The 72,089-nt window shown below is 41.6% G+C and overlaps 1 protein-coding gene and 1 pseudogene across 1 annotated transcript; one reads left to right on the forward strand and one right to left on the reverse strand.

Annotated features, from left to right (window-relative positions):
• Positions 1 to 9,240: 9,240 nt before the first annotated feature.
• On the reverse strand, positions 9,241 to 38,827 carry LOC116835757 (uricase-like). Its single transcript, XM_032798871.2, has 8 exons — positions 38,749 to 38,827; positions 26,727 to 26,945; positions 25,372 to 25,488; positions 23,504 to 23,582; positions 13,027 to 13,213; positions 12,292 to 12,415; positions 11,811 to 11,894; positions 9,241 to 11,041 (listed from the first exon to the last, which is right to left on the reverse strand). Exons 1-8 carry the CDS (start codon positions 38,776 to 38,778, stop codon positions 10,961 to 10,963), a joined length of 921 nt encoding a protein of 306 aa, XP_032654762.1. The 5' UTR covers positions 38,779 to 38,827; the 3' UTR covers positions 9,241 to 10,960.
• Positions 38,828 to 48,440: 9,613 nt separating this feature from the next.
• LOC116835768 (dnaJ homolog subfamily B member 6-like) lies at positions 48,441 to 51,133 on the forward strand (annotated as a pseudogene).
• Positions 51,134 to 72,089: the final 20,956 nt, after the last annotated feature.

Here is a 72,089-nt window from a genome sequence, read left to right on the forward strand (position 1 = left end):
ATGTATATGTAGATAAATACTATATACCACATATTTATTGGCTGAAATTTAGATTCACAGTAGAAAACTATTGCCCCATGATTTAAAAAAGGCAACCAGCAGTGAGATATTATGTGAAAAGCTGCCAGCTATAACCCATTTGGGGTCACTCTATCTACCCATAGGACAAGGTGTTTTCTCTGTACATTACATATATTTTTATTCCCTTTTTAAAAGGCTCATTGTCCTAACGTGCTGCAGTTTGACTTACCATCTTGAAGAAGGTTCTCTCCTTTTATTCACAGGGTGACATTCAGAGGTGATGTGGAAGGGAATGTAAGTTACACGTCACACAGGGATTTCAAGGCTCGGGTCAAAATGTAAAACTGGGGTCTCGCAATGAATCATCTGTTTTAAATGAACAGCTCCTCACATTCCATTGCATCCTCGACTATTTTCATTTCCCCACTCAGTCCCATCCCCTTTCTTTTTCTTTTTTGTTGTTGTTTTGTTATCAGCTTCTTTAACTTTGTCTTTTTCCCCCCTCTCCCTTCACATTCCACACCAACATCTCCCGCTTTCACTCTCAGTCCCCCCCCCCCTTGGCCTTGGCACTCTCGGGTGTTATGTAAAATATCAGTTATTGTATTAGTTGAAAACCATGATTCAGACCCCTTTCTCATTTTTAGGGAAATGTCATTTAAAATGGCTCAAAATAATTGTTGACAGGTGCATATTCCTTATATTTATTTGTGTCAACCGGCTTTTGCCTTCGGTTTCAAATCTAAATTGAAATGTTGAAGTATGAGGCTGAGGTGAGGCAGAGAAACTTTGTTCTAATCAGTATTCCAGTCTGCACATTGGTGTGCAGAAGAGCAGCTCCGGCTCCCATGAACTGATTTTAGTTCAAAAGCACCATGTGAGTAGGGAGGAGACTCTGAGCCTGATGTATGCAACAGCATTGGTGGGGTTGTACGTTGCTGCCTCGGCAGAGACACAAGGACTGACTGGGCATAAAGAGTGAGCTACTGTGCCCTCTCGCTGTCCAGTGCCCAGCTCCGTGGATGACTTGAGAAATTCAGGTGCCAAGGTTCAGTCCAGCACCTTTCACCAACACTCTAGTCTAATGAAAGGCTGGTAAATTAAAGTTTACTAGCAAGTCGTTCTGATGAAACAATAGCTCCACCTTGGGGTCATTCAGTGTAGTTGTGAGAGCCCTTGGGCAGTGCGCAAGTTGAGTCATCCATCTGAATAATGGGGACAGATTGATTTGGTAAGTTGCTTTTCTTTCCTGTTGGCAATGGCTGCATTTTGTTGAGGATGCTAATGGAAAATGTCATTTTAAAATGTTTTGCTTAAATCCTTATAATTAGGAACATTGTGTGAGGGAAACCTTGTGCTATTCTTTAGGCTCCCAGCTGCATGTTCACACTTACCCCCAAAATAATGCTACCTCCTAGAAAGAGTAAATCTTGTGGACGTAGACATGACTGTAAACTCCAAGCACCTGGAAAACCCAAGGGTAACATCACTAAGGCCTTAAGCAGCTCGTGTTCTCTCTGTGTGAGACTTTCATTGCTACTGGAGAATGGGGCTATGGCCTCTAGTGAGTTTGCCTGTGAGCACCAGTGGGAATGCTTAGTGGAATTGTAGCACTGATATTCATAGTTATTATATGAACAGACCATCTGTTAGATCATAGAATCATAGGGTTAAAGGGACTGCAAAGGTCATCTAAGCTCCAGCCAAGATGCAGGATTTGTTGTGTCTAAATAGTCCAAGACAGATGGCTATGTGCCCTCCTATAAAAAAGCTCCAGTGAAGGAGCTTCCACACTGTCCCAAGGCATCTGTTCCGTTGTCCTACTGTTCTTACAGTTAGAAAGTTTTTCCTGAGATTTAATCTAAATCTGCTATGCTGTTGTTTGAAGCCATCGCCTCTTGTCCTGCCTGCTGTGGCAAGAGAGAACAACTTTTCTCCATCTTTTTCATGGCTGCCTTTCAAGTATTTGAAAACCACTATTATATCCTCCCTTAATCTTCTCTTTTCCAAACTAAACACCCAGTTCCTTCAGTCTGTGCTCAGATGGCCTGCATTCCATCCTTTTGATCATCTTTGTCCCTCACCTCTGGATCCTTTCCAGTTTTTCTATATCCTTTCTATACATTTGTGACCAAAATTGGACACAGTACTTCAGCTGAGGCCTAACCAGCACAGAGTAGAGCGGTACTATCACTGCCCGTGACTTGCATACTGTGCCTCTGTTAATGCAACCTAGAATTTGCATTTGCTTTTTTTTTTTCCCCTCAACAGCATTGCATTGCTGACTCATGTTGAGGCTGTGATCCACCACAATTCCCAGATCCTTCTCAGCAGTGCTGCTGCCAAGCCAGTTATCCCCCATTCTGTGATTGTGCATTTGGTTTTTCTTCCCTAAGTCTCGCACCTTACATTTGTTTTTATTGAATTCATTTTCTTGTCTACAGCCCAGGACTCAAGGTGCCTCTGAATTTTAGCTCTATTCTCCAAAGTGTTGGCAACACCCCCAGCTTTGTGTCATCTGCGGATTTGATCAGTATGCTCTCTATTTCTCCCTCAAGATCATTAATAACAATGTTTAACAACACCAGACCCAGAACAGATCCCCAGGAAACACCACTTGAGACCTCGTTCCAATCTGACATCTTTCCATTAATAGTTACTCTTTGTTTGGGGTTGTTTAACCAATTATATATCCACTTAATGGTGGTTCTGTTGAACCTGCATTTCTCCAGCTTATTTCTCAAAATGTCATGTAGGGCCTGTGTCAAAAGCCTTGCTGACATCCAGGTATATTATAAAAATTTTACCTGCTAGTAAGGCAACAGCAAACGTGCTGACATGGGCATTCCTATATTAATCTCATTGCATCCTTCATTTTGAATGGCTTGCATCTAGTATTTGCATGTGGTTTTCTTCTATATTAACCCTATGTGCTATTCTGTAAGCTGAAGATGCCCGAATCTGTGCAACGGTTAAAGTGGATCAGAGTAGAAGGGAGAGCTGACCAATTTGGTGACTGTCATGATAGGTCTCAGAATTGTCGTCTGATGCAGGGTTGTGTCCTCTCATGGTGATGGATTGCCATGGGAAGAAGAGAATGGAGATGAGAGAAATGTATCTGAATTAATATCTCCAAGCAGAGCCATAGTCAGCAAAAACAAAGGGTGCAGGGGGGTATGTGCTCATAGTGCCTGAGCTGCTCAGGGACACATCCCTGCTATTTCTGGTCCCTATTTCCATAAATATGCTACCATTTAAACATGACCAAGGTTGAAAGTTGCTACTGATGTACAATCAGTAGAAATGAGGCTCTGGGATTTCCTCACCTAGACATTCTGGAAATATCTGAAACAATTTCTTATAGTTTAGAAGAGTTAAAGACATTGCAGAAGCACCAAAGCAATTAAGGCCCAAACTCTCTAACATTTCCCGTCAGACATGCACATTAAAACACAGAAAACCACGCTAAGTGCCAGCATTTTGATGTGAAAAACTCCTCCCCCATAGGTAAGAATATTGGGCTCATCTGCTTCCCACACTCAGCTTTCTGAAGCCCTTTTGAGTCCCTGAAATATAAATCAAATGCCAGCATTTACTTTGGTAACAGATCGTCTACATACCAAAAACTTTTCTCCCCTCACTGTGTCTCTTGGATTCTCTGTCCTCCTCTTCCTTTTCCTAATTCTCTTCCCTTTTTACCTTCCCCTGCTCTGCCTCTTTCTTCCATAGTCTTTCACTTTTCCCTCTGGACTGAGGGAACCAACTAGAAGAGTTGGCCGAACTTGTATCAGTGCCCATATTGGAGGGTGTTGAACTGCCAAATGTGACAAAGGTGCTTGCTGCTAAGGTGTTTTATTAGCTCTGGGGCTGGTCATCCAAGTAGAAGAGGAAGCCAGGAGCACTTTTTTCCATCTGTGCTGGGTGGGGCAAATGTGCAGCGGTGGCTCCAGTCACTAGCGCTCCAAGTGTGTGCCTGGGGCGACAAGCCGCGGGGTGCACCCTGCTGGTCCCTGTGAGGACGACAGTCAGGCAGCCTTTGGCGGCGTGCCTCCGGGAGGTCCGCCGGTCCTGCGGATTCAGCAGCAATTTGGCGGTGGGTACGCTGAAGCCATGGGACCAGCGGACCCCCCCGCAGGCAAGCCGCCAAATCCGCGGGACAGGGGACCTCCTGCAGGCAAGCTGCTGAAGGCTGTCTGACTGCCGTGTTTGGGGCAGCAAAAAAGCTAGAGCCGCCCCTGCAAATGTGAACTTTTCTCACTGACCTTGCCATCGTTTCCTATGCTTTTCTCACGTGATTATGTTGCTGCAGTGCTCGCTACAAGGGGCGACATGGTGAGTGACTCAGAAACAGAAGCAAGAGCAGCTGCATGCTTATAGTTCTGCCAGCTCTCATGATTTTTCACCTGTGACATGATTTTGGCTGGGGCTAGAACCATCTGGTGATGACAGACGCTCCAGAGGGGGTGAAGAGCCCCTGGGGCGGACACCCCCAGCCCCCAGCTGGGAAAAGGGAGAGGGAACCCCACTCATCTCCTCCCATCCTGGGAAAGAGAAGGGAATCATAGATTATTAGGGTTGGAAGGGACCTCAGGAGATCATCTAGTCCAACCCCCTGCTCAAAGCAGGACCAATCCCCAGACAGATTTTTGCCCCCAATCCCTAAATGGCCACCTCAAGGATTGAGCTCAGAACCCTAGGTTTAGCAGGCTAATGCTTAAGCCACTGAGCTATCCCTCAGAGAGAAGGGAGCTGAATTTGAGGGTGAGGGTAGGAGATGAGGAGATGTGGCAGTGAGAGCTCCTGAAGCAGAGAGCATCTTATCCAATAAATTGGGGACAATGGGCAACAGTAATTGTCACACACACGCTGGGGATGGACACAGATTTCAAAAATCAAAGGACAGACCAAAAAACCGCAGAATATCTTTTTTTTTATTATTGTTTTTTAATATCTGGTTATTTTGGGAGTCCAACTCATGATTTTTGATCTCTGGAGGTTGTGAATGATGATCTTAGTAAGTGATGTTTTACATTAAGAATATATAGTGGTTCAGCAGAGGGAAGTTGGAAACCTTTCCCTCATTCTTTTTGTCTCTTAAAAATGTAAGATGGATTGCTGTGGATGAGAGTAAATGTGTTGTAAAAGGAGCTTGTACATTTCAGCAACTGCAGGCTTGGCAGAATAAAGGTAGGGGTGTGAATACGGTGTATTCAGGCATTGCTGAAATAGGGCAGAGTTAAGGATGCATGAACAACCTGAACTATGCATTTCCTGGTTTTCAGAAATTTGAGATTTGCTCAATTTATGGGATGACATAACACTAAACAACCTTAACTCTGTTAACCTTTTTTTTGCTGTTGAATTATACCAGTGCTCTGGCTGCCGATCAGCTTCCAAATGGAATCCTTGTTGACTTTGGGCTTGGCTACACTCGAAACTCCAAAGCGCTGCCGCGGGAGCACTCCCACAGTAGCGCTTTGAAGTGCGAGTGTGGTCGCGGCGCCAGTGCTGGGAGAGAGCTCTCCCAGCGCTGTAGGTACTCCACCTCCCCAAGGGGATTAGCTTACAGTGCTGGGATCCATGCTCCCAGTGCTGGGGCACTGTTTACACTGGCACTTTACAGCGCTGTAACTTGCTGTGCTCAGGGGGGTGTTTTTTTCACACCCGAGTGAGAAAGTTGTAGCGCTGTAAAGCACCAGTGTAGCCACGGCCATAAACCTATAAGGCCCTAAATGTTTTGGGAGCTGGTTACCTGGTGAGAGATCATCTCCCTTCCTGTGCTATTCTTCTGCATTTGAGATCAACAGAGGCACTTGAGTTGGAGCACTCTCCATATTAAAGAATGGAAGCTGCTGACGCGTGTTCTTCATGAGAGGTCCTTGACTTAGGAACTTGTCCGTGGTCCATCACATCCTGGATTAGTTAACCTCCAGGCCAGCTGCAGGCTCATCTTTGCTTGCAATGTAGTTGCACTGCCCTGGTCTGGAGTTGATGGGGTTTGTGACCGCACAGTTCCTTCCCTGGCTTTTCTTCTAGCCTAATACCAGATTATGATCATCTCCATTCCAGCCTATGCTTTGGGAGTGGTTGGAGTTAACATGTCACCCCTTGCCCACCCCCGCCTGCCCACTCACCATCTGCTTACAGGGGAGAGGAAGAAGTGGCCTCATGGAGTCTATTCCCTTCTCTGTGCTCTGACCCATGATGGAGGCAGCCTGTAAAGGGGAGTAAAAGGGCCTTTCTTCTCCTCCCTTACACAGGTGCATAAGGCAAACCACAGTCTTGTCCAATATAAACTCAGCCTCCCAAAATTGTCTTAGAAATTTATCAGCCCTGTCTCAAAATCTACTTACTCACCCTTTATGATGATGATTGATAATAAAGGTAAAAATAATGAGATTTTACTCACCTGTCTAAACAAACAAAAACATACAACAGCAAACCTCACCCGATGTGAGCAGGCAAGGAGAATTTTGCAAAGCTGTGGGAACCCTACACATAAAAGTCCTTCCTAACACCGTTGCAATTTGTACCTTGCCTGTTTCGCATAAGTCAGTGCCCAGCTGAGGGAGAGAATGAATTTCCTTCCTTTCCAGGTGTGTTTTGATCTGCAAGGTATTCATTCTGAGATGCACAGACACATTTCACATTCTAATTACTACTGAGTTCTGTGTAATATTTGTACTCCTGTAGCTAGATACAACTAACAGTTTTTCCTCTTGTATACAGCTATCTACTTCCCATGAGAGAGCTGGCTGGTTATTTGATGTGCCCCAAACAGCAGGTAGTTTTAGCTTAACAAAGTTTTCCTATTGATATTTGAAGCCAACAGTTTTATTGGTTATTGGAAATCTCAGAGCAGTTCACTTCGTTTTAGAATTATGCTTCTAGCATTTAGAAAAAATATGAGGGCACGAGATTGCTTTGATTTTACTTTTTTTGGCTTCACGTGGAAGTGATATTCTAATGTCCAAAAATAAAAAGGCGAATGGAAGAGACTTGGGTTTTTTCTTTAAAGGTTGAAGCAGCTGCGATAGACTTGCCCAATTATATTAAAAAGGTAAGAAATTATATTTTATTTGAGAAAGGGAAAATTTTCTTTGTATCACACTTAGCTATGCACAATATAGAATTCCGCACTGTGATATGATCAATTTATAGACAGTAATTGTACTGGTTTTGAAAATGGAATTTCAGCTCTATGTTCTTAGCCCATTTAACAAAAGATGTCTGTGCACACACATCTCGTATAAAATTGTAGTGAAACCTTCCTGGCCAGCTACCAGGATTGACCACATGTTGGATGGTATAGGAATGGAAATCAAAATGATAGGAACTTCTGTGCATATCTGAGACTACCAGTTAAGTTTTAATTGTAGGTTATGGAGTCTAGTCTGCAAGCCTCCATAGGTAGGTCCCTACCAAATTCACAGCTGTGAAAAATGCATCACAGACTGTGAAATCCGGTCTTTTCTGTGCTTTTATCCTATACTATACAGATTTCACGGGGGAGACCAACATTTCTCAAATTGGGTTCCTGACCCAACAGGGAGCTGCGGGGGGGGGGGTGTTACAGTATTGCCACCCTTACTTCTGCACTGCCTTCAGAGCTGGGTGACCAGAGAGTGATGGCTGTTAGCTGGGTGCCCAGCTCTGAAGGCTGCGACCTGCCAGCAGCAGCGCAGAATTAAGGGTGAGAATACCATACCATGCCATCCTTACTTCTGCATCGCTGCCTTAAGAGCTGGACGGCCAGAGAGTGGCAGTTGTTGACCGAGGGCCCAGCTCAGCAGGCAGCAGTGCAGAAGTCAGGGTGGCAATGCCATACTATGCCGTCCTTACTTCTGCGCTGCTGTTGGCAGCAGATCTGCCTTCAGAGCTAGGCTCCTGGCCAGCAGCTGCCCCTCTCCAGCTGCACAGCTCTGAAGGCAGCACTGCTGCCAACAGCAGCGCAGAAGTAAGGGAAGCAGTACTGCAACCCCCAGTATAATAACCTTATGACTCCTCCATAACTTTTTTAAAATAACAGCACCATAAAATTTCAGATTTACATAGCTGAAATCATGAAATTTACATTTTTTTAAAATCTATGACTATGAAATTGACCAAAATGGACTGTGAATTTGGTAGGGCCCTATCCATAGGCCACTAGTGAACTATGTTGGAGGATGGTCCACAGATGCAAGGTCCAACCCCCAGCCAACTTGCAGGGGCGCTGGAACAATTGTACAGTGGGGGTACTGAGAGCCATTGAACTAAACTCTAACCACTTTATATGATGGAAACCACTTCAAGCCAGGGTTGGCATCAGGCCACATACTTATCCTAGTCATTTCACCCACCACAGAAATACAGCCAACAGCCAACTCTGAGTGAAACCTGTGCAATCAACCTCCGCAACCCTTTAGGACCAGAGAGGAAGAATTATTCTGCAAGATAAAACTTAATGGGAGTCTGTGTAGATAGAAAGTAATGATCCAGATTGGAGTTTGGTCAGGACCTCAGATATAACACCTCTTCTCGCTTGAGTTCTTGCTGAATGTTTGGCACTTTTCTACTCATCAGTCTATTGCCTGCCTAAAAGTCACACACAAAGGCCAGATTTGTAACAGTTTTCAGATGTTGCTTGGCTCAGTGTTGCAAAGTCTGATTTAGATGGCTAAATCCCAGTTTGACTTTTAATGAGACTTATGCTCCCAAGTGACTTTTGAAAATGGGACTTAGCCATCTAAGTCACCTAGGGACAGATTTTTAAAGATATTTAGGGGCCTAACTTTAAATGCCTTTAAAAATCCAGCTCTTAGACATTGCAGTTGCAAGCAGAGCACTGTTTAAGTATCTTTTCAAAGCTGGGCTGAAATGCCTGCACGACTACAGAGCTCTAGAGAGACTGCATGGCACGAGCAATGATGTGTGTTCAGAACCAATGGGAGGTCTGAATAGGGATTTTGTTGTCTTCTTTATGTCTTATGGCTTCCATTAAGTTTTGTCAAACCACAATGAGCAGGCTGTCCACACACAATGAACTACCTGCTTAACCTAGGAAGAGGTGGGTGATGCAATGGTCAGGGGAATCCTTGTTTTAGCTTAAATGGAAGGGGTGGATCATTTTGGGGGGACTGATCTGAATTTAATATTAGTAATGTTATCTGGTATGTATTCATTTTAATGAAATCCATATGGGCTCTTCCCTAATTCAATATAATAGTCAAAAAGCAGTTTTCTTTTAAACTTCACTTTTTATTTTTCCATTCAAAGATACATAGATAATCTCCAAGACCATGCAGTCATTAAATAATAAGATAGCAGAAATAGAAAAGAGATGAGACCCTTAAATGTAATGCAAAAAACTTCACACAAGGAAGGAAGTAATGTCCAACACAGAGTTAGAACTACAGACCAATTAGTTGGGTCAACTAGTTACCAGCTCAGGCAAATAAAAGCACACCTGGACCAAATCCATCCCATGATACAAATTGTCGTATTGTCTTTAAGAAGACATCACATTTTGATGAGAAATAGCTGCCTTCCAATTTTATGTGGTGTTTAAGATAAGCAGATGAATCCTTTTGTGGAAGAGAGAGGGAGAGATGCTTCTATGTTGCAAGCAACCTCAGTTTCCTAAATGCCCATTCAGGTTGTGTTCCCTAATTTTAGTGTTACCCAAAGCATGTGATCAGATCCAGTAGGGCAAAATAAGTCTAAATGTATTGAGTGAGGAGTTTAATGCCCAAAGACTTTTGGGGTGAGATTTTTAAAAATTGCCTAAGTGATTTGAGCACAAGTCACATTGGATTTAAGGTCCTATGTCATTTAGTAGTTTTCAAAATCCTGCCCTTGGAAATTAAAGGCAGTAGTTTCAAGCTGATGGAATTTGAGCAGGTTTTATATTGTGGATGTGTTAGCGACAGGTTGGGAACACATAGGTGTAAGATGTGCTGATTTTGCTATTTCATATCTGCGCTCAAAGGTATGTCCTGGAGTTGTAAATAAAGTGGAATTTGCCTACCCATTTTTCTCCCCAAAAAGTCATAGCTTACTTTTTGGGTTGACTTCTGCCTGCTCAAAAGTCATGATAGTATTGTTAAATTAAAGAATAAGACCTAAATAACCCCACAGAGCATTAACCCTTTAAGCATTTCAGTGATTAACAAAGAAGCAGTTATATAGCTGTATAATCCCCATAGCTGGTTGTTTGATGAGCAATAATGCAGTAGCCATCTAACTAGAACCCTTAAATAGAAATTAGTCCACATCTGTACTATTAATATTGTAAGGAAGATATAATATATAAGTAGGTAGAATGTGGTTTTATTTCCTCCTTTGCTTCATGAAGAAATCAGGATCTAATTGAATTTACATTGGCAATATGTAAATTAGAGAATTATTACTTATATATTGGGCCAGATTCTTAGCTGTGTAAATCATTGTAGTCCATTGAAGTCGTACCAGTTTACTCCACCTAAAAATTTTGTCTCATGTCAGTAAATTAATTTTAGTGTTAATAGGAGGAATGAATTAATGCATGCATATTAATAAATAATGCATAAAACCTATTCAGGGTTATAAATGTGCAAAGCACATTACAGACATTAACTAATTAACTGGAACTTTCATAATAAGCCTAAAAATAATTGTCTTCTAATGAACTGATTTTAATGTTTCTGGCTGGGATTTCCAAAGGAACCCAAGGGAATTAGGTGCACAAATCCTATTGAGATTCATTGGGATTTGGATAGCTGAATTCCTTAGGCTCTTTTCAAAATCCCAATCTCTGTAATTTGTAGAGGGAAAAGTCAGGTCAATGAATAGAATGGATACATTCTGAAAAGAAAGCCACATGGTAAGTGTGTCCTATATGGGCGAATAGATCCCATATGTTCAGTTGGTCCCTTGTCAAAACATCCAGCTAATTGACTTGCTGCTCATCTTTTGCATTTTAGGCTTGCTCTCTTAAGCACTTCTTCCTACCGAGGGTGCATGTATAAGAAGCATAGGGAATGTCCACTGGGATCAGAACCTGAACATAAATGACATATACATCAGTAGCTGTCCTCCAACTGGAGTACCCATCAACCTCAGCGGCATCATTGAACTAAAATCAATATTCAATAGAACCTGAGGGCACTCAACACGTCAAAAGATCAAGCCACCAGGTACCATTCCTGCCCTTACTGAAGTCAATGAGATTTTTGCTATGAAGTTAAATGGGAGCAGGAGCAGACCTATACTGGCTATTTAAAGGGGGTAAGATAAGAGTAGTGAGGGCAGGGGACCCAGATCCAGGGGAAGGAGAACAGAGCATAAGGGAAGACTAATTCATCTGTCTAAAGTAGCAATCGTAAAATCAAATACCCTCATTTTCCTCTCATTTATACCAGGTTTATACTAGTGTAAGTTCATCAGGCCAGCTCCTCAGCCACACCTGGGCACCACTCTTAGCAGCTGAGGGGGAGGGAGACAAATGCTGTACTGCTTCCACCCTTGTCCCTCTCCCATCCCAGAGTTGTGCCCAGGTCTAAATTATACCCAGCTGCAACAAAACAGCAAGAGGCTGTTCTAGCAACTGGGGATTTCTGGAGCACAGCCGGGCTCCGACCACATCCCCTTTCCTTCACCACACCCTCAACATGCTGGCCCTATATCACAAGAGGGAATCCATAGGAACCCTGTTAACTAGCTTTTGTAGCCAATTTGCACCACCAGAGCAGTGCAAAGGAATCACATCTCTAGTGGGCTGGGTTTTTCTAAATGACACCATGCATTTAATATTTTAAAAGTTCCCTCACCTCCTTGTCATTGGTCAATCCAAATTTCTCCAGGTCTATGACATCATAATAAATGTTGTTCAAGGTGACTTCAATCTCCTGTATCTAAATGATAAAAATCTGAAACGGTCAGTTTGTCACCATACTTTCCTGCATGACAGTCTGCTAAAGTATTTAAACAAAGGTCACAAAAGGAAGTAGAGCAAAGAGGATAAAATGGGCCCATTTTAGAAACACTTGAACACTATTCTGTAGCATTCTTCCCTTTTGTTTCTGAGTCTGCTCCTGTGAAGTGCTGAGTGCCCTTCACGTCCATTATCCTCATAGGAAGTGCTCTGCATTTTCTCTGCATTCTGATTTTTCCAAAACAGCTAGCTGCCTTTTCAAGCAGTTTCATGTTTTACTTAGGTTATCTAGACAAATAGGCTCAGCCTGAACATCTCAGTGGGTCCCATGACTGTATTTGCTTTATGTCCTAAATATTAAATGATGAAAAAGATACCTGTGGAACTCTCGCCAGGATGAGCATCTGAATATTGTTGATAGTCTTCTGGTGACAGGGTGAGTATTCCCCACAGTCAGGTGGCCCAGAAAATGCCTCAAGGACACACTCATGAACAGTGTCCCTTAAAAATATTGTATGAAAGTAAAGCTCTAAAATTACTGGTGAAACATGTTATTAATTGCTGTTATGCTTGTTTTTTATCTGTAAAATTTTATTTTCATTTCCTCTGTTTCTTTCTAACAACAATATAACACAGGGTTTGTACTAAGCCCTCCCCTTACTAATTCCCCCTCCCACTCCAATCTCCCAACCCTGTAATATTGCAAATCAGCATTTTATTTAAGCTATTAGTTTATTATGCAGAGGGGAGCTGTGTTCAAATATGAACTACTCAGTCCAGATCATCAGCTGGTGTAAATCAACAGAGCTCTTTATTGGAACTACACCAGTTTACACCAGCTGACAATCTACCACTCAGAGCCTTATTTTCAGAAGTACTGAACACTCATAACTTCAGCTGAAGTCAGTGGGAGCTGTGGGTGCTCAGCAACTGAAAATCAGGCCTAGAGAATTTAAATAAGACGGTTTTAATGGTAACAAAAAGCAAATTGCGGTTGCTTTTAGAGCACAGTCTGTGCAGTGCCTACTGCATGTGGAGGGTTGGTTGGTTTGTTTCTGAAGGAGTCTAGGATAATACATTTGCCAGCAGACATAATTCAATTCAGTACGTACCATACGCAGTCAAAGTCGATATCTTGACACACTCCATAGGACCACTTGCAGAATAGTTCTGCACTTAAAACCCTGTCGGTCCGGTCAGGAATTGTGGTGTATTTGTCCCTGTGGAAGCCTTGAAATCCAGACTGTGTTGTTTTCTTAAGTTTCAGCTCTTTAATTCCAGAGATAACAAGTGGACAACCTGTGACCCAAAAACATTAGAGGGGAAAGATCAGCTCCTATTCATGCAGGGAGATGGGAACTCTGTGCTGGGGTGACATACTGCCATACAGCATTCACCCAGAGGTGTTTTTTTTTTACATTTGTGTGATACTTAAGTATTGTTCAATATTATTGTCTGCACACAGACATACGGAGCTGAGAGCCAACTTCTATAAAGTTAGAGTGTGATCTTGAAAGGTGCTGTAGGTCCTTTCCTTAAGGAGTGGACACTCCCAATCCAATTCCTATTAAAATCAATGGGAGTTAAAGGCATTCCACACCTCACCTTTTTGATCAGCCCCTTAGCCATATCTATGCCACAGACTTTATTTCACACAACGTACATCAGTATACAGACGTCAAACTTAGTATATCACTCATGTGCGTGCCTACTTGGCTGCTTGCACCAGCACTGCACATACTCACCAGGACTGCTTGTGTCAATGCAAAGTGCAGTGTGCCATTGTCTGGCACAATGCGTACTGAGAAATTTTTGTCCATGGATCACTGAGAACTAGGGGCCAAGTTCCCAGCATGCAAGTGTCTTCACCCCATAATCCCAGCCATATCCCATAATTTTTGCTCCTTATTTTTAAAACCCCACAATCCCGCATGTCACTTTTTGGTTTCCACCATCTCTGACAGAAGCATGGAACGTACAGAGCTCTGCACTATTCTGATAAACATCACAAATACAGGACACCTGATTCTCCTATATTTGCAGAGGCACAGAAGTACCACACTTTAGCAGTCAGCCATGCATGTGTTCTGTGCTGAGCTGTTCTCTGTGCTTTGAGCTGTGGTTGCTGTTAGGACGTGTTTGGTGTTTGCTGTCTAGTTACAGCTATGACCATTTCCCTCAGCCTCTGAGTTATGTGGCTTTGAGTACTGTAATGCATTCTGCAATGTTTGTTGTGTACTATTAATGATAATTGTATTCTCCAAAAATAGAAAATTTGAGTGGCAAAAACAGCACAGAAAAACCATGAGCAAAAAACTGCAGGCTCTGCAATAGAAACTTTAAACATATATTAACAGAATGGGACTTTGAAATTGGAAAGGCGGCTAACATTTTTGTCCATTTCAGTGTACAAATATAATCTGTTGTGCCTACAGATATGCCGCCTGTGGCTCTCAGAGATCAGTGTACATGAAGCTGTGGTTTTCCTTGCTGGCACCCTGTGCAGAATGGTAGGAATAAAGATGTGGCTGTTATGCCACATGGAATGTAGGATGGTACATGGAGCTGCTAGAATGAAGTTCTCTCAGGACTGCAAGGGGTGCGGAGTCCAGGATTTTTGGATCTGTACATCAAGAGGTCTGCAAAAGCATTTGTATTTGCTGCCTGAGAAGACCCATTATATCCTGGTGCATCTCCCTCTCCTTTTCCTGGGCCTGTCTCCTGTCCACTCTCTCTTGCTTCATGCCATCTGCCGTTGTGGCCCTCCAGACCCTTTGTTCAGGGTCTGGTGCAGCACTGGCTTGCTGGAACTTGCTGAACATGTCCTTGCTAGTCCTCTTCTTCCTCCTCCTCCTCCTCAGGATCTGGCATTCTGTGAGTGAGGAAGGCGTGCCCCTCAAGGTAGCAACAGCAGCAACTGCTGATAAAAACAGACAAACGTACCATGGATTTACAGTCACAAGGGAAAGGGAAAGATAAGTTTCAAAACTTCCTCCCTTATTCCAATAAAAATTTTTAATAAGACATTCTTACTGGCCCTTTGGCTTCAGAGTGCCTCTGCACAGCACCATTCTCCAGCCCCAGTGGTGGTGAATATGGCCTGCCAGAGGCAAGAAGGGGTGGGTGGAAAGGTATTTTGGTTTCATGAAACAGACTTTCTGTTTCTATTCCATGGGTCTGAGCATAGGGCAACGGCACTGATTATTGGCACTATTTTTCTCAAGTGGTCATGATTTTAGCTGATATCTCACTCCTGGGGGTAACAAAGGCACAGAGAGCACAGCTGCTACTGATGTCCCAAAGCCACCTGAGCCCATATGCTGCTAGTCTATATTCTGCAATGGTGCCAGCCAAACTCGTCATGGAGTGGTGTGGGAAAGGAGGGAAATACAAGGCAGCCATTCCTAGAAGCCTTTAGGGGAGAAGTGTAGAGCACTTCCATGAAAGTTTCATAGAGCTTTCTCAGGAGGTACATAAAAAAATACCGCTTTGCCTGCCCCTCTGCCAATGAAAGCATATACAACTCTTACTTTTGTTTGTTCTGCCTTTTGCCTCGTCTACAAGTTAACCAATGAAAAGATGATACTTGTGTCTTATTAGCTTGGGGATGGGCTGGGTACCATCTTTAAACTTAAACATTGTAAAGAAAATGCATAAACACACTTACCCAAGGTTCCTTCCCCTTCTTGAGTCATCCGTGCTTAGCTGATGGGACTGACTAGACTGTGGCAGAATCTCAAACAGGTCCTGGCTTGGGGCATGGCTGGAGCCCCCCTGCTGCATCTCCCCACTTCTTCTCCACCTGCTCACTGTTCATGGCTGGGGTCTCTGTCGCAGGCTCCTCCAAGGTATCCATGGTGGTCTGCAGTGTGCAGGTAGGGTCTTCGCCAAGTATGACATACATCTCATTGTAAAAGTAGCAGCTCAGCACCAGATCAATTGTTGCGCTCCCTGTCCTTGTGGTATGCCAGGTGCTGTTACTTTGCTTTCATGCAGCACTGCTCCTCGTCCCCATCATACCTCTTAGCCTGCGCCCCTGCACAATCTGCTGGCAGAGGTCCATGTTTCTCTGGCTGGTCCGTGGCTGTGCTTGCACAACCTCTTCTCCCTACACCCAGGAGATCCAGTGTCTCCTGTCTACTCCAGGCAGGAGCATGTCTAATGTCTAGACTCAACATGGTCAGCTGAGCAATAAGAAAAAGGCATTTCAAAAATACTTGAAGTGGGGGCAGCTTCCAGTCTCTGTGATCCACAGGCAGTGGAGTTCACAATTGTGACCAAAGTGGTCTGTGTCGCAGGGAATAAGGCGTTGTGAGACAGCTGCTGGAGAATTGTTAGGGTCAAGCCAGGTCACATAGTGTCTACACTCCCACTGCATGACTGTGGTTGATGCTGCTCAAGGAGATGGTTTTACTGCGTCAATATAATGGAGTGCTTATGTCAATGGGAGACACATTTTAGTACAGACACATGCACAAATAGGTTGATGCAAGGGGCCTTATGTTGACCTAATTTTGTAGTGTAAACAAAACCTTAGACAGAGCTAGGACTTGTTTCAGCTCTCATTGAAGAGAATGGAAGGATTTCCATTGACTTCAGTGGGAACTGAATTGAGCATAAGTGATGTGGCCTAAGAGAATGATGAGGTCAGTTTTTTCCCAAGTAACAGCAGGGAGTATTGTTGGAAATCTACTATATATAGAGTGGAACCCTTCTGAAAGTCCCTCTTTCACATCCGTCTCAGTGTGAGTTCTGCATGTGTTACATTTGGAGGCAAGCAGCCAATGTGAACACTTGCAATTTGGATAACTTGCAGACATTGGTTTTTGTACCTGCAGCTTCAAGTTGACAGTCGGTACTTTCAGATTTGACTGCTACATCTAAAACTTATTACTGTAGATGTGAGGATCACAACTTTCATCTGAATACCAGCCAGAAGATTTCTTGACTTTATATTTGAGAAGCTCTTTTGGATGATCCCACTGGGAAATTTCATGTGTCTAATCCTTTGGATTACACTGACAACTGAACATTTAACTTTTGTTTCCTTATGCAATAGAAAAAATTTTCTGAGCTAAGAGTCTTTTGTTTGGTCCCAGGTAACAACCTAAATCTGTTCTGTGTGTGAATGGTTGCTGTATCACAAATCTTTCTATTAAGATACTTGAGAGTTATCACTAGTGACAGTTGAGAGGTATTTCATTTTTTTAAGCATTGGAAAAGCACATACCCCACATACATAGCAATATCACGTCTGTATGGCATGTGAAACCAGCCTTGTGACTACACCCAGATGTCCCCAAAACTGAGACTCTGCAGGTCCAAAAGGGAGTCTACTCTTCTAGACCAGATAAGGATAAATTTCCTTCTGCTGACTCAGGAGATTGGCCAGGAGATATAGTCTTTCAAGGTGCTTATGCTTTGAAAAGTGATTGTATAAAAATGGCATCATGAATAGGGATGGCTGAAACTTTTCCATCAAACTGGTTTTTTGACAGAAAATTTAGGTTTGTCAAAACAAAATTTTTCATGAAAAGCATCTGCTTTCCACTCAAAATGTTGCTTTTGTCGAAAACTTTTCGCTGAAAACAAAAATATTTTTATTAGCATTTAACATTTTTATTGGGGAAAAAAATCTTCTGACCAGTTCTGATAACAAAATTTCATACTTATTCTGTGTCAGTGATTTTCAAACTGTTTGGTCAGTTGAAAAAGATAGCATTTTCTAGCTGCCAGCTTTGTGTAGAATCTGAAAGGCAAGGTGGGTTGTTTTTGACTGTGAGTTCTTTAATAACGTGGATTTTGCAGCTGAATCTTAGTAATTCTGCTGATAATGTGCAAGCCAGAATAGGCTCTGATTCACTCTCTCTTACATGTATTAGCTCTTGCCTTTATAAGACAATATTTGAAGAATAGCCTGTAATAGAATTTCTTAATTTTTAAAAAATGGCCGCTTGATACAGGAGATATTTAAAATGGATTGCCTCATCTGAAATAATAATCATATTTTATTTTGCAGATACAGATCTCTCATTTTTATTCTTTGCATTCTTTTTGTTGTTGTCTTAAACTTGTCTAAGGAGTTGTATCTCTAATTTCCAGTAGATTCCCCTCTTTTTCATACCAGGACACTGGAGCAATTAAAGAAAAGACTGCCCTCAATAATACTTCCCAGGTTTCATACAGAGCCTTGTGTGCTGGGACAGGACTTGAGGAGTTTAGTCAGTGCTGTGTAAGTAGTCATGCACTGGAGGCGCATGAGCCATGAAACTCCTAATTTATATATTTTACTGTCAAGTATCACTGCCTCAGTTTAAGGAATTCCCCTATAACCTGGGATATAGATATCTGATATATCTTTTGTTTTAAGCCAGAGGTCCCAAAACTGTGGGGCATGCCCCCGTAGGGGGCACAGAGGAACACTGGGGGGGACCTTGCGGGGCCCAAACCAGCTCCCACAAGGGGCGGGGAGGGGAAGGATCACCACCCAGTCCCTCCTCACCTCTACCTCTGCTCTGGTCCTACCTCAGCTGCATCCCTGGCTCCTGGCCCTGTCCCCAGCCTCAGTTCAGCTCCGCTCCCAGCCCTGTGCCAGCCCCCAGCCTCGGCCGCTGGATGCAGCTCTGTTCCAGGCCAGGACTGGGCCAAGACCACGAGTGAGCTGCACCTAGCCACGGGCCCAGATGCTGGATCCCACCACAGCCCAGCTGCAGCTCCGCTCCTGCCCCCTCCACAGCCCCAGCCTCGGACCCCATATCCCTGTCCATGATCCTGCCTCCCAGCCCTGGCTCCAGAGGGTTCGGGGTAGTGGACACTGATGAGGTAAGCAGGGTGGAACCCTCAAAAGTTTGAGGACCACTGTCTTAAGCTCATTACAGTGGGTGACTGAGCACCTATGCAATGTTTATTGAAAGCATAAAATAAGGTATTTTATCTATCAGTTTATATAGCTTTTATGTTTTCTTTTCAGTTGCCAGATATTAAATCAATTAAATTAACCACGACCTTTATTGACTCATAATAGCTCTATGCTTGTTAACATTCGATATGTTGATAATGAAATATGCTTATGATTATATTAATTCTCACAGAGCTCTTTTTACTAGCAGAGTGAAAGGGTGAAATGCAAGGGTTTCCAGAGGTAAATTTCGAAGTCTAGTTAATAGGTGTGTAGGAGGATCATTAAAGATAGAGACAATTATCATGCAAGAAATTAAAAAGGAAATAGTTGAAAACCATCTCTGGTGTTACTCCTCACCTATGCAGGAAATCCAGAGAAAACTATTAAAGGGCTGCGTGATAGCAAGACTGAAAATTGAAGGTAAGTCATTTTGGTGAGTTCTGGTACATGCTTTTTGTCTGCAAACTCTGATAGGGTGCTCCCTCCAGCATGACCTTTTGTAGGCCCTGCAGATGCAGTGCATTCAGCACCCCCTCAGTTTCCCTCAGTCAATTATCCAGACTTGAGTTGATTCAAAACATGTACCCCCTTCATGGGATCTAATTTATGAAGTCTTTCTATGGATGGGAACTTATTTCACTAGTGACCATAAGTCACGCCACTCTCGGTTCATATAAGAGTCCTGGTCAGCTCTTGTTCTTGTTCAAGAATTCCCACCCAACCTCCACCCCTACCCCCCTTTGAGGACCTGGGGTTGTGCTTCAGATGGTGACTTTCTCAAAACAGGAATCCTCAGCTCTCCTCCTTGGAGCTGGGTTGTAAATGTAACCCTTCTGCCCGGCAACAGCAACAAGGGCCAGATTCAATATCTGTTAGCATTACAAAACACAACTGTCTTGAGCCCTCACCCAGAAATCTGGGAAAATTAAACGCCATACCTGGGTTCTGCTAAGAGATAATACTTTCCCACTCGCAAGTGCTAAGTCTGTCTATAGCAAAAGGAAACTTTTATTAAAAGGAACAGGGAACTTAGTAACTTTAACACACTACTCCCCGTTCCCTCTGCTGCACCCTGCTCATGGTTGGTTGTCCAAAATCAGTGACATCCCCAAATTCAGGGGTGCATTCAAAAGGATTCACCTCCCACTCCAGAAAGGGTGTGGGTGTCAAGCAACATCTCTGCTGCAGTCACTGCTCACCAGTGCTGCTGCTGATGGCCACCACCGCAGTCTCTGCTTCTGCTTGTTGCTCACTGTCACCTCTTCCTCTAGCTGTGATGTAGTGTTCTGAGGTTACACTGCTTAGCAGTATCAATGGGTAGTGGGGAACCTCACTTCTGCTGCATCCTCTGTGTTACCTTTCATCACAACACCATCCCCACACCAGGTCTAAGGCTCAGCCCCCAAAACTGCTCATCAGTGATTTCAACTCTAGTGATCACTGAACAGAAACACAGTCTCTAATTTGAGTCTGATCAGCTCTGTCTTTAAACACCAGAGGAAAAGGATCAAATGGTATCTAGGACTCTTTAAACAAAGTCTGCACCACCACCGGTTATCCCATCACCCGCTCATGTTCGCATGGATTTGGCATCACTACCTCCTGCTTGTGCATGAAGTGCAAGTAAGGGTGGCCCTCTCAGCTGAGGCATTTTGGGTTCAGTTCTGCTGCCCTTTAGTCGTACAACTAGGAAAACATTTAATTACCCCCTCACTCAAGACGACAGTGCATTTTAACCCAGAACAGCTGGAATTGATCAGTTTGGCAAAACCAGTATGTCTGCTGATCACCTAGGCCCAATAGGTGTGTCTATGCAAATATCATCTGCTTCTGAGGTACTTTCCCCCAGCTCATCAGTAGATGACAAGGGAGAGAGCTCACTCAGGCCCTGGCTCACATTAGGTAGCCAGTCCCTCCGTCTCTCCTTAAACAGGAGTTCCCACTCTCGTCCTTGGAGCTGGGTTGTATTTTAGCCAGGTTTTCCATCAGCTGGCCTCTTTTTCCCCAAATAGTCCTCAGGTTCAGTGTGTTCAGCAGGTCAGCCTTCTCCATCTGCTATCAGTCCTACTGTGAGGGAGGAGGCAGAATTTATGCTGGTCCTCTTCTTCCAGTTCATCCCCAATTGGTTGTGCGAAATGATAGCTTTGCCCCACCCACTCTGCAAGGCTCCTGTGCCCTTAAAAACAGCGTAATGGCATTTCTTCCCAAGCACCATTTATTCCTGGCACTGCTTCTGCTCTATCAATGTCTCCTAGGTCCTTGTATATACATTGGACCATTGAAAATCTTAAAAGGCAATGTCACGTAACAGGGATGGACTGACCCCGTAGGTGCCACGATCCTTAAGGGACAGACTGCTCCCTCACACAAACATTCATAGTTTTTATGCATGTGGTGTACAAGGTCTGGTGATGAGTCTTTAGGCATAGAAAAATATGCGATACTATCAGTGTATTAAAAGCAAGAACTTTTCCAGAAAATGATATAAACTCTTTAATTTCATTTAGGTTTCTTTTTTCATTTCCTTGTAGAAGTTAAGAGAGGATGTGGAAACCCAAGTCAGAATTCATAGGTTCATAGACTCTAGGACTGGAAGGGACCTCGAGAGGTCATCGAGTCCAGTCCCCTGCCCTCATGGCAGGACCAAATACTGTCTATACCATCCCTGATAGACATTTATCTAACCTACTCTTAAATAATCTCAGACATGAATTCCACAACCTCTCTAGCAATTTATTCAGTGTTTAACTACCCTGACATGTAGACTTTTTCCTAATGTCCAACCTAAATCTCCCTTGCTGCAGTTTAAGCCAGTGCTTCTTGTTCTATCATTAGAGGCTAGGTGAACAAGTTCTCCCTCCTCCTGATGACCCCTTTCGTACCTGAAAACTGCTATCATTCCCTCTCAGTATTCTCTTTTCAAACTAAATAAACCAATTCTTTCAGCCTTCCTCATAGGTCATTGTCTCAAACCTTTAATCGTTCTTGTTGCTCTTCTCTGGACCTCTTCAATTTCTCCACATCTTTCTGAAATGCGGACCAGAACTGGAACAATCCTCAGTTGAGGCCTAACAGCGCAGAGTAGAGCGGAAGAATGACTTCTCGTGTCCTGCTCACACACACCTGTTATGCACCCAGAATCACGTTTGCTTTTTTGCAACAGTTCGCACTGTTGACTCATATTTAGCTGTGTCCACTATGACCCTAGATCTTTTCTGCATACTGCTTCCTAAACAGTCTCCTTTTTTTTTTCCATTCTATGCCAACATCTAAGTCGTTGATAAAGATATTGAACAGAGCCGGTCCCAAAACAGACCCCTGCGGAACCCCACTTGTTATACCTTTCCAGCAGGATTGGGAGCCATTGGGAATTGCTCATGCTGCCAAAAATGTGGCATTGGTTAAATGTCCTCAGGATCATAAAACATCTCTTCTTATAGACAACTGAGGCCAAAATTCACTGGAAATTTGTGTCTGATGCTGCCCATTCTACTGGTTGAAATACTGGAAAAAACACTCAGAATGAGCCTTTCAGAGCTCTTTGCTGTTCACAAAGGAAATGAGTTGTGCCAAGATACAAGGAGATATGCTAGCTAACCCATAGAGGTGCCTTCCAATTCTAACAACCCTGTGAACCGGGAAGGGGACTTGATGGGTCATAAGACTGATAATGAGCTACAGAGTCTTTCATCTCTAGATTATGAATTTGCATACAGCCTCAGTCAGTAACAATTAAAAGTTGTTACTATCTGATGATTGTTCAGTATTAAGTACCCTATTGTTACTATTTCTATCTCAGCAGTGCCTAGAAACTCTAGTCCCATTGTGCTTAACGCTGTAGTGATCTCAGTCCAGTTCCTGGCATTACATCCTCATGTTACATAAAACAAAATTTGGGTCTAAGTGGCATTCTTGTTGGCAGTCACAGCAATGAGGTGGAATTTGTAGATTCAAATTGGTAGCTAGATATCTAACATGCTAGTTTACATATGTAGGTGCAGCTTTAAATCCTACATTACTTGAGCACTCCAAAACTCTGACTGAACTCAGTGGGAGTTTTGGTGATGCAAGGAATTCAGAATTTGTGCACACAGATTTTAGTGTTTACACATGAAAAATTGCTTGCACAGAGATATGGGTGCAATTTTAGAGGTTAGGCTGAGGTCCTCTAAAAGCCTGACCTAATTTGTAATGCAGAAACTGAATCTTTTTAGAAGCAAAGCCAAGCCATATTCGTAGGGTTTTGCAGTATTACTGTAAATTAGTCAGTTGGACTAAAATACTACGTCTTTGGGAGTGACTGTTAGAGTAACACTAATATTCAGAATATAGGCTGTACTACGATGTATTAGTTGAAGCAGGTCATTTTCAGAAGCCAGTTCAGTCCTATGAGTTTATGTAATAGTAATGCTTTGTGAACAATTGTAATTATTGTGTGTTTAGGAGAACTCTATAAATATAAGGCTGGATTCTGCTCACCCATGATTCAGTGAGCAAGGACAAAGGATCAAACCTACCTTAAAAACTTTGAGGGTGCGCCTTTCTTTGTTTTAGCACTGTGGATAATCTTTGATGTTCTAAGCCTTTAACTCCTGCAGCTATCTCTAAACCTGTGTTTGTCTTTAATCGATAGAGACATTAAGGAAGGAGTAATGATGCTGAAGGAAAATTAGCAATTATTTTCTCACCATTCTGACACTGTTCGGCTTCACAAAAGCGAATTCCTTCAGGAACACAGATAAAGGAATGGACATGGGGAATTCCATTCTACAGATTTAAAATACACTCGTAAGTAAAACTGTAATGAGTTGTAATATAACTTTAAAAAAATGAACTGAGAGACAAACATCCAGAAAAACACATTAGTATTTTTTTTAGGGCTGTCGAGTAATTGCAGTTAAATCATGTGATTAACTCAAAAAAATGAATCATGATTAAAAAAATTAATAGCAACTAATCGCACTTTTAAACAATAGAATACCAATTGAAATTTATTAAATATTTTGGATGTTTTTCTACATTTTTATAGATATAGTATTTTGTGTTGCAATTGAAATCAAAGTGTACATTATTTTTTATTACAAATATTTGCACTGTAAAAATGATAAACAAAAGAAATAGTATTTTTCAATTCACCTCATACAAGTACGGTACTGCAATCTCTTTGTCATGAAAATGCAACTTATCAAGTAGATTTTTTTTGTTACATAACTGCACTCAAATACAAAACAATGTAAAACTTCAGAGCCTGCAAGTCCACTCAGTCCTCCTACTTGTTCAGCCAAGTAGACAAACAAGTTTGTTTACATTTGCAGGACATAATGCTGCCCATTTCTTGTTTACAACGTCACCTGAAAGTGAGAATAGACCTTTGCGTGGCACTTTTGTAGCTGGCATTGCAAGGTATTTACTTGTCAGATATGCTAAACATTCGTTTGCCCCTTCATGCTTTGGCCACCATTCCAGAGGACATGCTTCTATTCTAATGAAGCTCATTTAAAAAAAAATGTGTTAATTAAATTTGTGACTGAACTCCTTGAGGGAGAATTGCATGTCCCCAGTTCTGTTTTTCCCCATTCTGCCATATATTTCATGTTATAGCAGTCTTGGATGATGACCCAGCACATGTTGTTCATTTTAAGAACACTTTCACTGCATGTTTGACGAAAATGCAAAGAAGGTACCAATGTGAGATTTTAAAGATAGCTACAGCACCTGACCCAAGGTTTAAGAATCTGAAGTCCTTCCAAAATCTGAATGGGATGAGGTAGGAGCATGGTTTCAGAAGTCTTAAAAGAGCAACACTCTGATGCGGAAACTACAGAACCTGAACAACCAAAAAAGAAAATCAATCTTTTGCTGATGGCATCTGACTCAGATGATGATAATGAACATGCGTCAGTCTGCACTGCTTTGGATTGTTATCGAACAGAACCCGTCATCAGCATGGATGCATGTCCCCGGGAATGGTGGTTGAAGCATGAAGGGACATGTGAATCTTTAGTGCATCTGACACATAAATATCTTGTGAGCCAAGAACAACAGTGCCATGAGAACTCTTGTTCTCACTTTCAGGTGACATTGTAAACAAGAAGCAGGCAGCATTATCTCCTCCAAATGTAAACAAACTTGTTTGTCTGAGCGATTGGCTGAACAAGAAGTAGACTGAGTGGACTAGCAGGCTCTAAAATTTTACTTTGTTTTATTTTTAATGCTGTTTTTTGTACATAATTCTATGTTTGTAAGTTCAACTTTCGTTATAAAGAGATTGCACTTCAGTACTTGTATTAGGTGAATTGAAAAATACTATTTTGGTTTTTTTCAGCGCAAATACTTGTAATCAAAATAAATATAAAGTGAGCACTGTACGCTCTGTATTCTATGTTGTAAATGAAGTTAATATATTTGAAAATGTAGAAAACATCCAAAAATATTTAAATAAATGGTATTCTATTATTGTTTAACAGTGCGATTAATCATGATTAATTTTTTTAATCACTCCATTAATCGTGATTAATTTTTTTAATCACTTGACAGCCCTAGTACTTTTAAATACCTTTTCTAGACGCCGCCATGGTACCTCTTGAACATAGGCCTTGACATATACCACATGGCAATATGATGAAATTAAGTGATTGCAGATATCCAGGGCAAATTGTTCTATTATTTGGATCTAAGAAAACAAATAACACATTAGAGAGCACCAATTATCTAATGTATATGGCATACAGAACACAACATGCACAGTTTGTCTGGATCACTGTAAATATTTTGAGTGAAAATGGATTTTGTGGATGATATGGATGTCATTCAATTCTGGGTTTATAAAGACTGTCTTTCTACCCACCTAGGCAGCATGCACTGTAAACTGCAATAGGAGCTAAAGATTCACATTAATCAGCGATCCCTTTTCCCTTAGATATAGTATCATCCACACAAAGGAGAGGGCAGGTAGAATAACTGGATTGAGAGAAGCCACCACTGGTACCTGATCCTTAGAAAATGTAATATCAGAACATTCGTGGTAGGTGGTCTCATTGAACAATAAAAACTGCAGAACACTAAAGGTTAAAGAAGGGATTTCATAATGAGACTGACAATTTGGTCCATAGTGTGGTATAATTAGGCTATATGGAATAAGCAGATTAAAAGAACACCTGAAGCCACTGAACTGGGGGTAATGATACTTATTTTCTTTGAAAAGCTTTTTGAGATCTGCTGATGGAAAACACTATATAAGAGCAAGGTATTATTATTCTTATTATTTATTATGAAAGAGTACACAGCTGTCCTACTACAAAAGGTACCTGAAGACAGGTGTGAGAACAGTGCTGCCTTTGTCAGACAAAAGACTACACCAGAAAACTGAAGGGAGGCCCAAATTCCAAGTTTAAGATTCAGAATTGGATTCATACTTTTTCAAAGTTCGGGGTATCAGATCCAAGGGGTCCAAATGGAAAAAAAAGATTCATGATGGGGGGCGGGGTTGTCAACCAAACCTAAAAATGTCTTCCGCATATAAAATAAAGATTATCCACACTTGTGCACCAAATAGCAGCTGAGAAAGTCAATGCTGTGTATGAAGAATTAGTACTGGAAAAAGGAAAGATCCAGTTCAAAATCTTGAAGAGAGCTTCAGTGCCAAACTGGAAAGCAGGAAGCAAGAAAAACATATGAAAGAAAGTAGGAGTTTTACATTAGCCAAACTCTCTTCAACTTTTGCCTAGAGATGAGCTTCTTGACCTGGATGAGCTTTGTAAGGGGATAGGACAGGGCAATGCAAGAGGAGAGAGGATCTTTTGAAATAGGTTGACAATAGAAAAGGAAGAACAATGATCACTTCCAAATAAATCTGGGGCAGCATCATAAATACCAGTCAGTACAATATTAAATAGAATCATTTAAAAATACCCCTTTGCATTTTGCCAAAGCTAAGACAATGTTCTTCATGGTGTCAGTAGGGATAACAGCAGAATTGTCTCCATGCAAGTATTCATTGACAGAATCCAGTCTAATATGTACACAAACTTCCACTTCTTTAATGCAGTGTTTCTTGCCATCTCTTCTAATGCGAAGGAGTTTAATCACATTCTTTCCATACTCGGAATTCAGGACTTCCACATCTTCATTCTGCAGTGAAAACGCAGGCATTTCTTACTCAGTGGAGATCACAATTATAAAGGAAGCCAGAGCCAGGCTCAGCTGGATTAAATACCTGTTTCTTTATCAGTGGCGATCATTTTATTTTTGTGTTTACCCTGGAATACTACAATCAGTAAGGTCACACCCAGAAGAAAGTGTGAGGTTCTGGCAAGAAGAAAGAAATCATTTTAAGGAGATACTATTATTAATAGTAGTAGTGGTATTTAATGTTTTTATTGTAAAAGCCTCAACTGTTATAGACCCTGTTGTGCTGGGCGCTGTACAAATACCCCATGTAATCTGTCTGTTGTCTGAACAAGGAGAGATATAATATGCCATTATGGCTAGTAGACTTGATTCACCACTGTGTTACTTTTGGTTTATATGGAGTGTCACATGTTAGGCTGAAATCAATGGAGTTACACCAGCTTAAAACAGAAATTATACACTGCTGAATGAAGCCCATTATTATGATTATTATTGTTGTTTGTTATTTGTATTGTGGTAGTACCAAGGGACCCTAATCATGAAACAGGATCCCACTGTGCCACACACTATGCAAACACATAAAAACAGACAGTCCCTGCCCCAAGGAGTGTACAATCTAAGTATAAGACAAGAGACAATGAATGGATACAACAAATAGGAGAGGAAAAGGAAACAATGAGACAAGATATTATGTCTCTCTCCGCACATTGCTCAGATGTTTGAGTAACAAACACCTCAGGCTGTAAATCTAAGTGACTACCAAGTATTTGATGAAGTGATTCTGGATTTATCTTCCTGTAGCTGAGATCATCCCTCACTCTGGAGCTTCAAGCCGTGCCATTGGCTCAGATCTACACACTCATTTTCTGGCTTTCTCCTGGAAATAATGAATGCAACCATCCAAAAGGTGTCAAACTCCTTTTAAACCTCTCCCCAGAAGAAGTAGGGTCTTACATTATTTCAAAGCTACTAACTCCCTGGAACACATTTATTTCTCAGACTAAGATTTTCTTTCTACATATTAACTTGGTTTGTTTTTCTGGTTGGCATATTTTCCCTATACCTTTAAAAATATATTTATGGTTTTCAGTTACTGCTGAGGTTTCTAGTAACAATCCAACTAAGTATTTAAAAGAACATATTATAATTATTATTAGTTATTATTTCAAAGCATCCACAGCCTGCTGAGTACTTCAAAGAAAAGGTATAAATGACAAGTTTTTTTACTCCAAAGTCCTTGCTGTGTAAGTGGTAGATCTGTTACACAAATGAGACTATAACATACACCAGGAAAAGAGGTGGTCAGAAAAGACTCATGTTACCAATATATGAGGATATTGTTACTCCAGTTAGGCACACAAATATGTACTGGTCCAAAAATGGTGGAGTGGATAGGTGGGATTTTGGGAGATCATAGGGTCCTAAGTAATGATTTGAATGGATCAAGGATGGAGGTTTGACAAATGGATTTCAAAAAGGTATGCCAAGCTATGGGGCAGGTTGGAGGAAGGGGTGGAAGCACTTGTGAAAAAAAAGAGGCAAAAGGGGTATCAGATTGGCAGAGCAGAGGGTATGGCAAGAATGCAGAGGAAGATCAGGTGAGATATTTAGGCAGGTTTGTGCCACACTGTGCCCCATGTGACTCTCTGTGCTCCATGTTCACCACTTTTATATGATTTTGATATATCCCGTACAAAGTATGCCTTGTGTGGTATCATGTGAAAACTCATAATCTGCTGACCATTATTATCTTGGTAAAATGTGTGTGGCAACTTTTCATGTAAAGTTATAAGACTACTGTATAGCAATGATTTTACAGTAACATGTTACAAAGTTAGAAAAGAAGGCTCAAACTAGTTTTTCAGAGACAAAGACACACTTGCAGGTCAGCAGAATGCTAAAGAGTCATTATTAAGGTCTTCTTGAATCATGGGATGATTGTCAAATAATTGCAGCTGAATTGCGGACAACATATGGAAAATTGCAGAAAAGTAATAAAGGACCTTTATTAATTGTGGTAATTTGGAAAAGCCAGAGAAGACTTACTTGTTTAAGAAAAGTTTTCTGGAACAATATAAACACTCAAGAATTATGTTATGCCTGATAATTTTTTTGATAACCAGACATTTTGCTGCAACCATAGTATAGTCATTAATGTGCAGGGCTGACAGCCTGAGCACCGCACTAGTGCACCGCACTCTACTGCACTAGTGGGGGGAAAAGTGTGTGTTGCAAATGCCAAAATGTATGCAAAATTGTGGACTGTGAAAAGTAAACTATCAAAATCAAAATTGCGGTGGAAGCCTAATATTGCGGGATCTGCAATTTCCGCAATATTGGAAATTAAGTAGGGCAATAGTCACTACCTGTTTAATTGGAGATTCCCCAGCAGCGATGTTGTAAACAAAGTATTTACAATTCATCTGAAGGACAGCTGGCAGATCACATATGCAATGGAACTGCTGACCCCATGACCCAGCAAAGACTTTTCCAGTACAAAGGGTAAGAGTATAAAAAAGAGAAACAGTGACCACCTCATTACCTCTCCTCCCCCATCTCTACTCATGGCAGCGAGATCACTTGAAAGATGATAGCAGCATCATAGGACTGGGGGGAGTGGTCCTAACTGGTAATCTTTCCAGTTAGTATGGACTGCGGAAAGTTTTTTGGGGGAGAGGAACCTTTTTGATTTCAAATCTTATTTAGCTTGGTAAAGTTTAGGAATTAGTTTGCAGTTTTATCCCTTGTGTAACCACTTCTGATTTTTATGCCTTTATCACTTATAATCATTTCAAAAACATTTTTCTCTAGTTTATAAATTTTTTATTCTTTTACCTAATCCAGTGTATATTTGGATTGAAGTGCTTTGGGACTCCACTTCAGACAATAAGACTTGAGCATATAAACATTACCCTTTGTTGGAATGTCGGACCAATATGAGTTCATGCTCAGGGGTCTGCTAAGCAGTACAAGATGCACATTCCTGGGATGCAAAGCTGGGATTGGGGAATTTGCAGGTGTTGCCCTGTATGTAGTTCATGAATGGCTGGGAGAGCATTCATGTAACTTTGCTAGGAATGACTTTAAATGCTAATGGTTGTTGAAGCTGCTTAGCACTAGAGCTGCTCAGGCAATGTGTTTTTATTTCTGCAAGTAAATTCAACAAAAATGAAAACATTTTGGCTGAGTCAGCACTTTTCATGGAGTCTTTCAGGTTTCTGTCAGAAAACTGAAGTTCCCAGTGGTCAAAAACAAAGAGAAACAATCAGAATGTATATATAAATAAAAATCTAGCCTTCGGGGTTGGTTGTTTTTGTTCATTAACAAAACCCAGAAAAAATTGATGAAAACTGAAATTTTCCCACAAAAATTTCCATTTTGTCAAAAGTAAAATTTTTGTTGCAAAAAAAATTAATTAAAGAAATTCAAGCAACTCTGTTCAGCACATTGAGCTCTCAGGGAAGTGACTGGCAATTGCTTTGAGTGTATATGAAACATTCCTCATTCCATCAACTTCTGTTGAACAATTTCAGTTTCATCTGTTCAAATAGTGCAGCTCTGTCATGATTACTTTGACTTGCTCTCTGGTATCACAGACAGTTATAGCTGACTCACTGCATTGTGGTGATAGCTGACGGGATGAAACTGAATCAAATAAGAGAAATGCACTTCAGAAAACAACTCCTTTAAAATCTGGTATTTGCTCATTCTGTGCAGCTGACAGAGAGACTCTTTAGAGAGTTGCTTTTCTTTGCTGTTACTTAGTTCCTCCATTGTCTCTGTGGGCCGCTGAAATTTGCTGCAGAAGTGAAGATGGCAACCAGGATGACAGTAAAGAACATATGCAGAGACGTTTGGGAATGTGAAATTATTAAATAGCTGGATTACAGAACTGTACTGCACATCAATCAGTGTTTTCATCTTTTCTACTTTGTAGGTAACCTTCGAGCTGTATGTCAGAATGAAATGTAGATTACTGAAACCTGATTGAATTTCTTTGTAAATAACCTGTCACTGCATTATGACTAACTGCAAAATTATCATTGGTTTACAGAGTATTAATTTCTTATGTCCACAGAGCTTCTAGGATCTGAAAAGTTCCTCTGAAGGCAGACTCAGTTTTACAAAGTATCCTTTTTTTTTTTTTGTCCTTGTGATTCAGCAAAGATTTTTTTTTTTTTCACTCATGCACTGAACCATTTGTGAATCACTCAGACCATGCTTAGTTCTGTTTCATGTTTGCTTTCAGGCACTCCTACCTCTACCTCATCTGGCCATTGTACCTCCGCAGTTCACATGCTCTCCAGCAGAAAACCTGGGTCTCTGTACTGTCATGGACTGATACAGGAAGAATCATTTCTGTGAAGAACTTACAGTTGACATTCTGGACAGAGCTAACAAGCAGGTGCAATACCACAGAGAGAGGATTCAGAGCAAGTGGAAAGGCATAGGCAGGCTGCGGCGTGTAGACTCCTGCTGTGCCTTCACCAGGGCCTAAGTCTCCTCAATGTTACCATGCGCTGCATGCCAGGAACACTATGGACAATTCGGTGGTTGGATGGCTCATGCAATCAGTACTTAGCAGAAGCTGGACAGGACAAGTCTATGGCCAGCATACCTCCAACCTCATGCTGATCCTCTCCTCACTGCATGCCTCCCCCTCTACGCACACACTCCTGCAGGTCTCCACAGCTGTGCAATTGTGGCAAGCGCATGCTAAACACACAAGAAAGGGAAAGGAGAACGTGCTAGAGGACACACAGAATTAGGGGATTTTTTTTTTTGATGGCACTGTTTGCACTGTTCAGTTTTTGGTTTATACAGTTTACTTTGTCACTGGTTGTGGTCGTAGCTTATTATTATTGTTTTGGTGCTCTAGGGAAGCTGGTTTGCCTGGCAATGCTGTGAGAGTGTATTTGTAATACAAGTACAGGCTTTTATTTTATTAAGAAATTTTATTACTGTCACTGTATCATCTTCTAGTGTGCGTTTTGAATAATACATATACATACAGGATACAGCACTAGTGGCAAGCTGTATCCAAACACAAATTCTCATTATAGCTACGTACATCAATCAGTAGAGTACAGCACAGTCCCCCTCATTACACCCAACCTGAGTATGGGTGGCACAATTGAGTCTTATGTGTACAGCTGTTTTTTGCCATCCATATATTTGCGTATGTAAGGTTTCCTCCTTATTCTTCTGAGCATAATTGTTCTTAGCCCCTACATTTCTAAGCAACTTCAACTGTCCATAATCCACAGACTGTATTGTCACTTCCTTCCCTTCCCACATCTCTGACCATAAAGAAGTGAGTTACAGACTGTTAATTTACACTGTGTCTTGGCATTTTTCCTGTGGGTTCAGGTTAGAACTGTAACTTTTTTCATATGTGTTTACTGTATTCAAACATGTGTGGGAGAGATTTCAAGAAACCAATCAAGTACTGGCAATCTGTTCATCTCTTCTATTTGCATTATCCTTGTGTTCTATAACGGGAAGATGCTGTTTACAGTCTCACACTGTAGCCAAGCAGCAGGCAGAAATGTTCTGTGTATGCTAGAGAAAAAAAAAGGGGAATGCAAAAATAGGTATCTATTTAAAGGCAAGTGTCAGTTCATTTGCAATTTTAGTAGAGATTGTCCTAACCCACACAGTTTGGATCTGGGTTTTCTGCACTTCAAATTTAGGGGTTATTTGAATCTGAAGTTTTGGGATCATTTGCAAAATTTGGATACAGATTTGGATTCCGATTTCAGAAATCCAGCAGTCTTTAGACCTTAGGTTTAGGTGCAGGCTGATATCTCAGTTGCAGGGTTATACACTATTTGAGTTGTCATTATTAGTTACTGGCATAGGGGCTGTCACCACTGCTAATGTTTCTATGCCTTCATATGGGTCCACTCAGTCTGAACCACTGATTCCCCCATGAGAATGTCTGCAAAGGAAGCTGATGTTGCAAAAGCCAATGTCCACCATCTCTAACTAGGTATAGATTTCCTTCCCTTTTCCTCCTCAGAAATAAGAACCAAACTATTACACAGCACTCAAAAGTGTACAAAGTGCTTCACTGAAGAGGTGGATGCTTGGTTTATGAATCACACATTTGGGGGGGTAGAAACAGGTGTAGCTGCAGTGCTGGTTCTTTTCGATTTTAAACAGCTTTGAGTATTTTTGCTTTCATTGTGTATATTTGCATGATAAATGGAAGGTATCTAGTGTCAACACAGACAAATGTTAAGAAAGAACAGAACTCTGTGAAGAATTCTAGGATCAATGAGATAAATTGTATAGATCTTTTAAAGGGATAGGACCTCAGGTAACCAGAGTGAAGCTCAGATTGTACTTCGTTGATTCAGAAAGCCAGTACATGTTATATTCAGTCATCTAGACTTGAAATATCTATATTTTTTAAAATACATACGTGTACATTTTTCTTTTTAAATCTGCCACTCTGTTGTCAAGCAGTTAAACACTGAACACAACACTATCGTCTGTTCTGGTGATTTTAAAAAAATATCCCAACTTTTGTTCTCCCTCTGCTGCCCACCTCATCCTCTGCTATGGAGTGAAGGTTCTGCTGCTGGAGGAGAAACCCAATAGCATCCTCTTTCGGCTGCCTCTGAAATGAGCCTGTTGAGATGAGGCTGCTGCTTCAAGAAGGCTGATGCCTCAGACCCGTGGCCTGGAGATGGGGGAGAGCTGATTGCTTGGCCCCTTTTCTAGGAACCCTGGAGTCTACTTCTCCTCAGAGCCCAGGTGAATGTGACTGTTCTGGCATGGGGACACTGTACCCCTCAGACAAAATGAGAACATGAAAACAAAGTAAAGCTGGCAGCGTCAAAATCAGACACAAGAGGGCAGATCCTTTAGTTGGAAAAAACAGTGCTATGACAATTTACACTGGTTGAGGATCTGTCCTAACATGTCTGACACAAACTCACAAAAGCAAGGAAATGTAAAGTTAAGCCACCTCACAGTACATACCTTCTTCTTGTCTTCTCATAAGCACACACCTTACCACAACTACTGCACACCACTGATCACACACCACAGCTTGAGCACTGCCCCCCCCACACCCTTTTGCACACATGCCTTTACCAGATTATTTTCCCCTGCACTGGTGGTTGTGGATGTTTGGTGTAGTAGTTAATTGTGTTGGGAGAGACTAGTTTGGCAAATGGGCAGTTAAATGGGGGTGATGGATGGTTGCCATCCTTTGCTGGAGAAGGGAGAGTTAAGCAAATTCAAAGCACAGAAAAACTAAAAGTGCATGAAATTTCACACCCGTTGGTCACCTACTTTCAACGAGAAGCAAGAATTTATTTCCCCTTTTAAGCCCATTTTAAAATGTATAACTCCTGATTTGCTATGAGGTGCTTCCAGAATAACAGAAACTGTACAGCAGATTTAACAATGGAAGCATTCAGCGATGAGCTGGAGGGCTCACAGGGGCTCCTTGCTAAAATTCTGTCACCAAATGGAAAGGAGTTATGAGGAAATTTCCCCTGCTTTAGATGGAGTCAACTCCTCTCCACTGATGATTGTACCAACTTTCAGGCATTTGAAAAAGCAAAAAATCCAGGGAAGGACAGCGTGGACCCCCCTTATAGGCTCCCTCTCCCATTTCAAACTATATAAACTGAACACTCCACTTCACTATCAGTTCACTTAGTGCAATTCTCAGGACCAAAGCAGAAACATTTTCAGTGAACTGCATGTCACGTAAGCTGTTTTGCTAAGCAGTGATTCTGCTCTGGCTGCGGTTACGACAGAGGGTTATTTCTGAAGTGAGCAATGAATTGATTCTTGGCCCGTCTATTCTCTCCAAGCATACACACCCGTGGCTCCCATTTAGCCAGGGAGAAGGAAGAACAACTTAGTGGGAGCCTCTTGTTTGAATATTAGCATCACATGCCCGGAGACATCACCACGCTCCATAATTATCCCCAGAAACAACTCCACCCACATATTAATTTCTATTAACTGTTGTGTGGCTCTGATTATACCTTTTCTTTTTAGGTTCTGAGAAAAATACTTCACGGTTTACTCAGCCCCTAATTTTATTAAAAGGCATGAAGCTATCAGTGTCCAGGAGCTGGTGGTACAGCATTGTCAGCAATCTGCCTAGTCTGTGTGATTTCTCACCACAGGAGATCAAGAACAGCCCAAGCCTAACTGTGTCCAGCACATGATGCAAGACTTGCTTTTTCACAACATCCTTCCTACAATGACAAGGTTACAGAAAGACCAGACTCCATAGATACAGATAGAAAATGACAGAGAGAAGGGAAAGAAGTATTTGGTCCTGCCATGAGGGCAGGGGACTCGACTCGTTGAACTCTTGAGGTCCCTTCCAGTCCTAGAGTCTATGAATCTATGAAAACGAAATTAAAAACACAAAGAAAAGTGTGGGGAAAAATCTAGCAGTAGAGAGTAGAGACCATTCAACATACTATGATCCCAAACTTCATACCTTGATTAGGTACTTTATAAATATCAGTTTAGATTAGATAGTTTTATACTGAATTATTGGACAAAGACAGCTGTAAAGGTCAGAATGGATTAAAAGACCAGTTCTTCCAGGCTGTGAGCAGAAAGTCCTCAAAACCTTTCTGGCATTTGCCTGAGGGCATGTATACTTGTACCCTATAGAGCATACTACTTATCAGCTCAAGGATCAGCCAAAGACATTTAAGACTTGGTATCTATATATGAGCTAAATTTGATCATTTCTATTTTAAGTAGGTTAAATTGTTGAGTATATATTTTTCCACAGGGTTTTTAATTCATTTACCTAAGTGTAAAGGACCTTCTATATTTATATTAGATATATGAGGTATGTTTTATAAGGTATATTTGATGTGTTAAATATTTTTTAATGAAATAGTAAAATAATAAAAATGAGCATAAGGAAAAAAAGTATCCAGCTTGTTGTTGACAAAAGGTTAATGTACAGTGTAAGTGATGTCAGTGATGCCTGTTGATTTTAGTCTTTCTTCATTGTTTTTACAATTCTGCTGATCTTAGATTTGCACATGAGATGTTTGGGGACAATGATGAGTTTCTTGAAAGATAAGTAAAAGTAAGGAATGTGCTCCCATCCAATGGGCCAGTTTGCAGTGCTGGGACAAAGTTAAAACAGTGCAGGCTTCTAAGAGCAGAATGTTGTCCTCACTGCTACCCAGGACCATTCAAAGCTGGGTGTGAAAGGAGGCAACTGTAATTCAGACTCCTACCCGCTGTTCATTGCAGAAGTGAACAGAGATGAGAGGGGGATGGTGGTGGTGTGTGTGTTTTAAGTCATGTAGGAGGCATTTTACGGTATTGAAACTTCACTGGAGTGTGATGCAACTCATTAGAAGGACGCCCCTCTCTTAAAACCCAGATTGGCCTCCATCCCAGGCTGATACTGGGAAAACTTGCTTTCTGTAATTTGGTGGCATCAGAACAGTTGACTCATGACAGTGGAGTGATAGACAATGTTGTTTATATATTTTTTAAAGTCCTTCAATGTTTAAAGATTCTTGTATTCTTTTGATTCTTGCATCCCTTGTTTTGGGTCATTGTCCTGCAATGTGTCCCAGATTTGGGCTTTGGCGACTGACAGGTGTTGAATACTCTCTGAACTGCCTGTGATATACTCTAAAACTCAGAGGGCAGCAGCTTAAGAACATCCTCATTATAGAACAGTCCTATAGAATATAATAGAGATGAAACCAGCATGGTTCTATAGAGATGTAATAGGGTTCTGTAAAACATATACACTTAATGAATGATCTCCCTTCCATTGGTGCTGCAATATTATCTGTTCCCCAATCTCTGAAGGAGGCAGGTCATTCTCATTCTTGATACTGACTTAGCAGCCCTGAATCTGGAAGGATTTTCTTCTCTCTGCTTTCCTCTCTGGCTTTTAAGGGTAGCACGGCAGAATCAGGATCAGGAAACCCCTAAGTTCTGCTGAGGTCACTGTGTGCAGGAGAGAGCAGTTACTACAATTGTTCCCTGCTGCCCAAGAGCCCTGCCTCCCCTTCTGCTCTGCAGTCACCTCTGCAAGTGTGACACTGACAGACCTCGGTTGACAGCAGGCAGGATTGAACTGGGGACCTCTGGAGCTTAGTGCATGAGCCTCTACCGCATGAGCTAAAAGCCAACTCTAGAGCAGACTCATTTATCTCTCTCTTTAAGTAGTCTTGGTGCCACTAGATGGAACAGAACACCACACCCAAGAGGTGTGTGGGTTACACAAGAAGGCAAGGGACTGGGGAAATGAGAATGAAGAGGAGAGTAAAATGAAGAGGAGAACTCAGGAGATGAGAACTGGAGGAGGAGAGAGCAGAGGGAAACAAAATGAGGAGAAGACAACTGATGGAGAGAGAGAAACAAGAGGATAGGAGTGAGGTTGCAGGAGGCAGGAGAGGTGAAGGGCCAATAGCAGTGGAAGTGGGGAATGAGAGTGAGAGAGATACAGAGGGTAGATGGACAATGTGGGAAATAGAAAACGAAGGACTGGGGAAGATAACAAGATGGAAAGGGGAGGCCTCCCTGAAGAGGGGAAAATGTAACAGAGAATCCAAGGAAAGAGTGAAAGGAACTGAACCTAGAGAGAGAAAGTGCTCTTGGGGCTGGGGAGAGCAGACTCAGAAGGGGAGCAGAAGACTCAAAGAAAAGAAAAATGAAGGCGATGTACAGGGTGGAGGGGAATAGCAGAGGTTAGAGGTCATGGTGCAGGATAGCAAAGAACCAGGAGAAGGAGAAACAATTAGCACTAGCTGTTTATTGCACTTTCCTTCCCTATAACTCACTGCACTTAACAAAAATGGTTAAGCATCATTCACCCCATTTTAATGATGGAGAAGCTTAGACAGAGAAGAGATTACAATGAAAGACATAAACTAACGTAACTTGTGCTGCTCTGGCAGATTCAGAGGTAGAACCCAGACCTCTCCACATAAACATCTTGGAGAAAGAGAGAAAAGGTTTCACATGGAGAAACAAATACAGAAATAAACACCTGAAAAGAATATAAGATCAGAAAAAGCTAAATGGCGGGGGGTGGGGGGGATGACATTAAGAAACAGGAAACAAATCAACTGAGGTATAGATAAAATTATCTAGAACCCCAAATCCTCCTTTTTATATCTGCAAGCACCAGTGTGATAATTAAATTTGCTAAAAATAAGAGGGAAAAGTCCATGACTTAAATAGTGACACAAACCAATTCATTAGCGTGAACTTAGATTGACCCAAAAGTAGAATCTTGTAATAATAAGCTTAACCCAACAGGTTTTATAAACATTCCAGTGACAGCAGTTGGTTTTAAAGAAATAAAGCACTCCCCTGCAGTGTTTTGCAACTCAAATGTTACAGCAGAGAATCTGAAAATGAAAGTAACTTCATTCATTTTCACTGCCCCGGCTGAGAGAAATGCACAAATTAAATAAAGAGCACAAATAATGATAAGCAAGCTGGGTTCTTTACATTCTTTCATCTGGGTGTTGTTAGTAAATGCCTTTGTTTACAACCGGTAGCTTTTTAGGTTACAGATAAAAAATCAAAGTCAGGTTATAAATACTGCTGTTTAGAAGTTTTACCTTATTTCATCTTATCGTCCTAACACATTCTTTTCCACTCAATTTTAGATGCTAAATAGGTCAAGTTTAATTGCCAATGAACTGTGTTGCTAAACTGATTTGACCACTTTAAAATAAATAGGTGAACACGAAAATATACCTTAACATTTAACATCACTGCTTCTCATTGCATTGAGAGAACATTTGTAAAACTTCTACAAACTTACTGGCAGGTGACACACTGCAGGCTGCTGCATTGTTAGCTCTTGGATGGCTGAGAAGAGTAAGAACCGCTACAGCAGCTGCTGCACTATAAGAAGTGTCATCTTAATGTCAGAGGAGGAGCAATGGTGGAGGAGTTGGCTTCACAAATGCAAATATTTCACAATTTATTCAGCAACACAGCATTTTTTTCTGCCCTGGGCAGAAACTTTAATGAAAGAAAATATCTATGACAAAAAAGAAAGCTAAAGCCAAATATACAGACAAGGGGGCTGATCTAATCTACTCTAAAGTAAATGAGAATTTACCCTCCATTTAAATGGGAGCAGCACTTCAAAAACAATGCAATCACTATTAAAAATTCCAAGGGTGAAATCCTAACTCTGTTGTGATCTGTGGCAGAAGCTAAGGGCTTGTCTACACTGGCAAGTTTTGTTGCCAAAAACTGCCTTTTGGAGACAAACCAGCGATAGAGTACACACTGCAAGGTCCCTTTTTCCGAAAAGAAGAAAGAAAAAAAAAGGTCTAGATTTGGTGACAAAAAACTTTCATCCCTGTAAGAGACTTTTGTCTTTTCCCCTCCCTTTATGTCTACAACAACCAGTGTAGATACCACAGGGCTTTTTTTTTATTTTATTGGCATCCCTTTGGTTATTTAATTTGATATTAGATTTCATTTGTTTCATGGACTTCAAATGTTTAAGTTTCAGTGTGTTGCAGGGTTGTATTGAATATGCATAATTGTATGCTGAGAATTGAGGAGAGGAAGAGTTGGACGGCTGGTTAGGGAACAGCTGGATATTTCTGGTGCATTGAAAGGTGTGTGAAGCAGTTTGGGTTTGCATGGTCAGCTAAATGTTTTGCCTAAAATAAATTGTAAGTGAAATAGATAACAATATTAAAGCAATAAAGGTGTGAGATATACAAGTGTCACTAAGAAACTCATTTATTTCATGGCCTCAGTCTCAAAATGATTCTTGGTTACATAAGGTTGATACCACTATCACATAGCAGGGGTCACCATTCACTCCCTCCAGTGGTTCCTCTTAGATATGCCCTATTTTTGAAAACCAAATCCAAATAAAACATATCTACTAAAAATAACAGTGACAAACTAATATGGATACTTCATAAACTTCACAAATACAGATGTCTAGACTGGCGGTCTGGGCACTGGACATCAGTTAATAACGACCATCTGATTGTCTGTGGCTTTATGCTCATGTGGCAACTTCTTGTTCTCCTAACAGGTCCTGGATTTCCTGAAGGGCAGGTGCGGCTTTATATGTGGGAGGTAAATGCCAGTAACTTTCTGTTAGTGGTAATTAGGTATAGCTTGAGCTTTATTAATAAATACATGTGCACACTAGGCGCATTACATATTTCCATAAATGTTTTACACCGTTTACTACCTTTCGTTATTTCAGGATTAGTATTAATGTCAAAAAGTGTACCTGGGACTTTACAGACACATAAGAAAGGTCCTGCCACAATGAGTTTACATTTTGAATGGACAACACACAAACTACACAGAGAAGAGCAATGGGTTATACATTTAGAGTTTTCACCCCAGTTTTGTTTTGTTTTTAAAACTGTTTTCCCCTGCCTAGTTTGTCCATTTGTTTTTATTAACCTTTGCCTTTTTATTGTCAGTTTATTTGTAACCATTTCCAAAAATTGATATTTACTTCACCCCTGTCCCTTCTCTGCCCCCACCCCTTGACCCTCATAATTAGCCTGGTGCAAACACCCAACAGGGAAAATTTCAGTGTGAACAGTTACAATTTGAAAAAGTTATGAGCAACTGAAAATGAGATCTTATAATGGGAAATGTAGACAACCTTAACTCTAGGAGGCACTGCCATCTTCACCTATAATTCCCCCACAGAAAACTTTAACATAGTTAAAGAAACTCTGTTAAGTTGAAGATGCTATAGAAGCAGTTAAGTCAGGGAGACTCCATGAGACACCTGGAACCAATTAAGAATGGATTAGAGGGAATCAAAGGAAACAGGCTAATCAGATCACCTGAAGCCCATTTAGAACTGGTTGGGACTAGTTTAAAAGGAAGCTCCTTCAGAAAGGCTAGCTGGTGGGAGCTGGGAGCAAGAAGGTGTGTTGTGGAAAGACTGGAAGAAAGAAGGTGTGCAGTGAAAGAGCTGGGAGGACAAGGGTCTGTTTGGGGAAGTAGCCTAGGGAAGGGCAATAGCTCCGACAGTATAGGAAAACTACTTGTTGTCGGTGCCATTAGGGTTCCTGGGCTGGAACCTGGAGAAGAGGGCAGGCCTGGGTTCCCTCAACCCTCACCACACCTCTACAATAATGCTCCCTGAGTAGGAAGACAGGGACTAAAGAGGGCTCTTACACCAAACCCATTGACTGGCTGATGATGGATTAGTAAGCTGTAAACCTTGCCTCTAGGAGGGAGACAGCAGCTACACTGAGGGTCCCAGAAAACCTCCGAGGCAAGCCCAAACCACCTAGAAGTGCAGAACCTCCTGAGGCAAAGCTGGAACTCTGCTACAGTGGGCAGAAGGTCCCTCTCAGTGGAGCCACCCCATAGTGCTGTGTCAAGCATGGCTGGGAGGAGAGGCAATGACTGCTGAGTTTCCACTCAGAGCCAGCTGCGGTGAGGGGCTGGGCTCCTTGGTCTCCCCGCACTCTCCCCTTCACTGCAGTGTATCTCTGTCAGAAGTACCAGAATGTTGTTCCAGCTCTGGAAAAAAGTGCTAAACGCCATTGTGTTCTGGTGCCACCTGAGTACTGCTGCAGAGGCAGGCTTGGAAACTATGATCAAGGAAGCATTTGCTGCTGTTTGTTTCTACCGTGTTCAGTGAAACAGGACTTGGTGAACCATCTTTGTAAATAATTAGGATTGCACCAAAGAAATAATTGGCTTCTACTGCAATTTCTCCTCCTCACCAGAATAACCTAACAAGGCTCCAAATATTGGCCAACCATTCCCCCCAAAGAGGCAACGATACAGTTACTTTAGAACCTTGTAAAATGTATGAGTTTTTTTTCTCAAGTGTGCACTACTTTGCATGAATTGACCCAGGGCACCATTTGCCATCGTGTTATCCATTTGCCTAGTGTGCTTAGATCTCCCTGAAGTTCCTCATAATCCTCACTTGTCCTGGCTAACCTAAATAAGTTTGTGTCACTTGAAAATTTTGGTAGTTCACTACTCATTTCCCTTTACAAATCATTACTAAATATATTAAACAGCACAGGAACTAATATGGAAATTTGAGGCCCTCTGTATTGTTTTTGTTATGATGAAAATTGACCTTTTAATCCCACTTTTTCTTTCTCCTAGCTGTTTTTTTTTATCCATGACAATACTTAACTTCTCACCCCATCTCTACTTGACTTTTTTTGCAGTCATGTGTTTTGTTATTTTATTTGTAGTAATCATCTGTACTACAACCAACTACCAAATACCTATGGAGCGCAGTTTGGGAACTGTTATTCTAGAAAAATAGCCAAAAGCCAACACCACCAACAAAAAGGTAAATACAAAGCTAATCGTTTTTTTTAAATGTTTATTAACATGCATAGACATGTTTGTCTTAATTGTTCGTTTGAGGATAAGGATCAATGTTCTGTGTGAATGATCAAGTCCTCGGCTCAGAATTCTCTCCTTATCTTCCTCTTGAAATTGGTATTTTGGACTGTTGATGATCCAGGGCACTTTGCATTTATATTTCATTCCTAACCTATCTGTTTCAAAGTCATTAAATAAAAAAGAATAAACAAAAAAAATCAAATTCTTGGTTCATTGCTCTAATCCTTGTTAAAGCTGTACAGTAGAACCTCTGAGTTAAGGACACCGCAGGAATGTGGGTGTCTATAACTCAGAAACGTTCGTAACTTGGAACAAAACACAGCTCTGGCTCCAGCAGTTAACACACTGGGCCTAGTTCCAGAGGCAGCTAGGCAGGTTCCTTGCAGACAGCTTCTTTCTGGGGCAAGCTTGTTCCCATCCCAACTGTGGTGAGGGGGCTGGTGGTGAAAATAGTGTGTCCCCATCCATGTGTGTGTGAAAACAGCACCTTCTCCTGGTCTGGGGAGCGATAACCGCACTCACAGCTTACAGGAAAGCAGTGGAAAGCCCAGTGCTGCTTTTGCTCCAGCTGGCAGTGGGGGCTCACAGCTTTGCCTGTGAATCTCAGTGTCTTCAACTCCTCCTAGCTATAAGTGGGTGCCTCGTATGTGGTGGTAGTGGGGGTAGCGGTAGGGACAGGCAGCCCAGATGTGCTACCTTTAAGATGCAATACAGGCACAGTACAGTATTTGCTTTTTTGTCTCCGTTGCCGCCTGATTGGTTACTTCTGGTAACCCATTCTTTTGCAACCTGACCGTAACTCACTTCCAAGTACTTTAACCTGAATTGTGGTAAAAACACCAGAAGCCATCAGAACCTTATCTATGCTACAGCGCCAGTTTATGTCACCACTGATGCAGCTTAACCACAGGTAGCATTTATGGGATTTTTTCCCCAAAACATTCTTATGTGTAGACACTGTCTAAAGGTCAGTTTATTCCATAAATGATGCAGAACTGGACCAGCTTATTAGGCAACTCAAAATGAAAGTCCCAATGTCTATCCTTATTTCATGACCTGAAGCAGCTTCTCCCATAACATCAGCTAAATCTGACAGTTACAACTCTGGGATAAGTGGTATTTAGCATTTGTGCTAATCCTAATTACAAGACCATAGGACCCAACAAGCTTATTGGAGACATTGGCTCGTCTACACTAGAGGTAGGTCGATGTAAGGCAGCTTATGTCAACCTATGTAAGTGTTTACACTACAATTTTGCTCCTGCTGACGTAACTGCCCCATTATGCTGACTTCATAACTCCACCTCTACAAGAGGCATAGAATCAGTGTTGATGTGATTAGGTTGATGCAGTGTCAGTGTAGACACTGCGTTGCTTACATCCATTGTTACCAGCTTTCAAAAGTCATACCACAAAGCCCTGCACTAACAGTAAAATCGATATAAGCACTCCTGGTGAGGATGCACACCACCAACACAAGGAGTAAAGTGTAGACATGGACAAGAGATGTAATTACTGAGGCAGCTGTATGCTGACGTACATTACATTGACTTAGTTTTATAGTGTAGACGTGCTCACAATGTCTCTATTACAAAATGTTTGTTTAGCAGTAGTTTGTTTTAATTCATTAGTTAGGGTATTTACTAAAGTATTGTGCCCTTGTTAGTGAGCTGATCATATTCTTACCAGGTTCACAGTGTCATTTTCTTGTTTTTGTAATTATTTCAACGGCCTTTTCTCTGCTCCAGAAAGGTTTAGCATTTATATACATTGTTGTTGCTTGGTGCAATTTTTGGAAGAAAAGCCAGGGGACATTAGTAGCCCACCCTTCTGTTTTGCTGAGCAGGGTACGGATGTCTTTTCACAAGCATGCAATGAGCTTCTTACCTGTCATCTCGCAATGTGTAATCAGAGCTCCTGTTCCAACAAGAAAGGCATCACAAGTCAAGTAAATCTGTGCATTTTTGGCCTAACACCTTGTACTGATGGCAATTCTTATTAAGCCACGTGAAATGGTTTCTGGATTCCTAGAAGCACTCTCGATTCTTTTCCTTTTTGTAATTTTATATCAGATGATTTATCAGTGTAAGTAAACACAATTGTTTCTTTCAGGATTTCCTTTTAAGATTATCATTTTGTTCATCCTTATAGCTTTGTATAATACGACAATGAAGAAAACAACTTTTCCTTTATTGATAAGTTTAAAGTATTATTGGAAACCATAGTTTGTGTAAACATGATTTATTTTTCTACATATCATTGTGTAAAGGCTTTTAGTTAGCCATTCCCCTTGCCACTTCTGGTTGTGAAGCCTGTAAAGATTTTCATGGGGCTCAACAGTTGTGGAATCTGTGTCAGGACCAAAATTAGCTGGCATTGCATTAGAATCTGCTTTTTAAGAAAAGCAACCGCTGTTTAATTTTTATCTCATTTACAGCTGCAGTAATTAGGAGTAACTCCACTGAAATCATATGAGTTACACCACCGTAAAAACAGGTCATGACAGGAAAAACAGACCTGAGAATTCTGGTCTGCACTCTTTTTCCACTAGCCCCATATAGGGTTGCCAAATTTCTAATTTCTGGTAACCGGACCCCCAAGGTCCTGCCCCTGCTCCCCCTCTTCCCCTAACCAAGGCCGGTGCTACTATTAAGGCAAACTAGGCGGTTGCCTAGGGTGCTAAGATTTGGGGGTGCCAAAAAGTGATGCCCCCAATTTTTTTTTTTACAACGGTTCCTCCCTGAGCGCACGGTCGCTGATCCACTTCTCCTGCCTCCCAGGCTTGCAGCACCAATCAGCCATTTGGCGCTGCAAGCCTGGGAGGAGGATTAGAGCAGGGCTGCATGCTTGGGGAGGACGCGGAGCAGAGGTTAGCTGGGGTGGAGAGGTGCTGCACGGCTCCCAGGGAGGGGGGAGCCTCAGGGCAGGGAGGGAGCTGCCGCGGGGGTGGGCGCACCTCAGGGTGGAGGGGGGGCAGGGAGCTGCCGCAGCGCTGAGAGGGACACAAGGTGGAAGTTTCACCTAGGGCACGAAACTTCCTTGCACCGGCCCTGCCCCTAACGCCCCACCCCCATCACTGACTGGATCATCTCAAGAAGCCTGCCTGCAGGTAGGAGGCAGCCCAGCCTGAGAAGCAATTCTTGAGTGGCCTGAAGAGAGCAATTATGTGGTCCCACCCTGTCTCAGAATTTGTTCTCAACTTATTCTGGAGTTTGAGATTAAAGAAGAGAACTCTCAGGGTGAAATTCTCTCCAACAGCATGAAGCTTAAAAGTTCAGGTTCTATGCAGATGGACTGTGGAAAGGTAAAATTCACCTTCTCCAAACCAGCACCAGGGACACTGATTGCTGCTGTGCAGTGACTTCCAAAGCTTCTTTGGATAGGAAAAGCAGTTGCAGCCTCCGTATACTTGCTGCCTAGGGCATTAGATCTGCACAAACACAGATTTGCAGCCACCTCAGTTCTGTCCTGGCCTCAGATTGGTTAGTATGGAGACTAGTTCCATGACATGTAGAGGGTGTGCAGACACCCCTGCCTGGCTGCTCAGCCAACCAGTGCCCAGCACAACTGCTATGAGGGATGTAAGTGGTATGGAGGGCCAGCCCAAGACCCTCAAAACTAATAGTTAATTGCATCTATTTGCAAATATGATGAGACCTGCATGTGTAGGCCCTAAGATTTACCAGCCCAAATAAATCTAAGTAAAAAGATTTGGGGTCATCACAGCAGCCATGGTACAGTTGTAATGGTGAAATAGACTTCATCTGTAACCTTTAACATTTTCAAAAAGGCTTGCTGAACAAACACTCCAAGATGACATGCAAGTATATTTGTTTTCCTTTTGAACATCAAACCACCCATGATTTTAATAAAGCTGTGAAATATCTCTAGTTCTGGGAGTTCTCTTGTTTCATCGTCATAGTAATTAAGCATCTTGGCACAATTTTGTTCCTCACAGATATAAATAATGATTTAAAATATATGCTAATTCATCTAGAACAGTGGTTTTCAACCTGTGGTCCATGGGCCCCTGGGGGGCTGTAGACTATATCTAAGATGTCCAAAGGGGTCCGTACCTCCATTTGAAATTTTGAGGGGTCTACCAATAAAAAAGGGTTGAAAACCACTGATCTATAATATGGATTTTTATAGATTGACACAAATAAATACCACTTAAGTAATCTGAGAACATATGGGGGTCTCAATCTTGCAAAAAAAGACTATGTCCACAGTGTTCTACAGTTCATTAAAAAAACCCAAACACTACATGGTGAGTTGTGCTGTAAGAAAATAACATGAAACAGTGAGCACATTCTAGAAAATATTGGAAGGAGAAGGGAAGCACACGCCTCTGGCTTCCATTTGGGAACATGTCACAGCTGGGTAAACATAAACAAAATAAAAAGCTTTGAAAATCATAAGATAGTATGGACTAGAACTGTGATTATGATGGTGGCATTGTCAAAAATGACATATTTTGCGTTCAGGAACTGCCTTTCATCTGATGACCACAATGTTCTTGGCAAGAAGAATAACTATTAATATCCCTATTTTACAGACGGGTACAGTGAAACACACAGAGATTAAATAAATTGCCTACAGTCAAGCACAAAGAGAATCAAGTCTCACTGCTAGTTAGAAGACTCAAGAGTCCCAACTCCTACTCTCCAACATTTACTAAAAGACAAGATTCTTTTAATGATAAACCTCCTTTCACAGCTATTACGATATTTGGCACACAGACCGAGTTCTCTGGCGCATATGCTATACTTTGTGTACAGACAGCTCTAGGTGTCCACATTCACTTGCTTGGCTCCACAACTACTGTCAAGTATTAACAGGGTTATTAATTCAAAACCAAACAATTTATTAGCAAGATGACAACTTTAATATAGCCACATTTTTAGTGCATTGAACCATTTATTTTCATTCATATTTATTTCTATGTGGTCTATTTTATATTAGTGTTTTAGATTCTTTGACATGTAAAGATACAATGTTCCCAGGCCGAGCAGTTTACAATCTAGTATTTTTCCAATAAATACTTAGTTTATATGTAGTGGGTTTAAACTTCAAGATGCTTTATAAAAGCTAAATAATTAATCCTAACCCCCTGCGGGGAGGTGAGTAAGTAAGTAAAAATCATTTTATGATGTGGAAACTCAGGCAATGCAAAGTTATGCAACAAACCAAGATCCCCCTTGCAAGGAAGATAACAACTAATTTTTCTAGCTCTACAGTCTGTGCTCAGACGCTCTGATTACATCAGCTTCTCAAACCACTTAAAAAGGACAATTTACATATAGTAGCTATGTTAAACAGGAATAATTGAAGTATTTTAAATCATTATTATTATTAAACAAGTTGCAATAAGACAGGCAGTTCTAACTCATTTGAAGCAACAAAGGCAGTAAAGTAAATGCAGCAGCTGTACATGGTTCCTTTGTTGTCTTCTGTAAATATCTGTTTAAAAAAAAAATAGACTTTTCCAGCCAGCACAGTACATTATATATAAGCTATCAAGGCCTTTCTCTGCTCCCCTCACAGCCAGATTCATTCCTTCCCTACTTGAGCGGGCCTTTTAGACAGACAAAATTTCCCCTGTCTTAAACATATATACAAGCTGCTTCTTTGCTCCCTATATTTGTAAACAGACTTTCCCTTCTAGGGAGCCTGATTTCAACCCCAGCCCCCACTTTATTTTAACACCTGTTAGTTTTTCCCAACCACTCCAGCCTGCCACTGGACTTTAACACAATTCCACTGATAGCCCACTCTCACACCCAGCCCTATTCTGCAGGAGTCCCCATCGGTGTGGGGCCACTGAGGAACAAAGAACACAGGCCAGAACCCAACAGGTCCTCCCACAGGGACCTGTCGGTGGGCATGACCCTCTCCCCGCCTTGTGTGCCTCTCTGTCAAATATACCTTTACAAAAACATGGAGAAGCACAGAGGGACACGGTATAGATAACTGTTAACACAAACTTGTTTTCTTTTTAAAAACTTGTGATATTTCTCAGCCATATACAACTTGAGAATAGAGAGTGCTGAGAGAAATAGGAGTTTCACTGGATCGCCTATGCTCTGAGGACAGAGACTGAATGTTGCTGCTGAGACCTCTGACAAGATGGTAAATTATTATGACATTCTAGGAGTGCAAAGAAATGTCTCTGCAGATGACATAAAAAAGGCATACCGAAAACTGGCATTGAAGGTGCACCCTGATAAAAACCCAGAGAACAGAGGCATCAGAGAGGAAATTCATACAAGTCTCTAAGGCATATGAATCATAGAATATTAGGGTTGGAAGAGACCTCAGGAGGACATCTAGCCCAACCCTTGCTCAAAGCAGGACCAACACCAACTAAATCATCCCAGCCAGGGCTTTATCAAGCCTGACCTTAAAAGCCTCTAAGGAAGGAGATTCCACCACCTCCCTAGGTAACCCATTCCAGTGCATCATCCCCCTCCTAGTGAAAAAGTGTTTCCTAATATCCAATGTAGACCTCCCCCACTGCAACTTGAGGCTATTGCTTCTTGTTCTTCCATCTACCATCACTGAGAACAGCCTAGCTCCATCCTGTTTGGAACACCCGTTCAGGTGGTTGAAGGCTGCTGTCAAATCCCCTTTCACTCCTCTCTTCTGCAGACTAAATAAGCTCAGTTCCCTAAGCCTCGCCTCATAAGTCATGTGCCCCAGACCCCTAATCATTTTTGTTGCCCTCTGATGGACTCTCTCCAATTTGTCCACATCCCTTCTGTAGTATGGGGACCAAAACTGGACACAATACTTCAGATGTGACCTCACCAGTGCCAAATAGAAAGGAATAATCACTTCCCTCAATCTGCTGGCAATGCTCATACTAATACAGCCCAATATGCCATTGGCCTTCTTAGTAATAAGGGCACACTGTTGACTCATATCCAGCTTCTCATCCACTGTAATCCCTAGGTCCTTTTCTGCAGAACTGCTGCTTAGCCAGTCAGTCTCCAGCCTGTAGCAGTGCATGGGATCCTTTCTTCCTAAGTGCAGGACTCTGAACTTGTCCTTGTTGAACCTCATCAGATTTCTTTTGGCCTAATCCTCCAATTTGTCTAGCTCACTCTGGACCTTATCCCTACCCTCCACCGTATCTATCCCTCCCCCCAGCATAGTGTCTTCTGTGAACTTCCTGAGAGTGCAATTCATCCCATCATCCAGATCATTAATAAAGATGTTAAACAAAACTGGCCCCAGGACCGACCACTGGGGCACTCCGCTTGATACTGGCTGCCAATTAGACATTAAGCCAATGATCACTAACCGTTGACCCCGACAATCTAGCCAGATTTCTATCCACCTTATAGTCCATTCATCCACTCCATAATTCTTGAACTTGCTGGCAAGAATACTGTGGGAGACTGTATCAAAAGCTTTGCTAAATTCAAGATATATCACATCCACTGCTTTCCCCATATCCACAGAGTCAATTATCCCATCATAGAAGGGAATCAGGTTGGTCAGTCATGATTTGCCCTAGATGAATACATGCTGACTGTTCCTGATCACCTTCCTCTCCTCCAAGTGTTTCAAAATGGATTCATTGAAGACCTGTTCCGTGATTTTGCTGGGGACTGAAGTGAGGCTAACCAGTTTGTAGTCCCCCAGGTTCTCTTTCTTCCCTATGAGCACTAAATATGGGCACTATATGTTTTCCAAACATCCAGACCTCCCCTAGTCATCATGAATTTTCAAAGATAATGGCCAGTGGCTCTGCAATCACATCTGCCAACTCCCTCAGCACCTTTGGATGCATTAGATCTGGACCCCATGGACTTGTGCATGTCCAGCTCTTTTAAACAGTCCTTAACCTGTTCTTTCACCCTCCTCCCCATACTGTGTTGCCCAGTGCAGCAGTCTGGGAGCTGACCTAGTCTGTGAAGATCGATGCAAAAAAAGCATTGAGTACTTCAGCTTTTTCCACATCATCTGTCACTATGTTGCCTCCCCCATTCAGTAACAGTCCCACACTTTCCCTGACCACCTTCTTGTTGCTAACATACCTGTATAAACCCTTCTTGTTACCTTTCACAACCCTTGCTAGCTGCAACTCCAATTGTGCCTTGGCCTTCTTGATTACACTCCTGGATGCTCTAGCACTATTTTTATACTCCTCCTAGCCATCTGTTCAAGTTTCCACTTCTCGTAAGCTTCCTTTTTGAGTTTAAGATCACTGAAGATTTCACTGTTAAGCCAAGCTGGTCACCTGCTATATTTGCTATTCTTTCTGCACATTGGGACGGTTTGTTCCTGCGCTCTCCATAAAGCTTCTTTAAAATACAGCCAGCTCTCCTGGACTAGGTTTTATCTGATCCTCAAAAAAGCAATGTCCAGGACATGTTTAGGAAGGAGAGTAAATAGAAAAGAAGAGATAGAGGGAAAGGGAAAGGCAGCGATGGGAGTCCCCTTGATTCTAAATTCCCAGTCAGTAGCCCCAACACACATGTGTTGAGAGGAATGGACTCTTTTTCAGGGAAACTCTGGGATGATCTACTTGATAGCATTTCTGGCATTTAGAGAGGACTCCATAGAAGAAGAAGCAAAGGTTGTAAAGGATGCTCTCTGTATTTTTGAAACTTATCAGGTATTGGATTTACTTCATTTGGTTCCTAGTGAGCTAGGGGCTACTCTTCATCCTCCATCACCTCATAGAACAACAGTGGGAAGACAACTTCAGATCAGTCATAATGACCAACAAAATAGTTAATGGCATCAAAATCACTACAGCAAGAATTGTGATGAATGGAGAAGAGAGAGTAGAAGCCATTATTGACCATTAAAATTCTCAACTATAATTGGTAAGAAGCAGCTGTTATACTTGGATAACACGTTTACCAGAAATGTTAAGCTATGATAAGCTCCATTTGAGGAACTAACAGGAATATTGGGGCTGTGGGGGAGATTTCAATCAAAATCTGCTTTCGACTTACTGTGGCCTAATTGAAAGTATTTATAAATAAATAGTTCTTCCAAAGTCAATACATATGGGTGTCACTGACTTTTCAGTTAATTCTTGGACTATCATTAATGCTTATATTTTATCTTTAAAACTGTTGTGAATTCTTTGTGCACTTTGGATTTATTATGATTTATCCAGCGTGAACAATGATCAGAGTTCAGGCTAATCAATACATAAACTAGCATGAATCTTATGCTTTTCTTTATGTTTGAATTGTGAAATGGCTAATGTGCTGCGAAGTTAACATTCCCAGGACAATTTGTAAAGAAAAATGTAGCATTAGACGATGTAAATAAAAAACAAGAATGCATTTCTGGTGGGATGATTTTTTTGTTTCAAATAAATGCTGGCAGCTTAGTCCACTATAATCATGGGCAAATGACAATGAGTAAAGGCAATGGACTGAGTCTTAGTTTGCTAGTCAATTCTAAATCAATAAATGCTGTTATTTTGTGGGAAAAGTACATAAAACTCCAAAATGGGAAGTGAAAATGTCCACAATGCAATCACGTTGGTTTGCTCATAAATTGTTTTGCAGTAGCCCTTGCCATGTTTTCATGAGCAAATAAATCCCTGTCTTTGTACGGCCTTTATAATAAGGCATGTAGACTTTCCAAAGGCCACCGGAAATGAACTGGATTCAGAAGAACCCAGCTTCATTTAATTTCTGTTTCTCTTTTGATTAGTACTGCTAACTAGCTCATACAAGCAGAAAGATAACGGAAAGCACACTAGCAGCATGGAAGAAAATTCTGAGGGAGAACGTACAGTATAGAACCAAGTTTGCTACTGTCCATTATTTTTATTGTGTATTTTTCTTCCTGTTTAGCAATAGTGTTTCTTGTGCAGTCACAGATTCTTCAATTTGTTAAACACTTGTTGGTGCCTTTGAAAAAATCTACTTAGCAACAGATTGGGAGTGTTTTGAAAGAGGAAGCCAAAGCCATATGTTTTTCAGCTAACTGCCCCTCCTAGTCCCCTCACCAAAAATGTAATTGATGCAATGCTGAGGAAGATACTGTACAAATAAATTCTATTTATCTCTCTCTAGTTACAAACATGCATTCATACAGACTGGCATAGACCATTTAGTCCTCTGTGCATGTGTGTGCTCTTGAACACCCTACATGTTCTCTGTGTGTATATGTAGATAGATGCTGTGTGGTGTACCCACAAATATTGGCTAGAATTTAGGTTCACAGTAGAAAACTATTGCCCCATGATTTAAAAAGGCAACCAGCAGTAGGATATAATATCAAAAGCTGCCAGCTATGGCCATAATTACTCACAGGGGGTCACTCTATCAACCTACAGGACAAGGTGTTTTCTATATACTCTACATTCCCCAGCTATATATTATATTATTCACTTTAAAAATGGTTCACTGCCCTAATTGATGCATTTCTCTCCTTTCACTCATAGAGTGCCATTTAGAGGTGATGTGGAAGGGAATTTAATTTATGTGTCACACAATGATTACAGGACTTAGATCAAAATATAAAACTGGGGCCTCACTGTGAATCATCAAAATTTTAATTGAACAATTCCTCACATCCATTGCATCTTTGACCATTTTCATTTCCCCATTCAGTCCCATCCCCCTCATCCCTCTCCTCTCTCTTTATGGTATCAGCTTGTTTAACTTGGTCTTTTACCCCTCTCCTTTCACATTCCACCCCACCATCTTTTCACTCCCTTGGCCCTGTCACTCTCAGGTGTTATTTAAAGTATCAGTTATTGTATTAGTTGAAAACCACAGTACAGACCAGTTTCTCATTTTTAGGTACATATCATAGAAAATAGCCCAAAATAATTGTTGACAAGTGCATATTAGTATCAATTTATTAGTAGTATAGATTTATATATTAATATATATTTTAGTATCTCAACCAGTGACAAATTAATGCACAGGTCCCTGGCCAATTTGGGGGACCCCAGAAAAAATCTCATGATGCTAGGGCAGGATGGTTTAGCTGCTGCATCCTCTGCTTTGCTGGCTGTGTTTGGGGCAAGGCTTCTTGGATAAGCCAGTAGGGGGATCAGTTGGTGAGTGTGGCTGGAGGGCACAGCAGCTGCCTCTTCCTCTCCTACTTGTGGTTTTCTTCACTACTGCCCATGGCTTCTTGCCGCCGCTGGTGACGGGCTTCCCCTGCATCCTCCCAAGCGCGGGTAGCTGGAGCTAAGTGGTGAAGGAAGATGGCGAGTACTGCCTGCTGTGTCTCCTCCAGCCCCAAGCTGTGCAAGAATACCCACTGTCAGCTGGAGTCCTACCACCTTGATCCTGAGCTGAGCTGCAAGGACACAGGCTACAACCAGGTGTGTCATTTGGGAGGGCAGGGGCGGCTTCTGCCCCCCTCTGAATTTCGTACAGAAGGTGTGCTCCCAGATAGAGCTTTTGACTGCACAGCATTAATGTGAATGTGATTTCTGCAAAGGAGACCTGCCGCACCAGTTTGTGCCCCTAGGGCAGGGAGTCGGTATTTTGTTTACAAACAGGTGCAGGGTGATTAAGATAGGAAAGGGCTGGTAATTAAGTTAAGGATCTGGAAGTCCTTAGATAAGCCTGTAAAACAGGAATCCCTCTGCAGGGATAGAGGTGTTGACTCGAAACTCCAAAGCGCTGCAGCGGGAGTGCTCCCGCAGCAGGGCTTTGAAGTGCGAGTATGGTCGAGGCACCAGCGCTGGCAGAGAGCTCTCCCAGCGCTGCAGGTACTCCACCTCCCCAAGGGGATTAGCTTACAGTGCTGGGAGCCGTGCTCCCAGTGCTGGGGCACTGTTTACACTGGCGCTTTACAGCTGTTGTAACTTACTGCACTCAGGGGGATGTTTTTTCACACCTCTGAGTGAGAAAATTGCAGTGCTGTAAAGCGCCAGTGTAGCCAAGGCAGAAGAAATACAGCCAAGCCTTATGAGCTAAGTATATGTTCTGAAAAGAGGGAGGGATGTTGTGTAAGTGAAAAGAAGGGGCCAAAACCCAGGGAAGGGCTAGCACTGGTATAGAGAGGTTCCCACTCTACCTGTAGTACTTATGTGGCCCCATCACCACAGTATCTGAGTGCCTCACAATGTCTTACCTATTTCTCCTCACAGCCCCTCTGTGAGGTAGAACAGTGCTGGTATCTCCATTGTACAGATGGGACACTGAGGCACAGACAAAATAAAGACCAGATTTCCAAAGGTATCTAGGCACTAGATTTTCAAAAGTGCCTAGAAGGTTAGGTGCTTTGTAAACCCCACTAGATGCCTAGCTGCATCTCTGGATGCCTAAAAACCTCTGAAACTCTTTCCCTAAGGCACTGTCACTGGCCTGAGATCATACAGGAAGTCCATGGGGAAAGCAGAGCCCAGGTTTCTCAGGGTTAGCTCCCTAGCCACTGGACCAACCTGCTGCAAAAAAAAGAGAACACTGTCAGATGGGAGCAAAACCAAGAAGGCCAATTCTCTGAGACTCTAGCAATCTGTTCCAGGCGAGTAGGAAGGATGCCATGTTTGACAGCATGAAAAGCAGCACAGAGGTCAGGATGGATGAAGAAGGAGAGAATGAGAGTTAGATGAGAGGAGATCACTTAACTCACAAGGGGTTGCAGGTTCTGCCCCAGGCTGTGTTGTAGAGCAATGCCTGCTGTGCAGTTTTAGATTTTAACTGAAACCATTTTGTTTTATCATTTTTTGTTCCAAGTTTGAGAAAAGGAAGGAATGAGAAAGTGTCATATGAGTATCAGATGTGATTACACATCAAATTCTAAGGGTTTCAGCTGAATCCAGGCCAATTCCAGAGCAAAGAACAGAAATTTCATCCATAAAGTCAACAATTATTGTCATGAGTTGTATTATTCACTGGGCACCATCTGTGTGCTCAGCACTGTTCAAAATGTGCCAGAAAATGTAGTTCCTGAGCCAATGTGTATAAGATGTGTAGCCCTGGATAAGTTGGCTCAGATATTTAAGTATGAAGTGTATAGTTATTGAGCACATGTTATCACATGTTCACTGTGATGTTAATATCTATTAGTGGAGGTGTTGATGGCAACAGAAGTTTTACTTGATTAAGGACCAGAAGATTTGACTCTCCGCCTGTCTTTCAAGAGGAAGAGCTGCCCAGAGCTCCTGTGCCTGTTCATTTTCCTTTCCTGCCTGCAGTGGCCTTCATATATCTCAGTGGCAGCAGTCTCAATTTTTTTCTCAACTTTAAAATGAGTAATTTTCTTGGGTTTTGGTTTTAAATATTCTCCTGTGAGAACTGTAACTCAATCACTGTAGTGTTGTTTTTAAGGGCCTTCTGGAAAGTAACCAGCCTTAAACAGAAGTGAAAGCAGTGATTCCAACTCTCATGATTTTATCATGCATCTCATGATGATTATTGTTTTCATTAAAGCCCAGCTCCTGGAGTTAAGTGGATATGTGATGATTTCAGCCTTCATTCTTAAAGGAAAATGAAATTTCGAGCCTTCATGCCTGTGAAGAAAGCTTCAAAATGTCACCCCAGTGCACCCTCAGGGCTCAAAAAGCAGAAGGCAAATAAAAAGAACACCAAATCTATTATTTTTACATAAACTCATGATTTTAAAGCCAATCACATGATTTTTGGTGAGCCTGATTCATGATTTTTGAACATTTGGGGTTGGCAATACTGTGACTTCAAAGTGTCAGTTTCACTCCTGTTTAAAGTCAGTTTCTAGTCTATTATTTGCAGTGGGGTAACACCGCTAGACCCCAGGGAAGTGCAGTATTAAATGCATGGGACCTTGCCGTACATTCTTTCCAAAAGTTAAATGATTTATTCCAAGCTTGGTTAACTGCAAAAAAAGTGATAGAAAGTTCTTTAGATCTTTCTGCAGTTGTTTTAATTGTTGTATTCAAGAGTTAGTAACAAAATAAGAATATATATTAAAATTTTAAATTTTAAACCTAACCAGTGTCCTTTAAGTAACTTGACACAAGATGTCAGAACATGTTAGTACTAGAGTTGAGCGGGTTTAATATTATTTAATTTTCTTTCTTTTTATAGGAATTAGATACGGTGCTCCTGTCAGCAAATGCAACTCCCATAAGGACACAGAGAGACATGGGTGGGGGGAACTCTGTACTGTCTGCTGTCCTGCTCAAGAGGAGAAACATGGAAACCCCTAATGCCCCCACCCTGACACACGTATCATCAGAGCCCCCTTCACCTCTTCCTTGCCTCTCAATGTTCAATCATTTATCTGTCCCTGGCATGAGCTATTCTCACTTCCCCATCTCCACCGTGGAGAGGAAAGGGAGCCTGTGGGAGGGGACCAGTATTTTTCCTGTGGAGAAGAAGAGATGGATAGGGAACCTGGCTGGGTCACCTTTCATCAGCTACTACTGCTCCATCTACTGGCAGAACGGTTGGGAGCAACAGAAAATCCAGAGCAGGCACCCTCATTTTCTGCTGCTTCTGCTTTAAATCTCCCTGCCCAGTGAGTCCTCATTTCATCAGCTCCCCCTCTGCTGCTAGCAGACAAAGGGGATGCCTGCTTTCATACTCACCCTTATAGTTTAATCCCTAGCTGTATGTCTTCATCAGGTCTGATTTGGCTGATGCAGTGGAATTATTGTGCCAGTGCCTGGATGAGGTTGGAGATTGGATGAAGCCCACCTGGCTGCAACTCATTTCAGACAAGACAGAGAAGTTAGTGAACTGGGGAACTGACCAGAAGAGTTGGCTGAACTTGTATCAGTGCCCGTACTGGAAGGTGTAGAACTGCCAGATGCGACAAAGGTGCTTGCTGCTAAGGTGTTTTATTAGCTCTGGAGCTGGGTATCCAAGTAGAAGAGGAAACCAAGAGCACTTTTTTCGATCTGTGCTTGGTGGAGCAAACGTGAACTTCTCTCACTGACCTTGCCATTGTTTCCCATGTTTTTCTCACATGATTATGTTGCTGCAGTGCGTGCTACAAGGGGCTGCATGGTGAGTGACTTGGAAACAGAAGCAAGAGCAGCTGAATGCTTATAGTGCTGCCAGCTCTCATGATTTTTCACCTGTGACATGATTTTGGCTGAGGCTGGAGCCAGTCTGGTGATGACAGATGCTCCAGCCCTCTTGTAAATTTGAGCTCTCTGATTGCCTGCCTGCCCACTTGCTGCCTCCTGGTGCTGAGCAACCAAACGGAGCCGCAACAGGAAGAGCTCTTTCTGCCCCAGGATCCTCACAGGAAGGGAGAACGGAACTAAAGAGCCAGTAGCTCAGGATGGCTTCACTCCATCCACCCCCTCTGCTCCTGTGAGCAATAGGAGTGGGATGAGGCCTCTACTCTTCCTCCCTCCTTTCTGCCTTCCTTCAGCACCCAGCCTGGGAAAGGACAGAGGGGGGTGAAGTGGGGTTGCTACCTGGCCGATATTTGACAGGCTTGGCCATTTTTTTATGGATTTGCCTGTTGCCAGAAAAATAATTTAATCTCTCTAAAGATTTGCATCATCATCATAATACACTGGGATTTTAATTTTCTAATGTTAAAAGTTGTGTCCAGCTAAAGATGCTGCAGTGTTCCCACTTGCAGAGTTTAAGCAATAACAGATCAAAACTGTTGAAAATATAGCAGCTGTAGTGCCCAGCAACATGCAAGCACATCACATGTATGTGTGAGAGAGGATTTGATATCACAGTGTGAGGAGACACGCGAGGAATATTAAATAACGGAAGATCAGGTTGATGGTGCAAGTGATTCTACTACACCCCCGGGGGGATGGGGAGCTCACATCAGAAAATGCACATTCAGTGACAACTAACTAAACAAAACCAACTACAAAAACTGTCTGGCAAAATGTACTGATCAAACGCCTGTTTGTTATCAAGGATGTTATCAAGCTTGTCTATATATGTTACCTCTCTAGATACTATAAGTGGCTGTTGAAGGGAGGCATTGCAGAGTTGCCTTGAATGTTAGGGTTGCAGTGGGCTTGTCATTTGTGTGTAGGGGTGCCAGTTTGTTTGCATTTCAAAGGTGAAATGCCCATGGAGCTGCTTCTCTCAGCCTGGGAAAAGGGAGAGAGAATCCCACTGTAGCCCCTCCAAGCCTGGGAGGGGAGTGAAGGATGCCCAGGGGAAACAGAGCGGGGGAGCTGAATTTATGAAATTGGGGTTGATATTAATTGCTGAGCTGGGGATGAGCAGATGTGGTGTTGAGAACTCCTGCAACAGCGGCCACAGTCACCTTAATATATTTGGTAGAGTGGGCATCAGTAATTGGCACAGCCACACTGGGAATGGGCAGGGTGAATTAAAAAATCAAGACACACCAAAAACACACAATTTAATTTTTCTTAAAAATTTCTGGATTTCTGTTTATTTTTTTTTCAAATACTACAACATATACCAAAATACCAGTTATTCATTGTATACAAAGTAAATGAAGAGAATTAGGATAAAGGGAGGGAAGGGGAAGCAACATACCTATCTTCAGGGTTCACATTAAACACAGACCTCTAAAATGTCAGCCCAAATTCCTTGAATTTTTCAGGCATTCCCTTTCTGAGGAATGCCAGTTGTGCGTTAACTGTGTGGTCAGCTATATCACTGGGTCAGGCATCAATATTTGATGGGGATTGACTTTTCCATTTTTGCAGAATCAGTGTTTTAGCAACCAAAGCTGCACATTAAAATTATGTGCCTTGTTGCCAGAAGATCTTCAGGTATCAGGAATGAAATGTAAGGGGAAGAATTCCATAATTCATTATTTTTGATCTCTTGAGGGGTCCAACTTCTAAGTTTTGATCTCTTAGGTTGTGAATACTGTGCTTATTAAGTGGGGTTTTACATCAAGAGCAAATAGTACACCATTGCTGTGGCTTCCTATAAGCTTTCAAATGGAATCCAGGTTGTTGACTTTAACCTCTAAGGTCTGAAACAGTTTGGGACTTGCCTACCTTGTAAGATATCACCAACTCCCCATGCCATCCTATTGTATTTGAGATCAATGGAGATCATCTGACACACCCTCAAGCTGATGACAGTGGGTGTGTTCTTCCTGAGATATCTTTGAATTATGAACTTCCTTCCCCCAGTCACAGCAGTCTGGATTAGTTAACCTTCAGGGCCCTGCAGGCCCATCTTTGCATATAGCGTAATTGTGCTGCCCCCATGCAACAGACCTGGGGGGGTGTGTAACATCAAAGCAACCTCAGTTTCCCAAGCATCCATTCAGGATGTGTTCCCCAATTTTCAGTGCCACCCATAGCATCCTACACAGTAGAGAAAACAAGTCTAAATGTATTGTGTGAGGAATTTAATGTGTAAAGGCTTTGAGGTTGGGATTTTAAGTGACTTACGCAGAAGTCCCATTGGATTTAAGCACCTGTGTCACTGAGGTGTTTTTGAAAATCCTGCCTGTAGTGGGCCAGCGTGGCTCCCCTCCTCAACGGAGAAGGTCGAGCCCCGCTGGAGGCCAGAGTAGGTGGAGCTACGGAGCTCTGAGACCGCCTCTCAAAGGGTCAGGCGGTGACCTGGAACTATAAAAGCCAGCCCTCAGAGCTCAATCAGGCCCCAACAGCTGGAGAGAGCAGACGTACCTCAGGGAGCTCGAGACTGGGAGGCTCTGGCGACCCAGGGGAGCCACCCAGACTGGCTCCCCCGCCCCTGCTACCCGGAGGAGCCGCCAGCGCTACCCCGCCCCTGCTACTCGGAGGAGCAGCCGGCGCTACCTTGGCCTGACTATCCCAAGGAATTCCCGGACCTACCACCCAGCCCCGGCTGCGATGACCCTATGCTAGTGGACCCTTCAGAGGCCGACGGTAGGTCCTGAGGGGGAGTATGGAAGCAGCCTGGGGGCAGACAACCCTAGTCAGGCTGCGGGGATGCAGGATCCTATGTCAGTGTGTTGCGGTCAGGATCCCCACTGACTGACCAGCAGAGTGACAGCCGCTGCTAGGGCCCCGGGCAGGACCGGCGCTAGGGTTTTGAGTGCCCTAGGCAGATGCCCCAGCACGCTGGTCCCGTGGAGCTGCCGCAGTGGTGCCTGCGGGTGGTCCACCAGAGCCGCGCGAGCAGCCGACAGTCTGCAGGCATGACTGCAGCAGCTCCGTCCAAGCCGCGGACCAGCGGACCACCCGCAGGCACCACTGCGGCAGCTCCACGGGAGCTGCCTGCCGCCCCCTCCGGCGGCGCCCTGATCCAGGGGACTCCCTGGGCTGCCGGCTGCCACGGTGGCACCCTGACCCAGAGGACACCCTGGGCTGCAGGCTCCCTAGCAGCAGCGGCTGCTCAACCATTTAAAAAAAATTTGGGGGTGCTTTTTGGCGCCCCCAAATCTCGGCGCCCTAGGCAAACGCCTAGTTCGCCTAAATGGTTGCACCGGCCCTGGCCCCGGGCTGGGACGCAGTAGAGTGGGAGGGCCTGCGTCCCCCCTGCCACCCAGCTCCTGGGTGGCAGATTCCCCCTCTCCCTGGCCAGAGGAGGCCAAAGGCCTGAGCTTACTGACTCAGTGTTTGCTGCTCCGCCCTGACCAAGGGCTGGGCCTTTAAAACTGTTGCTATTGCTCAGCCCTGACCACGCAGCAATTACAAGCTGATGGGAGTTGAGCACAATTTAGCTTGTGGATGTGTCAGCTGCATGTTGTGAGCACATAGGTGTAAAAGGGATTATCTTCCTATTTAATATCTCTGCACAAAGGTATGTGCTGGTGTAACTATACATTTTAACTGAGTAGTAAATAAGACTGTCTACCTATTCCCACCTCCACCCCCACCCCCACCCCCAAAAAAAAGCACTAGCTCGCTTCTTCGGTTGACTCCTACCTGGTCAAAAATATGGCAATATTATGAAATTAAAGAAGATCTGAAGAACCCTACAGAGATAGCCCAATACCTTTTAAGCATTTCAGTGATTAACACAGAAACAATTGTATAGCTGCATAATCCCCAAAATTGGTGGTGTGATTAGCAATAATGCAACAGTTGTGTAATCAGAACACTTACGTGGAAATTCATCACAGTTTGTACTATTAATATTGTAAAGAAGATATAATAGGTAGATAAAATTTTGGTTTTATTTAATCATTTGCTTCATGAAGAAATCAGTGTCCAATTGAATTTATATTGGAAATGCAAGTAATAATATACATTGTGTCACATCCTCAACTATGTAAATCAGTGTAGTTCACTGAAGTTATGTCAGTTTACTCCACCTAAGGATTTGATTTCATGCTTATAAATTAATGTTAATGTTAACAGGAAGAATACATTCATGCATGAACATTAATTAACAGTAATTATTATGTGTAGGACCTATTTAGGATTTGTTATGAACAAAGCACCTTGCAGGTCAACATCCTCATTAACAATCAAATTCAATAGAGAGAAGAGTAATTTAATTCTATTTCAGTAATGCTTTCCTTAGTGGCAATGAGAAAAATGTGCTTTGATCTACAGTGGATTCCATTCTACAATAATCTATATGAGCCCTTATCAACAGCACCTTGAAGATGATGAGCGTGATCCTGCCCTCTACATGCAGGCAAAACTCCCTTACATGCAAGATTAAACCTTATGGGACAGAGACAGAAACTCCATTTTCCCCACCCTTCCCCTCATAATGTGAGTATTAATCCTTTATCTCTATTCTATTTAAATTACCTGGCTACAGTTCCTTTTCTAGTGGGTCGTGTTTTGTGGATGGACCCATGCATTTAATATTTTAAACATTCCCTCACCATCTTGTTGTTAGTCCCTGTTTCTTCAGGTCTATGATGTCATAATAAAAGTTGTTCAAGATGACTTCAGTCTCCTGTATCTGAAATCATAAAATAGATGTGCCACTACTTTCCAGCATGACAGTCTGATAACGTTTCCATCAGTTGTAAAGAAAAACAATGGAAAGGTCACAAAAGGAAGGGGAATGCAGCAGAGGATAAAATAGACCCGATTTAGAAACACTTGAACATTATTATGTAGCATTCTTCCCTTTTGTTTCTGAGTCTACTCCAGTCAAGTGCTGAATGCCCTTCACTCCCATTATCTTTGTAAGAAGTACTCTGCATTCTCATTTTTCCAAAACAGCTAGCTGCCTCTTCAAGCAGTTTCATATTTTACTTAGGTTATCTAGACAAATAGGCTCAGCCTGAACTTCTCAATGGATCCCATGACTGTATTTGCTTCATGAGCTAAATATTAAGTGGTGAAAAAGATACCTGTGGAATTCTTGCCAGGGTGAGCATCTGACATTGATAGTCTTCTGGTGAGACGGTAAGTATTCCCCAGTCTGGTGGCCCAGAAAATGCCTCAAGGACTATGAACAGTGTACCTTAAAAATATTGTTTGAAACTAAAGATCTAAAACTACCGAAGAAACATTTTATTGTACACAGAGTTGGTACTAAGCCCTTTCCCCTGCCTTCCTGCCCAGACAACCTCCCAGCCCTATAATATTGCAAATAAGCATTTTATTTAAGGTATTTAACAATTCTGATGCAACTTCATATTTTGCAGAGGTGCTCTGTAGTCAAATGCATACTGCTCAGTCCAGATCATCAGCTGATGTAAACTGGCTTGGAGCTATGCCAGTTTACACCAACTGACAATCTACCACTCAGAGCCTTATTTTCAGAAACACTTGAACACTCACAAATTCAGCTGAAGTCAATGGGAGCTGTGGGCGCTCGGCAGCTGTGAAAATTAGCCCAGAGAATTTATATAAGGCAGTTTTAATCATAACAAAAACCAAGCTGATGTCAATTGCCCAGCCATAGAGCATTCACTCCAAGGTGCAGTTTTATGCATTTGTGTGATATTTAGGTATTTTTAAAAATTAAGCACACAGACATATGTGACTGAGAACCAAATTCTATACATTAGAAGTTAGAGTTTAATCCTGAAAAGGTGCTGAGCCCTCCTTTAAGGAGTGGCAAACTCCTAATCCAGCTCCCATTAAAGTCAATGGAAGTTGAAAGAACTCCACACCTTACCTTTTTAGATCAACCTGTTAGAAAGAGCTAGGACTTGTTTCAAGCTCTCACTGAAATCAGTGGAAGGACTCCCATTGACTTCAAAGGGAATTGAATTGGCCATTAGTGATGTGGCATAAGAGGGTGATTAGGAGGGCTTTTCCTACCTCCTGAATGGAAAGTAGTATTGTAGGAAATACTCTATACATAGACTAGAACCCTGTCAAAAGTCCCTCTTTCAAATCTATTCCAGTATGAGTTCTCATGTTAGATTTGGATGGCAAGTAGCCAACGTGAACAGTTGCAATTTGGATTACTTGCAGATATTGGTTTTTGTACCCACAGCTTCAGGTTGACAGTAAGTAGTTTCAGTCTTGACCTAGTGCTACAGCTAAAACTTACTACTGAAGATGCCTGTAGTGCTGTGAGGATCATAGTATTCTGAGGGGAGGGATAGCTCCGTGGTTTGTGCATTGGCCTGTTAAACCTAGAGTTGTAAATTCAATCCTTGAGGGGGCAATTTAGACAACTGGGGTAAAAATCTGTGTGGGGATTGGTCCTGCTTTGAGCAGAGGGTTGGACTAGATGACCCCCTGAGGTCCCTTCCAAGCCTGATATTCTATGAATACCAACCAGGAGATTTCTGGACTCTTTATTTGAGAAGCTCTCTTTGATGATCACACTAGGAAGTTTCATATGTCTAATCCTTTTGTTTACACTGATAACTGAAAATTAACTTTTGTTTCACTGTGGAAATAAGATTATTCTCTGAGCAAGAGAAGCTAGTTTATCGTTTGGTCCCAGGTGACAGCAGCTTTCAGGTGCATGGATGGTTAATGTGTCACAAATCTTTCTATTAAGATACTTAAGAGTTATCACTAGTGACAACTGAGAAGTATTTCATTTTCTAAGCACTGGAGAAACATATACCCCACATACATATCCATACGATGTATGTACAGCATGTGAAATCAGCCACGTAACTACACTCAGATGTCTCAAAAACTGAGATGCTACAGGTCCAAAAAGGAGTTTACTCTTCTAAATCAGACACAGATAAATTTCTTTCTGCTGGGAGGGATGGCTCAAGGTACTAGTAATAAGAATATAATCTTTCCAGGGTGCTTATATTCTGAAAAATGATTGTGTAAAAATGGCATGAATAGGGATGGTTTAAGGTTTTTCATCAAAACTGTTTTTTGATAGAAAAGTGGATTTTTGACAAAACAAAACTTTTTCATGAAAAAAGTCTGCCTTCCACATAAAATGTTTTCGTTAATTTTTTTGCAGAAAACCAAATACTTTTTTTAGAAAACTTTGACCTTTTTTTTAGAAGAGAACCAATTTCCTGACTAGCTCTAATCATGAGTTTTCATATTTATTCTGTCATTGATTTTTAAAGCTGTGTTTGAACAGTCCTAACTCCAGCTCTTTATAGACTCTGAAAGTCAACGTGTGTGCAAATCACTATCTCTTAGCTGTTGTAGCTCTTGCCTTTGAAAGACTAAATTTTTTTTTAAAACACTATAATGGAATTTTTTACTTTTGAAATATTGGCCACTTTGTGTATATTAAAACAGATTGTTATCTCATCTGAAATAATCATATTATATTGTATATAACATTCTAATTTTTATTCTTTGCATTATTTTTGTTACTGTTTTAGACTTGTCTATGGAGTTGTAACTGTAATTTCCTATAATTTACTCCATTTCTTACCAGAATTTCAGAGCAACTAAAGAAAAGACTGCCCTCGGATAATATTTCCAAGAAGATCCTTGTGCATGCATGGGCAGGACTGAAGGAGTTTAGTCAGTGCTATGTAAATAGTCATGCATTGCAGGTAAGAGCAATGAAACTCCTAGTTTCATATTCCTAGCATATAAAATGATGGGGTCTAAATTGGCTTTTACCACTCAAGTAAGAGATTTTGGAGTCATTGTGGATACTTCATTGAAAACATTCACTCAGTGTGCAGTAGCAGTCAAAAAAGCAAACAATGTTGGGAATCATTAAGAAAGAAAGAAATAATAAGACAGAAAATATCATATTGTCTCTATATAAATCCATGGTATGCCCACATCTTGACTACTATGTACAGATATGGTCGCCCCATCTCAAAAAAGATATATTGGAATTGGAAAAGGTTCAGAAAAGGGCAACAAAAAATGATTAGGGATATGGAAGGACATCCGTATGAGGAGAGATTAATAAAACTGGGACTTTTCAGCTTGGAAAAGGGATGACTTAAGCAGGATCTGATAGAGGTCTATAAAATCATGACTCGTGAAGGAAGTAAATAAGGATGTGTTGTTCACTCCTTCTCATACCACAAGAACTAGGGGTCACCAAATGAAATTAATTGTCAGCAGGTTTAAAACAAACAAAAGGAAGTATTTCTTCACACAACCCACAGTCAACCTGTGGAACTTCTTGCCAGAGGATGTGGTGAAGGCAAAGACTAAAACAGGGTTCAAAAAAGAACTAGATAAATTCATGAAGGATAGGTCCATCAATGGATATTAGCCAGAATAGACAAGAATGGTGTCCTTAGCCTCTGTTTGCCAGAAACTGGGAATGGGTGACAGGGGATGGATCACTTGATGATTACCTGTTCTGTTAATTCCCTCTGGGGCACCTGGCATTGGCCAATGCTGGAAGACAGGATACTGGGCTAGATTGGCCTTTGGTTTGACATAGTATGGCTGTTCTTTTAGTTTGTCCCTGACTGTCAAGTATCACTGCCTCAATTTAAGCAGCTCCTTTGCTACCCAGGGCATTTCTTTATTTTATCTTTTATCTTATCTTATCGTATCATCTTATCTATTGTCTTAAACTTATTACAATACTGTCAGAGCAGCTGTGAAATCTTTATTAAAAGATTAAATCCCCTATTTTGTGTCATCAGTTGTTAAATGTTGAATCAATTAACTTAGTCATGACTTTCCTTTGGCTCATGAAAGCTTTGTGAGTTTTAACATTTGATGTGTTGGCAATGAAATAAACTTATGATTATATTAATTTTCACAGAGCTCTTTTTTACTAGCAGAGTGAAAAGGTAAAATGTAGCATTGACTGAGAGGTAAATTTCAAAGCTGTGTAGGAGGAACATTTTGTTAGAATTATCTTGCAAGAAAAAAAGGAAGTGGTAGCTTTTGCCAGGAAATTCAAAAAGGAATTTTCCCAGAAGGATGAGGAACCCAAAGTCAATGCTGTTCATGCCACCAAAAAATAGAATCAAAATAGTAGTGTTAGAAAGGACATCAACATGTCATCTAGTCCACACCCCTGTACCACATACATCTGGACCATCCATCACAGGTGTTTTTTGACCTATTCTTAAACACCTCCAATGACAGGGATTCCCTTCCATCTCCCTTGGAAGCCTATTCCAGTGCCTAACTATCCCTACAGTTACAATTTTTTTCCTAATATCTAACCTACATCTACCTTATTGCAGATTAAGCCCCTTACTTCTTGTCCCACTTTCAGTGGACATTGGGAACAATGGATCACTGTCCCCTTTATATAGGTCAGGTTTTCTAAACCTTTCATCATTTTTGTTGCTCTTCTGTGAACTCTCTTCAATTTCGCCACAATTTTCTTAAAGTGCAGTGCTCACAATTGAACACAGTACTCCAGGTGAGGTCTCACCAGTGCCAAGTAGACCGGGACAATTACCTCCTGTGTCTTACATACAAAATGATATCTCCCCACGTGACATTAGCCTTTTCCACAATTGCATCATATTTTTTACTCATATTCAATTTGTGATCTATTATACCCCTCTTTTGCAGTATTACTGCTTAGCAAGTTATTCCCCAGTTTCTAGTTGTGCATTTGACTTTTCCTTCTTGAGTGGTAGTACTTTGCACTAGTCTTTAATGAATTTCAACTTATTGATTTCAGACCAATTTTCCAATTTATCAAGGTCATTTTGAACCCTAATCCTGTCCTCCAAACTTCCAGATATCCCTCCCAGCTTGGTGTCATTCACAAATTTTATAAATATACTTTCCTCTACATTATCTGAGTCATTAATGAAAATATTGAATAGTATTGGTCCCAAGACAGACTCGACTAGCTATCTCCTCCCAGTTTGACAGTGAACCATTGATAACTACTCTTTGAGTATGGTCTTTCAATCAGTTTTGCATCCTCCTTATAATCATTTCATCTAGACCACATTTCCCTAGTTTGTTTATGATAATGTCCCATGGAACTGTGCCAAAAACCTTACTAAAATCAAGATATATCATATATACAACTTCCCTCCTATCCACTATACCAGTAACCCTGTCAAAACTGGAAATTAGGTTGGTTTGGCATTATTCATCTTGACAAAGCAATGTTGGCTATTACTTGTAACTCTATCTTCTAGATGCTTACAAATCAATCGTTAAGTAATTTGTTCCAGTATCTTTCCAGGTATTGAAGTTAGGCTGACTTGTCTGTAGTTCTCTAAGGTTCTCTTTATTCCCCTTATTAAAGACTGGTTCTATGTTTGCCCTTCTCCAGTCCACTGGGACTTCATCTGTCCTCCATGAGTTCTCAACGGTAATTGCTAACAGTTTCAAGCGTGCTTCAATTAGTTCCTTAAGTACCTTATGATGAATATCATCAGGGCCCAATGATTATAATATATCTAATTTCTCAACAGTCTTTAACCTTTTTTTCCCATATTTTGACTTGTATGCCTTCCTTCTTTTTGTTAATATTAATTGTGTTAAGTATATTGTTATAATTTACTTTTTTATTGGTGACTGGAGCAAAAGAGTGAAGACTCAAGCCTTCTTGATGTTATCCATTATTAGTTCTTCTGTCCCCATTAAGTAGAGGACTTACATTTTCCTTCATCTTTCTCTTGCTCATAAGTTATTTATAGAACCTCTTTTTATTGCCCTTTATATTCCTTGCTATGAGTAACTCACTTTGTGCCCTAGCCTTTCTGTTTTCCTTGCTATTCAATTCTTTTGTACTCATCCTTAGCAATTTGTCCATCTTTCCATTTTTTGTAGGATTCCTCTGTGGCAATAGTTAAATATCTTTATTAATTTTAAACATCTCTTTCTATAGAAAATCAAGGCCAAAATTTACTAGAAATTTTTATCTGATTCTGCCTCTTCTACTGGTAGAAATACGAGAAACGCAATCCGAATGAGCCTTTTAGAGCTGTCTGCAAATGAAACTGATCCTGTCAAGATACAAGGGGTCATGCTAGATAACCCAAAGAAGTCCCTTCCTGTTCTGACAAGACTGCAAACTAGGCCATAGACTGGATGGGTCATAGGATTAGTAATGCACTATAAAATCTTTAATCTTTAGACTATGAGTTTGAACCTGGACTCAATCAGTAGCAATTAAAAGTTGTAACTATCTGTTGGTTGTTCAGTAACTGAGGTGGTTGTTGTTGTTTGCATTGCAGCATTGCCTAGAACTTCTAGTCCCATTGTGCTTAACACTGTAATGATCTCAGTCCAATTCCCAATAGTTACATACCCCTGTCACATAAAACACCAACATATTTGGATCTAATGGGTACTCTTGTTGGCAGTCACAGCAATGAATTGGAATTAGGGCTGTCAATTAATCACAGTTAACTCACGTGATTAACTCAAAAAAATTAATCAAGATTAAAAAAATTAATCGTAATTAATCGCATTGTTAAAAAATAGAATACCAATTGAAATGTATTCAACATTTTGGATGTTTTTCTACATTTTCAAATACATTGATTTCTATTACAGTAACTCCTCACTTAACGCTGTAGTTATGTTCCTGAAAAATGCGACTTTAAGTGAAACGATGTTAAGCGAATCCAATTTCCCCATAAGAATTAATGTAAATGAGGGGGTTAGGTTCCAGGGAAACTTTTTTCACCAGACAAAAGACTGGTGTGTGTGTGTGTGTGTGTGTGTGTACACACACACACAAAGTTTTAAACAAACAATTTAATATTTACACAGTGATAATGATTTTGAAGCTTGGTTGAGGTGGAGGAGTCAGAGGGTGGGATATTTCCTTTACTGCTAAATGATTAACTAGAGTTCTCTGAGCCCTCAAGAGTTAACTTTCTCAAGCTACAAGGCAGCAGGAACGGAGGGAGATATGCACATTTCCCGTTTAAGTACACTGCCTTGTTAATTAGATCATCTTGCTGAGACCTCAGCTGCTGCAAGCTCCCTCCCTCCTGAGCCCTGGTGTGTCCCCCCTGCTCTATGGAAGATGGGGTATGGTAAGTGGGGTGCAGGATCAGGGGGAAGGGGGACACCCTGACATTAGCCCCCATCTTCCTGCCCTCCCTGCCCCCGCACAGCAAGCAGGAGTCTTGGGGCGCAGCTCCAAGGCAGAGGGCAGGAGCAGCACATGGCAGTGGGGGGAGGGACAGCTGCAATTGCTAGCCTGCTAGGCAGCTGCTGCACAGGGAACTTAGAGGATCAGGGAGCTGATAGGGAGGCTGCTGGTCCACCCTGATTGCAAGCCCCCACCAGCTAGCTGCAACGGGCTGCTCCTCCTACAAACAGTAGACAAAGCAGGCAGCTGTCAAACGACGTTAGAAGGGAACATTGCACAACTTTAAATGAGCATGTTCTGTAATTGATCAGCCATGTAACAACAAAACAATGTTAACCGGTACGACTTTAAGTGAGGAGTTACTGTACAACACAGAATACAAAATGTACAGTGCTCACTTTAAATTATTATTTTTGCTACAAATACTTGCACTGTAAAAAATGATAAAATAAATAGTATTTTTCAGTTCACCTCATACAAGTATTGTAGTACAATCTCATTATTGTGAAAGCGTAACTTACAAATGAAGATTTTTTTGTTACATAGCTGCACTCAAATACAAAACAATGTAAAATTGTAGACTACAAGGTCACTCGGTCTTACTTCTTGTTCAGCCAATTGCTAAGACAGAAAAGTCTGTTTACATTTACAGGAGATACTGCTGCCTGCTTCGTATTTATAATGTGAGACAGTGAGAACAGATGTTCACATGGCACTTCTGTAGCCAGTGTTGCAAGGTATTTATGTGCCAGATATGCTAAACATTCGTATACCCCTTCGTGCTTCAGCCACCATTCCAGAGGACATTCTTCCATGAATATGATGCTCGTTAAAAAGATAATGAGTTAATTAAATTTGTGACTGAACTCCTTGGGGGAGAACTGTATATCCCCTGCTCTGTTTTACCTGCATTCTGCCATATGTTTCATGTGTTAGCAGGCTCGGATGATAACCCACCACATGTTCATTTTAAGAACACTTTCACTGCAGATTTGACAAAAAGGAAAAAAGGTACCCATGTGAGATTTCTAAAAATAGCTACTGCATTCAAATCAAGGTTCAAGAATCTGAAGTGCCTTCCAAAATCTGAATGGGACAAGGTGTGGAGCATGCTTTCAGAAGTCTTAAAAGAGCAACACTCTGATGCAGAAACTACAGAATCCGAACAACCAAAAAAGAAAATCAACCTTCTGCTGGTGGCATCTGACTCAGATGATCAAAATGAACATGTGTCAGTCTGCACTGCTTTGGATCATTATCAAGCAGAGCCCATCAGCAGCATGGACGAATGTCCTCTGGAATGGTGAGTGAAGTGTAAAGGGACATAATAATATAAAGTGAGCACTGTGCACTTTGTATTCTGTGTTGTAATTGAAATCAATATATTTGAAAGTGTAGAAAACGTCCAGAAATATTTAAATAAATGGTATTCTATTATTGTTTAAAAGTGCAATTAATCGCGATTAATTTTTTTAATCGCACAATTAATCACGATTAATTTTTTAATAGCTTGACAGCCTAATTGGAATATGTATTTTTTAAATTGGTAGCTAGACAATTAAAACTCTAATTTACATATGTAAATGTAGCCTGAAATTCTGCATTTCTTGAGCACCCCAAAACTCTCACTGAAGTCAATGTGAGTTTTGGTTATGCAAGGAATGCAGAATTTGCACATGCACATTTGAGTGTTTACATATTAAAAAATTGTTTGCATGAAGATATGGGTGAAATTTTAGAGGTTAGGGTGAGGTCCTTCTGGCCTGATTTGTAATATTGAAATTGCATCTTGTTAGAAATAAAGCCCAGGCATGCCCATGGGTTTTGCAGTATTGGTGTAAACTGGACAGTTGGGCTTAAATGTCTTTGGAAGTGTAGTTACTGTTACAGTAATACTAATAGTCATAGGCTACACTACAACGTATTAATCTGAGCAGGTCATTTTCAGAAGACAGTTAAATTTTGGGTCTCTATAGTAGTAGTGCTTTGTGCACAATTGTAATTGTTTTGTGTTTCAGAAAACTATACAAATATAAAAGCTGGATCCTGCATTACTTGTTCACTCATAATCTAGGAGGCAAGAATGCAGAATCAGACTTGTATGAAAAACGCTGTGTGCCTCTTCTTTGTGTTAGAGCTCTGGTGAACCTGAGATTGTGTTCTAAATGCTTTAACGCCTGTAACCATTCCAAACCTGTCTTTGTTTTTAATCAATAGAGACATTAAGGAAGTAGTAATGATGCTGCTGGAAAATGATTTATAATTTGCTCACCATACTGACTGTTTGACTTCACAAAAGTGAATTCCTTCAGGAACAAAGATAAATTAAGGGAGATGAGGAACTGCATTCTATAAATTAAAAGCACATTTGTAAATAAATTGCAGCACATTGTAGTGTGACTTTTAAAAAATGAACGGAGAAAGAAACAAATTTATCCAGAATAAATATGCTGCATTATACTGGTCTTTTTATATACCTTTTCTAGACGCTGCCATGATACTTCTCGGCATTTACTGCATGACAAAATGATGAAATGTTTTTGCAGATACCCAGGATACATTGTTCTCTAGTTTTGATCTAAAAAGA

Source organism: Chelonoidis abingdonii, chromosome 7, assembly GCF_003597395.2.
Source record: "Chelonoidis abingdonii isolate Lonesome George chromosome 7, CheloAbing_2.0, whole genome shotgun sequence".
In the NCBI taxonomy this organism is placed as follows: Eukaryota; Metazoa; Chordata; order Testudines; family Testudinidae; genus Chelonoidis; species Chelonoidis abingdonii.

Bases quoted from the DNA above. Each gene is read 5' to 3' on its own strand.
- LOC116835757 (XM_032798871.2), bottom strand. From the start codon at position 38,778: ATGCAGCAGCCTGCAGTGTGTCACCTGCCA. The intron at 25,489-26,726 runs GTATTTTTAAAT...TTGTTTTCTTAG, and splicing joins CTTTGGCAAAATGCAAAGGG to ATCCAAATAATAGAACAATT. The intron at 23,583-25,371 runs GTATTTAAAAGT...TTAAATCTGTAG, and splicing joins CATGGCGGCGTCTAGAAAAG to AATGGAATTCCCCATGTCCA.